The 72,089-nt window shown below is 42.1% G+C and overlaps 3 protein-coding genes across 8 annotated transcripts in view; all 3 read right to left on the bottom strand.

The window, feature by feature from the left end:
* Positions 1-7,683: 7,683 nt before the first annotated feature.
* Positions 7,684-26,512, bottom strand: TMEM267 (transmembrane protein 267). Of its 5 annotated transcripts, XM_024203122.3 has the most exons (4): positions 26,081-26,512; positions 17,563-17,660; positions 15,294-15,681; positions 7,684-10,022 (listed from the first exon to the last, which is right to left on the bottom strand). In XM_024203122.3, exons 3-4 carry the CDS (start codon positions 15,603-15,605, stop codon positions 9,687-9,689), a joined length of 648 nt encoding a protein of 215 aa, XP_024058890.1. In that variant the 5' UTR covers positions 15,606-15,681; positions 17,563-17,660; positions 26,081-26,512; the 3' UTR covers positions 7,684-9,686. The 5 variants fall into 5 exon arrangements, with proteins under 5 accessions (XP_024058890.1, XP_024058887.1, XP_024058892.1 ...); XM_024203119.3 differs by lacking the exon at positions 17,563-17,660; XM_024203124.3 differs by lacking the exons at positions 17,563-17,660; positions 26,081-26,512 and adding an exon at positions 24,642-25,168.
* A 3,969-nt stretch (positions 26,513-30,481) lies between these two features.
* On the bottom strand, positions 30,482-54,970 carry CUNH5orf34 (chromosome unknown C5orf34 homolog). Of its 2 annotated transcripts, none has more exons than XM_024203117.3 (13): positions 54,701-54,970; positions 54,243-54,466; positions 53,662-53,751; positions 51,727-52,391; positions 50,713-50,814; positions 44,974-45,097; positions 43,068-43,159; positions 42,680-42,749; positions 38,206-38,376; positions 36,425-36,519; positions 33,302-33,382; positions 31,929-31,969; positions 30,482-31,204 (listed from the first exon to the last, which is right to left on the bottom strand). In XM_024203117.3, the coding sequence occupies exons 1-13, from the start codon at positions 54,864-54,866 to the stop codon at positions 31,014-31,016; spliced, it is 2,112 nt and encodes a 703-aa protein (XP_024058885.2). In that variant the 5' UTR covers positions 54,867-54,970; the 3' UTR covers positions 30,482-31,013. The 2 variants fall into 2 exon arrangements, with proteins under 2 accessions (XP_024058885.2, XP_024058884.2); XM_024203116.3 differs by having other exon boundaries at positions 36,425-36,552.
* A 16,554-nt stretch (positions 54,971-71,524) lies between these two features.
* The window catches only part of PAIP1 (poly(A) binding protein interacting protein 1), a 34,555-nt gene continuing 33,990 nt past the window's right edge, over positions 71,525-72,089 (bottom strand). Inside the window, exon 11 of the mRNA XM_024203115.3 lies at positions 71,525-72,089. This exon is cut by the window's right edge and continues 833 nt beyond it. The gene's annotated coding sequence lies outside the window, so the exon portion shown is untranslated.

Raw genomic sequence — 72,089 nt, forward strand, 5'->3', positions numbered from 1 at the left:
GTCACCCACCTTGTGTCTCTAATATTCTGGGACTGACAAGGCTACAACAACACTGCATTCAAATACACTAAGTTACTTTTAGAGTGAAACACTTTCAAATAGTTAATGCAGTCAGAAAGGCCTTTGTCACCATCTAGCTGGACTACATCACTGCAATCTACCTGCACATAAAGCAGTCAGCCCTCAAGAAACGACAACTAGTACCGAATTGAAGGTGACATCCTGTCTTCTTAGCAGCCTGGCATACCACAAGCACAAACCTGTCCTCTTCTCTCTACATTGTCTACCCATAGAATACAATGTCAAATTCAAGGGATTGATCCTTATCTTCAAAGCTTGCAACGGCCTGAGTCCAAGTTACCTAAAAAGTTGCCTAAAGCTCCAAATAAGAAGCATGATTGACAACTCATGCAGGAATGAAATCAGGAAGGCCAAATCACACTTGGAGTTGCAGCTAGCAAGAGATGTTAAGAGTAACAAGAAGGGTTTCTTCAGGTATGTTAGCAACAAGAAGAAAGTCAAGGAAAGTGTGGGCCCCTTACTGAATGAGGGAGGCAACCTAGTGACCGAGGATGTGGAAAAAGCTAATGTACTCAATGCTTTTTTTGCCTCTGACTTCACGAACAAGGTCAGCTCCCAGACTGCTGCACTGGGCAGCACAATATGGGGAGAAGGTGACCAGCCCTATGTGGAGAAAGAAGTGGTTCGGGAATATTTAGAAAAACTGGAGGTGCACAAGTCCATGGGGCCGGATGCACTGCATCCGAGGGTGCTAAAGGAGTTGGCGGATGAGATTGCAGAGCCATTAGCCATTATTTTTGAAAACTCATGGCGATCGGGGGATGTCCCGGATGACTGGAAAAAGGCTAATGTAGTGCCCATCTTTAAAAAAGGGAAGGAGGAGGATCCGGGGAACTACAGGCCAGTCAGCCTCACCTCAGTCCCTGGAAAAATCATGGAACAGGTCCTCAAGGAATCAATTATGAAACACTTAGAGGAGAGGAAAGTGATCAGGAACAGTCAGCATGGATTCACCAAGGGGAAGTCGTGCCTGACTAACCTAATTGCCTTCTATGATGAGATAACTGGCTCTGTGGATGAGGGGAAAGCAGTGAATGTGTTATTCCTTGACTTTAGCAAAGCTTTTGATACAGTCTCCCACAGTATTCTTGCCGCCAAGTTAAAGAAGTATGGGCTGGATGAATGGACTGTAAGGTGGATAGAAAGCTGGCTAGATAGTCGGGCTCAACGGGTAGTAATCAATGGCTCCATGTCTAGTTGGCAGCCGGTTTCAAGCGGAGTGCCCCAAGGGCCGGTTTTGTTTAATATCTTTATTAATGATCTGGAGGATGGTGTGGACTGCACTCTCAGCAAGTTTGCAGATGACACTAAACTAGGAGGCGTGGTAGATACACTAGAGGGTAGGGATCGGATACAGAGGGACCTAGACAAATTAGAGGATTGGGCCAAAAAAAACCTGATGAGGTTCAACAAGGATAAGTGCAGAGTCCTGCACTTAGGACGGAAGAATCCCATGCACTGCTACAGACTAGGGACCGAATGGCTAGGTAGCAGTTCTGCAGAAAAGGACCTAGGGGTCACAGTGGACGAGAAGCTGGATATGAGTCAACAGTGTGCTCTTGTTGCCAAGAAGGCTAACGGCATTTTGGGCTGTATAAGTAGGGGCATTGCCAGCAGATCGAGGAACGTGATTGTTCCCCTTTATTCGACATTGGTGAGGCCTCATCTGGAATACTGTGTCCAGTTTTGGGCCCCACACTACAAGAGGGATGTGGAAAAATTGGAAAAAGAGTCCAGCGGAGGGCAACAAAAATGATTAGGGGTCTGGAGCACATGACTTATGAGGAGAGGCTGAGGGAACTGGGATTGTTTAATCTCCAGAAGAGAAGAATGAGGGGGGATTTGATAGCAGCCTTCAACTACCTGAAGGGGGGGTTCCAAAGAGGATGGAGCTCAGCTGTTCTCAGTGGTGGCAGATGACAGAACAAGGAGCAATGGTCTCAAGTTGCAGTGGGGGAGGTCCAGGTTGGATATTAGGAAACACTATTTCACTAGGAGGGTGGTGAAGCACTGGAATGCGTTACCTAGGGAGGTGGTGGAGTCTCCTTCCTTGGAGGTTTTTAAGGCCCGGCTTGACAAAGCCCCGGCTGGGATGATTTAGTTGGGAATTGGTCCTGCTTTGAGCAGGGGGTTGGACTAGATGACCTCTTGAGGTCCCTTCCAACCCTGATATTCTATGATTCTATGAACTCTTTTCCTCAGCAAAACGGATTTGTCTACCACAAAGGAAAAGCCTGTTTGTGCAGGAGATAGATCTTTCTTAGGAACTGGTCCCAGACTGTGAAACAAACTCTTGCTGGGTCTAAGAACAACCACAATCCCCATCACTTTCCATGTCCAAGTGAAAGGAGAGCTTTTCTGACTTTACCTTTGCTAATACAAAGAGATAGTGATGTGTACATATAACATATTTAATTTTTTTTAAATTCCTGGGGACAGGGAGACTAGAAAGAGCCACATGTGACAGATGATATTTATGTCGCTTAATGCACTTTTGCAGCTGTGAAAACAAGTTCATCATTTTTTAAACATTTAAGATGTCCACGGTTAAACTAAAATGACACTGTTAAGTGATTTCTCTCTCTAGCAGTTTAACACAGAAGAAGAGAACGAGGAGTACTTGTGGCACCTTAGAGACTAACAAATTTATCTGAGCATAAGCTTTCGTGGGATAAAACCCACTTCATCGGATGCATGCAGTGGAAAATACAGTAGGAAGATATATATATACACACACAAAGGACATGAAAAAATAGGTGTTGTCATACTAACTATAACGAGAGTAATCAGTTAAGGTGGGCTATTATCAGCAGGAGAAAAAAAAACTTTTGTAGTGATAATCAGGATGGCCCATTTCCAAGAAGTGAGAAGAGGTTACTCACCCAATGCAGTGTGGTTTGTTGAGATGTGTCCCCCTATGGGTGTTCCACTCTTGGTGCATGTGCCTTGATTGGAGATTTTCATTAGCAGTGTCCATTCAGCCCACGCATGAACCACTGGTATCCTTTTGCCCTGCACCGAGGCTGTATGGGAAACCACTCTCTTGGTTCCTTCTGCACTACTGAATCTCGGAGGAAATTCCAAAGAAGAGGGGAAAGAGGGTAGGTACTGGAGCACTTGTAGGAACACACATCTAGAAGAACCACAGTTACTGCACAGGTGAGTAACCTTCGAGTAGTGTCCCTATGAGTGCTCCACTCTTGGTGACTCCTGAGTAGTGTCCCCAGTAGGAGGGGGACTTTGGAATGGAGTCCATCACAGAAGAGAGAACTGCATTATCATATCTGGAGACATTGACCAGGGCAGTGTCTAGAGAAGGTATGTAGTAAAGACCATGTAGTAACTGCAGATTTCTGAAATGGGAACATTTCTAAGGAAAGCCATAGATGTAGATCATGCTCTAGTCGAGTGCACCAAAAAGCTGATGGGGATGAAACATCGACAACCTGGTAGGAAACTATAATACACTCAGAAATCCATTTAGAGAGTCGCTGGGTAGAAATGGCAGAGCCCTTTGACCTGCCTGCAATCAAAACAAACTGTCTATTGGATTTACAAAATAGCTTAGTTCTCTCCAGATAGAGGGATAATGTCCTCCTCACATCTAGAGTGTGGAGAACAGTCTCCCGGTTAGAAGTATGCAGTTTTGGAAAGAAAACTGGCAGGTATATGGTCTGATTCAGGTGAAATTTGGAAGTTACTTTAGGGAGAAACCTGGGATGTGGCCATAAGGACACCCTATCTTTGTGGAATATGGACAAAACCTCTTGGTAAGATTGAGACTTGAGTAGCCTATCCTCGAGTGAAGGGAATATCACAATAGCCTGACGACATAGATAAGCAGCCACTACTGATAGAATCTTCAAGAACATTCTCGGAGCTGAGAACAAGGAGCACACAATACTGAAAATGATCCTGGTCTACTCTAATTGGAGGAATCTCTTGTGAGATGGGTGAATTGCTATATGGAAGTACATGTCCTGGAGGTCGAGAGCCAAATAACAATCCCCTGAATCTAGAGATGGAATTATAGCCACCAGGGTCACCTGCCTGAACCTCTGGGATTTCATAAATTTGTTTAGACATCTAGAATTGGTTGCCACCCTCCATTCTTCTTTGGTATAAGGAAATAGTCTGAATAGAAAACCTTTCCCCTGTACTGAGCAGGTACCAGTTCTATTGCACCTTACAGAAGAGTTTATTTGCTGCCTTAGCAAGGGCTTGTGAGAAGGGTCCCTGAAAAGGGACGGAGAAGGGCAAGGAGGAGGGAGGAAGGAAGGAAAGTAATGTGGATGGTGTAGCCCGATGATATTACTTCCAGCACCCATTTGTCTGAGGTGACACAGTCCCAGGCATGCTGGAAACGGGAGTGTGTTTCCAAATGGGGGAAGATGAGCAAAACAATGAAACTGGCAGGCTAATGAGGGAGGGAATTTGAACCTTCAACTGTCCCATCAAAACTAATGCTTTAATGATGACACCTGTTATGAAGCCATGTCAGATGGATTATACTGTCTCTTCCTCTGGAACCTGCCTTTCTTCCTGGGGTTCTGCGGGTCTCTGGAATCTGGAGAATGGTACAGGGTGGGATCTTAGTATCATTTGTGATCTGCTGAACTTAAATTGGTTTGCAGGAGTACAGATGCCTAACAAGTGTAATGTGACCCTGGAAAATATGTAACGACTCGTCTGTGTTCTCTGAAAACAACTTCCATCCATCAAATGGGAGATCCTTGACTGGGAAGCCAGACGACTGTAGCCAGGAAGCCCTACTCATCACTGCCGAGAAATAGAATGAGCTTTGGTGTCTGCAGTATTGAGTGCTGCCTGCAGCAATGTTCTTCCCAATAACTGTCCCTCAGCAATACTGGCCTCAAATTGTTCCCTTTGATCTAGAGGAAGATGTTCAATAAATGACCCATATTTCATGTAGCTGGTGAAGTTGTACTTGGCCATCAATGCTTAGTAATTTGTAATGAGTAATTGCAGCATAGCCAATGAGTAGGCCTTCCTTCCCAGGAGGTCCAGGTGTTTTTGGTCTCTGTCATATAGGATGAATTTATAATGGCGTTGTTTGCCCCACTCGGTAACCACATCAACAACCGGAGAATTGGGAGGTGAGTGGGAGAAGAGGAATTCAGAGTTCTTGGTGGGGATAGACTATTTCTTGTGGGACCTCTTACAAGTGGGTGTTATGTACCCGGCGTTTGCCAGATAGCATGTTCCAGTAGAGTGAAGAAGTGGGCTGTAGCCCACGAAAGCTTATGCTCTAATAAACTTGTTAGTCTCTAAGGTGCCACAAGTACTCCTGTTCTTTTTGCGGATACAGACTAACACGGCTGCTACTCTGAAACCTGTCATTAATAGAGAGGTTAACTCTAGACGGTGTTGGAATGTAGAATGTCCAACAGCTTGTGTGGGTTCTCCAACCTCCTCAAGGGGTATCTGCAGAGAGTCTGCCACCCACTTAACAAGGTCCTGGATTGGCTATTGAAGGAAGAGGAAGCATCACGGCCTCATCTGGCAAAGAGGATGAGATGGTGGTTTGAGACATGGCTTCTTTGTCCACTCTGGCCTCCTGCTCCTCAAATGTTTCCTCTGTTGCTGGGGGGAAGCTTAGTTCTCCCTATCATTCCAACGGGATAAGATCAGGCCCTAGAAAACAGGTGATAATAGGGTTCCCAGCATGGCCATACAGGGGAGGGTTTGGCATCCAGCGTTGCTCTCACCAGGAATGAGGAGATCCCAGAGCATCTTCCCTGCCCCTTCGGGAGAAGGGGTTAGTGTAAGGGTGTACTGGAGAACCCTGCACTGAAATGGAAGCAGCAGTGGGTAGGTCATCATCAACATCCTCTTTTTCTAATGGGGGAATTCCTACAGAAAAGGGTGGCAATGGAACCGGGGACGCAAAAAGATCCAGAGACCAAGAGGTTCTTGGTAGCAAAAGATGTTCACTACCTACCAGCAATGGAGACTCTGGTTTAACAGTCACTGCCAAGTCTCTCTAATATCTGAAGTCCTGTGGTACTCAATGGTGCTGTTTGTCTTTGTCCAATGGTACCAGAAGCATAAGGTGCTTTGAAGCTGGCATCGAAGAGGTTGGAGGCTTATATGATATTGAGACACTTGGTAAGGGCATTGAGAGACGAGTCAGAGTTGACAGTATAGATCTTCTATGTTCGGTGCTGTCCCCAGCCAAGGGTGCCAGGATCTTCCTAGAGCCCGGTTTAGCCTTAGAGCTGTGTTTTCCAACATCCCCCCCAGAGGGGCCTTTCCCCTCTACAGTATTGAGCCTCAGGGAAGACCTTTTCGAGGCTGTAGATCTGGCTGGAGACAGAGGTCTTTTTGAAGGAGAATCCCTGGGAGAGGAACTAGATCTCCTCTTCTGAGGGGATTTGGGAGGAGGGCTCTGAGCATTTCTTCTTGCTAGGAAAATGTTGCACCAAGATGGATGGGGCACTAGAAACTCCTGGAGACTGATATTCAGAGGGGTCCTGACCTAGTTCCAAAGGAGAGCAGAGGGAACACTTAATCATGAGGAGTTGAAGTTTGATTTCTTAGTTATTCCAAACCCTAATTTCAGGGCTAGATGGAAGTTGCACTTCTGCGGCATGTAGGACTTGCCCAGGCAGTGAATGCCTGTCACCAGCTGTGATGGCTTCTTTACACAAGAGGCAGCATTTAAACTCCAGTGAATCAGGCACACGCCTCACAGGGAGAATTTCCCTGACGGGAACAGAACAAGTCTTCCTAACCAAAAGGAGAGTGTTGTTTTGTTTTAAACACTAAGCTAACTACAACTAACAAACCAGTTAACTAAGCTAAAGAGAAGCTCCATAAATGCCAAAGTAGTCGAGAAATAAACATGCTAGCTCCGTCTCGAGCTGAGGTGGTTGAGAAGGAACCGAGGGGGAGGTTCACCCACACAGCCTGATATAGCCTCAGTGCAGGGCAAAGGATACCAACAGCACATGTGCAGGCCAAGTGGACACTGCTAATGAAAATCTCCAATCAAGGATGTGTTGGGCACGTGTGCACCAGGAGTGGAGCACTCATAGGAACATTACTCAAAGAAGAACCAAACTTTTTTTTATAGTACTAGTCTTAAGGAAAATTGGCAGAAATGTATCTGGTACAAAAATGCTGTGATTACAACCTGAAAATTTAATTATCTTTAAGAATCTTTAGTCCCTTTCCTCCATCAATTTGTGAGAGTTTCATTTCAGTTTTATCATAATAGTCTTTGAATAAAAATAAATTATACAGATAATACTGTACTATGAAACAAGAACAGAACAAACTTTCCTATATGGATTTTCTTCATGCACGGGTTTTAATAGTTAAACATTTGGTAGCCTATATTTTTAAATAAACGTTAAGAGGAGAACAGACTTTTATTCTCCAAATAGGGTAGGGATTTTATTTATTGTTTTAATAAGAAAAAAAATGGATAAATATCTACTTCCTGAAAAAAAGGCACTATACAATTTGAAATGCATGTGGTGTTGCATTCTGGGCAGCATTCCTGGGCGGTGGGTGAACCCCGGGCTTAGGGAGGCTAGCCCCCAGCCCGGCCCACTCCTTCTGCCTGAGGCCCTGCCCACCGTCTCCCAGCCCCACCCCCCAGGCCTGGAGCGCCAGGTGGAGTCCCAGGCTGCAGGACAGCCCCCATTAGTTCCAGCCTGGGGCCCCGGCCACAGGGGAAGAGCCCACCGCAGCACAGCGCCAGGAAGCAGGAGGGGACCTGGAGGTGGAGCCTGGGCAGGGCCACGCAAGGCTGTTTGCGGAAGCTCAACTTCCCCGACTTTGATACCCACTGTCCATTGCAGCATTTGTTGCACATAAAAGGGAAAGATTCACATGCTGTGCAAAGCACTTCTAAAGAAGCTTCCTCTTTTCATGCCATACTGCTCCCTCAAATTTTCTTTCCAAGGAGGGTACTCACTTTAAGACTTTTAGGTTTCATGCTAAGCAGACTAACTGCATCAACATTCTTCTCACAAGCCTAATTACCATATTATACTCAACTGGTGCTGAGTCTTCTGCTTCTGAGAGAAGATTGGCGGGAAGTAACTTTTCAGAATGGGGTGCAGTATGCACAGCTGCATAGCACAGAAGGTCTATGCAGCCCCCCATGAGTCAGCAATAGCAGAGGTAAATTTAGAGAGCTCTAAAATGCAGAAGATACCGAAGTTGTTCTTTACTGATTGTTCCGATTATTTTAAACAAATCCAACTCTACAGTTTCTCTTCCATAAAAACAACATCTCAGGCTAGATCTTCAGGTGGTGTAAGCTGGCATAGCTCTACTGAAGTCACTAACTTACACCAGCCAAGAATCTGGCTCCTTACACCTATAAATAAATTGGAATTTGTTGTTTTAAGAGTTTTTAAGGAAGAGGTTGATGCAAATATTTCACAACTTATAATGCTACCCACTAAAACCTAACACACACAGTTCTATTTGGGGGATTTTCTGAGAGATTTCTACAGAATGAAAAGGGTTACTTTGAATAAGCTCATGGTGCACATTCCTGCCATTTTCATGAATTTGCCACACACACGAAGTTGCATTTTACCAGCATAAAATAACATTTCAGTAGAATGAGGTGCTTTTGTTTTTAAGTAGAGGAACAATATTATATTTAGTAGAAGCTGCTGCAGCTAAAAAAAGCTTCACAGTAACAGGTAATAGATACAGTAGTAAACTCTTAATACAATAGCTATATTTCTGGAGTCATCTAAATTTTCTTAGGATTTAACTGAAAATTCTTTAAAGCTTATACTTTCCTGCAGCAAATAAGCCTTTAACACAATTGTTTAAATATTAGATAAAATTATTAATATTTATTAGTATTAAATAATGCAAACCTTCTGTAATTTCACAGACACAATACTCCTAAACTAATTGTTTTCTCTTTTCTAAACAAAAATCCCAGATAAGAGGTTTTTGGAAATTGAGTATCAGGCAACTATGCAAGAGCAGTGCTTGGAATACATTTTACTAAATAGCAGTCACTGTTAAGTGTTCCCAAGTCAATCAGTAGCACATCCTGAAAAAACAAACAGCATTATTTTTCCAGCCATTTGAGTACAAGAAGTTAGACTCAAATGGGGTAAACTAACAAGTTACAAAAAACAGCTGTTAGATATTTCTCAGAAGGGATATACAGCACTGAATTCTAATAGCACTTTTGTAGTGCTTTGCATCTTCAAAATGCTGTGCAAATGTTAATTATAGGAAAAAAAGTGGGTGCTCAAAAGGAGAACATATTTCCCAAAGTGGAGGGTGACCAGAGGAATGGCACTACTATAGCAGAGTTAATAGGAGGAGGAGGAAATTTAAATATTTAGGAATGACTGAATTTTATATATTAATTAGCTATTACAGAACTGACATTGAAGACTACAGATGTCATGAAGAGGATGCCTGGAAATTACATCAACATCATTCAGACAACAGATTTCTGTAGCCACAAATAATCAATTCTGGAATTATAAATGGCTCCATGGCTTCAAATTGCCTAATTTAGAAATCATGAGGAATGCACAGGGATCAACTTCACTATAATCTTCAAAACAAGTGACTTCCAAGGACTATCATCCTTAGACATCAATGTGAATTCCATGTTTTATAGACATTAGTTCTCCAGTACCTGTTAAATACATAACAAATGAACACAGATGAGGTAAAGATGCTGTGATTGCCACATAAAACCAGTATGGCAAGGGAGCAGTTTTTCCAAATGGACAGATCCAGAGGCCATGACGAATTCCATCACGGACATGGTGAGAAGTCCAGGATATACACAACATCCAGGGAAGAAAGCACCATGAGTCCTTAAGCCTGAAAAGGTGCATAATAAACTTTAATGTCACAGCCACAACAGGAATCACAGTAGAACAATGAAGAAGTGGTCTTTGTGGAAGAGTCAGAGCAGCCTGTGGAAAGGAAAAATACAGTTGGCAACCAACACCATCATGACAAGGTAAAAATACTTCTCAGATGTTTACAGATGAAATATAAAGTGAACAGAAACCATTTGTTTCCCATAAAAGTGCAAATAAAAACTGTTTTTCCTATTATCTTTATTAATTCCTCCCTCTCAGGATTTGAGCCAACTGTTCTTATCTAGTATGCTGCTGTGGTGAAATTCAATATATAGCATATAAAACAATTAACAGGAAATACACAACTGCTCAATATACTATTTTCAAAAATACCTGAAACACATCTTGTATTAAACTAAATTTACTGTGCTGAAATATATTAATTTGTCAATATTAGATGTACCTTATTTAATCATAGAGGTAATTTCTAACAAAGCAAAATGAACAAAATCCAATTAAAAACACCCACCAGCTCATTTTGACTGTCTTCTTGGCTCAGTATTCCTTGTTTATGGACAAAGAATATTTTCAAATGCTAAAAGTTGTTTACATGTATAGTTAAGGTCAACATGAATTTTTTTTAAGATCAATTGTTGGCTAATAACCTTCACACTGAACTTGCTTAATATTAATTCAATTCAACAACAAAATGATACTGGCTTCTGTTGAGGTATTCGTCAAGATAGAATAATAAAAGTGTGAGATTTTGCTTAAGGTGAGGTCAAATGGACTGTTTGTCACAAGAAGATGAATAAATGTTCATCATATATGTATGTATTGGGGAAGACATTGCAAATGTGCCTAATACCTAGAACTTTCTCCATTATGTGTGCAGCCATACATTTCTTTAGCATAGCAATTTTTTCAACTAATATTCTAAAAGGGAAAAAAAAATAGCAGTTCAAAAGAACTACTGATCTCTCAGGCAATCAGGAAGCAAGGATTTGCATCTTCATTGAATGGCTGCAACCTGAATTCAGGTAGAACTTATTAACAAGGCAGGATGTGTTCACTCTAATGAAATGCCTTGTATATAACCCCTCCGCATTCCTGAAGAGGATTTTGGAGCAACTAAAGAAGAAACTACCCACAGAGAATCTTTCCCAGGTTTTACATACAGCTCACTGTATTCTGGGATAGGACTTTGGGAGTTAACCATTGCTTTGTAATTATCCATGTAGGTTAAAACATGATCAATAAAGCTAACACATATGTACACTTCAATACAGAGTCTCCGTACTTTGATTTAAGGAGCTCTCAAAAAATCTATTAATTTTAATAATTGTTTTTATAGAATGTAATCGCACACAAAAGTCCTAGACGGGCACTCAACAAATTTAAATAGAAATTAAAAACATAATACTATACTAGACCTCAGAGCAAGTTAAAAAAAATAGAAACTTTGTCTTGCCATATGACTGTCAGCCCTTCAATAGCAAGAATGTTCTTTTTCTATATAACAAATGGTAGTGGCAAGGTTCCAAAGAACTGGCCCCTCAGTCCACATGCAGACAGAATACAAAATGTACAGTGCTCACTTTATTATTTTTTAATACAAATATTTGCACTGTAAAAATGCTAAACAAAAGAAATAGTATTTTTCAATTCACCTCATACAAGTACTGTAGTGCAATCTCTTTATCTTGAAAGTGCAGCTTACAAATGTAGGGTTTTTTTAGTTACATCGCTGCACTCAAAAACAAAACAATGTAAAACTTTAGAGCCTGTAAGTCCACTCAGTCCTACTTCTTGTTCAGACAATCACTGAGACAAACAAGTTTGTTTACATTTACGGGAGATAAGCTGCCTGGTTCTTATTTACAATGTCACCTGAAAGTGAGAACAGCCGTTTGCATGGCACTTTTGTAGCTGGCATTGCAAGGTAATTACATGCCAGATATGCTAAACATTCGTATGCCCCTTCATGCTTTGGCCACCATTCCAAAGGACATGCTTCTATGCTGATGGGGGGAGAATTATATGTCTCCTGCTTTGTTTTACATGCATTCTGCTATATATTTCATGTTATAACAGTCTCGGATGATGACCCAGCACTTTCACTGCAGATTTGACAAAACACGAAGAAGGTACCAATGTGAGATTTCTAAAGATAGCTACAGCACTCGACCCAAGGTTTAAGAATCTGAAGTGCTTTCCAAAATCTGAGAGGGATGAGGTGTGGAGCATGCTTTCAAGAGTCTTAAAAGAGCAACACTCCAATGCAGAAACTACAGAACCTGAACCACCAAAAAACAAAATCAACCTTCTGCTGGTGGCATCTGACTAAGATAATGAAAATGAACATGCGTTGGTGCGCACTGCTTTGGATCGTTATTGAGCAGAACCCATCATCAGCATGGATGCATGTCCTCTGGAATGGTGGTTGAAGCATGAAGGGACATATGAATCTTTAGTGCATCCGGCACGTAAATATCTTGCGACGCCAGCTACAACAGTGCCATCGAACGCCTGTTCTCACTTTCAGGTGACATTGTAAACAAGAAGCAGGCAGCACTATCTCCTGCAAATGTAAAACAAACTTGTCTGTCTGAGCAATTGGCTGAATAAGAAATATCACTGAGTGGACATGTAGGCTCTAAAGTTTGACATTGTTTTATTTTAGAATGCAGTTTTTTTGTACATAATTCTACATTTGTAAGTTCAACTTTCATGATAAAGAGATTGCACTACAGTACTCGTATTAGGTGAATTGAAAAATATTTCTTTTGTTTTGTACCAAGCAAATATTTGTAATAAAAAATAAATATAAAGTGATCATTGTATACATAAAATGTAAAAACTGAAATATCTTAGAAACAGTAGCCAATCAGTTGTTTTAATTGTCATATTTGAATTCAGCACATCAAAATACATAATAAATAGCACATTTTATCTCTGAAGCAGACGACTTCTCAAAAATTGTAGACCAGTGTTATCAATACTTAACTCATTACTCTGACTTATCTAGAGAATGAAATGTGCTACTTAAAGCAAAATTTTGTAACAAGAATGAGTAAAAGGTTTTCTTAGATACTTTTAAGTACTTCAAGAGTGCCCACTTCTAATAGAGAAGAAAATACATTATCATGCTACTGCTGAAGTTAATGGTAGTGGACTTCAAGTGTACGATTAGATCCTACAGATTTATGTTGTAGAAAGAAATTAACAATATGACATCTGACCAGTGTCAGAGGATGTTATTCTTTATTCCTTTCTTCATTAGTGGAGGTACTTTTCATTACTCAAATCTTGAGGTGAAAAGTCTCAATATAGTTCCTCTATACTGTAGCTAATGAAAGAATTGTTCTTGTCACAATCCTTTCATAAGCATACTGTTTTTCATTAACTATTGTAATACTGGGCGTTGAATTTTCAGAATATATAATGACTGTGAGAGTTGGAATTTGAAAAAAACAAATACTCTTACTAGACTACAAACTAACAGCAAGGAAATTTAAAAATAAATAAAGTATAATCATTCCAAAAGTAGGTTCAAGCAGAGTACTGTAGTTGTAAACAGGAATGATAGTACAAGCTAGAATATTGTACATGCAAATATTATCCTTTCTGCACTGACATATACTATTGGTGAAAAGAACAGGAGTACTTGTGGCACCTTAGAGACTAACATATGCTCAAATAAATTTGTTAGTCTCTAAGGTGCCACAAGTACTCCTGTTCTTTTTGCGGATACAGACTAACACGGCTGCTACTCTGAAACCGGTCACTATTGATGAAGTTTGCCATCTACTGGAAATAGTTAAGAAAAGACTTATTTTCAGAATATTCCTGTTTGAGGAAAAAAAAGCTCAGGATAGCAAATAGAGTCTTAAAAAAACAAAAACAAAAAAAACCCCTAAGTTTTTAAAACAATTAGTATTTAGTGATTCACATATACAAAGCAGATTTTAAAAAATAAGTGGATGTACAGATGACAAGTGTTCATTAAAATAAGGTCTAAAATAAATTCTGTTTAAACCGTTTGACTAGATTTCAGGTTGTCCATGTCCCAGTTTCAAATAATGAGTTAAGTGTCCTCTGACAATTTTGTGGTTTTACAATATTTTTCTATTTAAAAATCAAAAGTGTTCTGCCTTTTCTGTGATATGAAAGTCCCACACAAACAAACGGGGAAACTGACATCCAAAGAGTACAGTCAAATGCACAAAGTACACAAACTGAAACAATTGAGAATTTCCCTCTCTAATCTTTCATTTATAGCAATTGTAGGTGTATCTTGCAACAATAGGAGGTACAACATTTTCAAGCACAAGTGTGATTTTAAAATCTGTTACAAATAATAGTGCCTTTTACACAAAAAGTTCCTTACAAATTTAATTTAGAAAATTCCATTTTCCCAAGTTGAAACATTTTTATATTGTTCTTTACTTTCTATTAGATTTAACTAATGTGTTACATAGAACACTCAAATTTGGTTCTCTCCAACAAGGCTGGCACAAGAACTTTGTTCTGACAGAAACAGCCCTGCAAAAAGATCACTATCTATTATACATACACATTCCTTAATATTGGTGTTATATTTCCTCCTTATTAATCCAAAGAAAATCAACCTAGTGTCAAATCCTTCTTGAGTACCTCCTAATGGTAGTTGGCTACGAACATCAAATTGTTGAATAAAAGTGAGATTTTTCAGAGGCTGGTCTCCATTTTTCCGCCATATTTGAAAGCACAAATAATTGCAACATACAAGTGACTTTAAATGTTGCCGACAAATAGCTGTGGTCCTAAAATTACGCCTGTAATTATTTACCACCACCACCTCCTCCTTCTGCGGGTGCAAAACAGAGCCCTAGCTAAGCTTAATTTTCAATCTGTCAATGACTAATCTTATTTAAACTAAATAACAGTTGGACGTTCTGTCATCTGGCTGCTTTTACTACTTATTCTAAAAGAAAAAAAGGAACAATCTCATTTCAATAGACACAAAGTGTATGAAGCTACAGACAAAAGTGTAACTTGGCTAACAAAGCGAGTGATATACAAATTTTAGGAGCTATATGCATAGTCTCTCTAGAACTTAAATATCTACATCTAATACTACACATTTTTAAAAGGCAGAAAAAAAATGCCACGTTGGGCTTTTATACTTAAAATTGCAGTGAGATGTAAATGAATTTTTACACATAAACTGTAGCTTTTTATATATGTTTTAAAAACATTTTGTAACCAATTAAATACATCAAGGCACTGAGACATCGGACTGCAAAGTTTAGGCTCCAAGAGCTGATATAGAGTTTAGAAGTAGGTGGAAATGCAAAAATAGTTAAGAAAACAAAGTGAACTTTGATCTACTTTGCTTACCTGTAATGAAAGGGAGCGAGCTAGAAAAAAATGGTCCACATCAATGACAGAAGAGAGGAAACCAGCTAAAATGACTTCACTAAAGTCACTCTTCTTCCTGAGCCCAATCACTATCACCCAGGACCATATTCCCACCACACCATGCACTGCATTATCAGAGAGAGCTCGGAGCCAGTCGTGTTGCTGAATGAAAGAGAACTGCAGAAGTCGGTCTGCTATGAAGCAGAATATTCCCAATCCTAAACTGGAAATAACTGAAGCTGTGCTGAAAGTTTGGAGAAGAGCATGAGCCTTTTCAGTCTCAGATGCCATAGCAAGTAACTTGTCACTGTACACAAGATGCCATCAGGATACACGCAGCCCATTGTCCTTTTAATCTTCAGTCATTCTGTAAATTATCAAAGAGAAAAGTCTTAATGAAGAAGTGTGTCAGCTAGCACTAAATACTTGTCAAACCCAACTATATCTGCAGCTGTAATAAAACATATTCTAATAGAAAATTCATTGCACAAAATCTAAGATTCTCCAGAAATATTAAATATAATTAACTTAATTCATTGACCCAAACAGTATGGCTCCGAATCAAAATTTTTGTGCTGTTTTAATGAGAATAAACACTTTAGTACACTCATGCTTTGATTCTTATCTTTTGACATTTCCAATTTCATAAAACAAAATCTGAGAGGATTTTCCTGCAACATTCAGGATAGATAGCATCATGAAGCCAATATAGTTCAGTCAAAGAGAACTGAGGAGAACTTTACTCCTTTCAGAGGAAATCTAAATATGCTGCTCTAATTAGCACTCAGCAGCAACCTCTACTGCTGTTTCCAGCACATTCCCTCAATCTATCAAGTCACCTTTGCAGTTCTTGAGAATGCTGGGCTAACCCAAGTAATTCTACTTTTCACGTTGAACTATGGGATCAAAAATTTGTAAAAGGGAAATCATATTATTAGTGACAATTGCTTTCTATCATTTAGAAAAAATCTTTATCAAATCATTTACACTTTGAAGTTGTTGCAAAGCTTTTTGCTGCAAGGGTACTGCACCTTGGGAACAACTAAATCTCCTTAATGACTCATGAAAACAACATCTCAAAACCACATACAATAATTAGATCCTGTTATCACAAGGATGGAATATAACATTAAACAAATAGTAATATGAAGAACGCCCCCTACCTTATGTAGCTGGTGAAATTTGTTCTATTCCCTAGCTCTGTAAGTGTTATATGCAAAACTGAAAAACTGCCTCTCAGAACACAATCTCTGTTCTAAACATCTGATAGTTATGCTCCTGCATTATTTCAAAAATCTGTGGGAACAGATTAGTTTCAATGCATTTTAAATAGAAAATATGCTCTCTTTGAACGATGGTTGCTATCTCCTTATAATGCAGTAAAGCTTTGATAAGCACAAAGTCCTTTCTTTTACATTACTTTTTGGTAAATAATTTTTTTTTAATTGAATAAGAATTTATTTTCACACTCATGTTAAGTGGTGCCCTTAAAAATGATTTTTGAAAGACATTGTTATGAAATTTTTCATGATTGTAAAAAAGTTCTTTATTATAAACCGTACAAAATTTTAAATTGAAATAAATGTTCTTAACAAATATTTCTTCCATCCTAAGCACATGCAGGTGTATTGAAGGGTTGTACAAAAGTGCTTCATATGTTGAACTTTTTTCTTTTAAAAATGAATGTCAACTGTCCATTGAAGCATTCATTTGAAAAAGAAAAAAGAATGAATACATGAACTTTGCATAGAGATGACAAAAAGTAGGTCAAATTTAGAGCCTGTTAACCGACTGTACCCCTTCAGAGTAATCATATAACATGAACCATTTTCTGCAGCATTAGTCTTTGTACTTTTCTTAAGATTATTCATAATTTAAAATATCACATTTTGAAGAATTAAATTCCAGTTTTTTTTCCAGTTTAAGAAACAAGTGACCCCAGCATCTCACAAACCTTTTCCTAGCCAACCAAGTAGCAGCACTTATTAAAGAAGTGGTTGGTGCAGCGCGCCGGGGGGGGGGAGCGAGAAGGAGAAGGAGAGCTGGAAAACTGGAGAAATATAGTTAAAAAGAAGATCACTTCTACTTGATTTCCATGTCAGATTGGATGTTGTCTCAGCTCACAAAATACCCTGCACAGGACTCATTAAGAGACATTAAGAGTTCTTTGTACATACATACGCATGCATGCACAGTTGGAGTAAGTTGACATATCTCTATTTACTTCATTGCAGTTGTATCAGCTTACTTCAATAGCAAATTTGGCGTACAGTCCACAGATTATAGCATCTGCACCTTCTTGATGAACTCTAATCATTTTGGGATATTCACACTTCCTACTTTTGTCTACAGAGGTAAGGAAATACATAAACAGTCAAACCCCAGTCAGCAACGACTGTTCGTCCTGTCTTTGCACAAATCAAACCAAGTAATAGTAAGCACCCACATAGCACAGAAGCTTTACAAATGTCTTACAAAATATATATGAGCACAGGACAGAAAATCAAAATATGGAAGAAACCCAACATCCCCATTCACCAAATCTTTACCTGATAATATTTGTTTAGGAAATTATGACCAAATGAGAAATGGCATCAACTAGACCACAGATGACCTATGAAAGACTCTGGAGATCAACAAAACTATCTTTAACTAACAATCAGCTATAAAAAATGTTAAAACGGCACTCAGGAAAACAGATAACTTGCTACAGAGGAAACCCTCCCATTTAAAACACAGGTGCCCATTTGACACTAATTTGACACCTTATTATATTCTATTCATAACATCCAGAACTGTAAGCCAGTGTGTCACCCCTCCACCTCAGCAGGTGAGAGTTTTGCTGGAGATTGGACCGTGGGGTTGCTGACTGTCTACCTCATGAGCAAACTCCAAGACTCTGCCAGTTGAAACCTTACCTTATAGGTGATAATCAACAGAGAGTCCTGTTGATGCATCCGACGAAGTGGGCATTCACCCACGAAAGCTTATGCTCCAATACATCTGTTAGTCTTAAAGGTGCCACAGGACTCTCTGTTGCTTTTTACAGATCCAGACTAACATGGCTACCCCTCTGATAGGTGATAATCAGTGAACACCAGTTCCTGAGAGACATCTCTCTGCAGTGTCCAGTCCCTCTCACTGTGACACACAAAGAAATTATTAAATTCACTCACTCCAAAGAGACAGTGTACACACCAGCCTGTTGGTTAGCTGAAGACTCACACTTCACTTTAATACACAGCAATGAGACCGTTTTGTAATAAATGTAGAATAAATTTATTAATGAAGAACAGAATTTCAGTGATACTAACCAAGAGCGAAAGAGACAGGTCTGGTTACAAACAACTAGAACCTCTTTATGCTTCTTCTTATATTTTCTAGAGTTCATTATCTCTGTCTCAAGAGCCAGGAAGACTTCCTGGGGGTGCAGACTTGGCCCCCGGTGATCTCAGTAAGCTCCTTCCTCCATTTCTTGTTAATTTGATTGCTTTGTTTACCTTATATGTGTAACCCTTCTGACAGGTGGAGCCAGCAGCAACCAGGGCCGGGTTCAATATCTAGGGGTTCCTCTTCAACAATACAACACAGAACCGGCTCGAGCCCCCACCCAGTTACCTGGGAAAATTACACACCACCCCATGGCGCCTCTGAAAGACAATACTTCCCCACTCACAAGCACAGAGTCTGAGTGTAGAACAAAGAAACTTTTAATGAAAGGAAGGAAGTTATCTGACATTAAATTAGGGAAAATGCCACAAGCAGGATTCATAATCATAAAACTGAGCAGGACACCCACCCCAGAGTGAGTGGGGCAGTGCCTTCTGTCTCATGTTCTTGAGTTCTACAACCAAAAGTTCCTTTTCTGTGCCCTTCTCTGCTCCCTCACCGTACCCCACTCACAGTGGTTGTCCTTGGTCAGTAAAGATCCTGGGCTCAGAGGTGCATCTGTGTGAATTCACCTCCCACCCGGGGAAGAAGGCACCTTGCTTGCTCCACCATCTGAACACTTGCTCTGGCTGGCCGCCTTGCCAGCCACAGTTCCTCTCCACCGGCTGTCCCACCAGCCACGGTTCCTCTCCGCTGGCCGCCTCGCCAGCGGCTCATTCAGCTCGCCACCTCGCCAGCAGTTTGTCCACCGGCCGACTGTCAGTCACCTTCTTCTGCCTCCTGATTCTCTGCTGTGACCTCTGCTCATCAGTCTCTTCGTGATTTTCAGCTCTTTGCGGGCTGGGCAGAAACACTGCCCCACCAGAGGTGATTTCAGCTCTCATTTAAGCACTTTGACATAATAAAGGCTCCTAATGAAGCCTACTTAGCTCTATCTTTGAACAGTGGGGAGGAACAGACCGGGGACCATTAGGAAGAGTTCACACCTTCTAGCTGGGACACCTGTCCCCATCCCTCTTACTTTCACAGGGGTCTGGCATTCAAGCCCCTGGCTTACAAATTCCTTTCAGCTGAGGGTGGCCCCTCAATTGGGACAAGCTCAGCACAGTTCTGCTCCTCTTTAGTCATACAATGAAGATAACATTAATAACATTTCACTACCCCTGCATGCATGCCATACTAAAGTGATTTGTAACCCAATACCAGCCAAAGCTGATCACTTGGAGCTACACAACTCCTGTCTGCTAGATACCTATGTAGAGTAGGTGTGTTCATGTAAATACAGTTTGCTCCTGAAGTCTCTCTCCCTCCCGAAGTAGCTGTCAGGGGAGAGTTCATTCAGACCCTGCTTACATATGTAAATGTACTTTCATTGTCCTCTGCCTGTAATCAAGCCAGACAGAATCCATATTCCTTTGTCTAGGGCAGGATGGGTTTATGCACTGCCTTCCAAATGCATTTTAAGAACATATTTCCAGCACACATGCATAACTCTTTGTACTCAACATGTACATACATCACACAATCATTTTTGGAACCAGAATGTTACCTGTTTACACAGGATACCTCACATGATACCTTTTAAGTACATAGTACGATACATATGTTGGGTGTAGTGAGTGTGTCAAGCCTGATATGCATTACAGTATAGTGGGCCACCTGCCTGTGGGCATTTAGGGACTCTTCAGGTTACACACCTTCACCATCATACTAAGGAACTATAAATCAAGGCTCCAACAAAAAAAAAAAATCAGACTTAATTTTATTTTTTTCCTGCAAAAGACACTAATTCTGACACATAAGAATCAAACCTAACCACAAAAACACCTAGCAATTCAGAATGGTAAAGTCTGAAAGAACACATCTAACCCTCTACTTTTAAGGAACTAAATGCCAAAATCATAGACCAGGGAAAAACGCTACCTTAAATTTCACATCTACTAGGAAATTCCATTAAAGACTACCCACTCCATCCCCATAGTAACACAAAAAAGCAAAGAAAACCTCCAGAAACTGAAAACTTGCCGTCCATAACATATTAACTGAGATTCTGAACCATACCACTATGCAAATGCAGCTTAACCTAACCCTCCACTGACAATCAACAGAGATGTAGTCACAAACTAATTATCCTAATACAAAGAACTAAAGATGCTCTCAGCCAAGCAACAACAGAGGCATCTGTGTTGGCAGCATCAATATTAGTAAACAATTCTGTAGAAGCCTCACATCTTTACACTACACATACTTATTAACATACATATAAAAACATAAGACAAGGAAAGAAACTAAACTTTTTTTAAAAAGTATTGAGTCAATACAGAACCTCAGATTTAAACTACTACTGGATTTTAACTACTACAAAATGGAATTAGTGTGAAAGCATTTGATACAATCAAAATAAACATAACAATCCAACTGAGAGATAAAAGACATGCAAAAAGAAGTCTTCACGCATGAATGATGAGTAAGGCAGGGATGCAGCCTCGGACTTACCCTATTCAACATTTACATGAGTGACCTAACTCCTCTATTAAAACTGCCTGCTCTTGCAGGACCACCACCGAACAAGACAAAAATGACTGCTGTCTCCAGATGATGTTGTAGACTTTCTTTGCTACAGAACCCCCACAGGACATATCACTGCTCTAATTATTAGATAATAAATATCAAATGAAATCTGGGCCTCCCTTCCAAACACAGCAAAGGGAATAAAAACCTAGTCAAAATTCTATTACTGAAGATATACAAACAAGTATTATGTGTACAAAGGTATTATCCCAAAAGTGGTTGAGAACATGCAGCTATAGGCTCCCAAAATATAGATCAGAATTAAGATTATGCTAATGTACCAAAAAGGACACACTTCTGGTAACATGTCAATGAAAGCAACATACACTCTATCCATCACAGCATTAGAGTACCAGAAAACTCCATTTCACATAGTGGGAATATCAAGTTGGGGTAGGGAGGTGATATTACCTCTGAATATGGTACTGAAGAGATCACTACTGGAATACTGCCTCCAGTTCTGGTGTCCACACTTTAAAAAAAGGATACTGAAAAACTGGAGAGGTTTCAGAGAAGAGCTACAATAATGATTAGAGGGCTTGCAAAATACATTACTTAATTAGCTCAATCTAGTTATTGTGTGAAAAGAAGATTTAAACCAGATCTACAATTAAAAATTTGGTCGATATAAAAATATCAGTTACGGGTATGATTTTTATGACATTTTTATACTGGCCAAAGCCTTATTCTAGATGCAGTTATACCAGCAAAGAAGTGTTTTTGCCAGTTTAGCTTATTTCATTCAGGAAACTGGTATAAGATATACCTGCACTCTTCTGCTGGTATTAACTGTTTCTGCACTAGCAGGGTTTGCGAGCTATAGTGGCAAAACTCTGCCAGTGCAGCAGAGCTGCCTCGATCCCAGTCTATAAGTACGTCATGTAATGGCAGACAGCTGAAAGGTGACAAGTTCTTAAAGTGCTTATATACCAATGCTAGAAATCTAAATAATAAGATGGGTGAACTAGAGTGCCTCATATTAAATGAGGATATTGATATAATAGGCATCACAGAAACTTGGTGGAATGAGGCTAATCAATGGGACCCAGTAATACCAGGGTACAAAATATATCAGAAGGACGGACCAGGTCATGCTGGTGGGGGAGTCGCACTATATATATGAAAGAAAGCATACAATCAAATGAAGTACAAATCTTAAATGAACCAAACTGTACCACAGAATCTCTATGGATAGTAATTCCATGCTTTAATAATAAGAATATAGCAGTAGGGATATATTACCGACCACCCAACCAGGATGGTGATAGTGACTGTGAAATGCACAGGGAGATTAGAGAGATTATTAAAATAAAAAACTCTATAATAATGTCAAGTATCAGAGGGGTAGCTATGTTAGTCTGGATCTGTAAAAGCAGCAAAGAGTCCTGTGGCACCTTATAGACTAACAGACGTATTGGAGCATGAGCTTTCGTGGGTGAATACCCACTTCGTCGGATGCATGTAGTGGAAATTTCCAGAGGCAGGTATAAATATGCAAGCAAGAGTGAGTCAGGCTAGAGATAACGAGGTTAGTTCAATCAGGAGGGATGAGGCCCTCTTCTAGCAGTTGAGGTGTGAACACCAAGGGAGTAGAAACTGCTTTTGTAGTTGGCTAGCCATTCACAGTCTTTGTTTAATCCTGAGCTGATGGTGTCAAATTTGCAGATGAACTGAAGCTCAGCAGTTTCTCTTTAAAGTCTGGTCCTGAAGTTTTTTTGCTGCAGGATGGCTACCTTTAAATCTGCTATTGTGTGTCCAGAGAGATTGAAGTGTTCTCCTACAGGTTTTTGTATATTGCCATTCCTAATACCTGATTTGTGTCCATTTATCCTTTTACGTAGGGACTGTCCAGTTTGGCCGATGTACATAGCAGAGGGGCATTGTTGGCATATGATGGCGTATATTACATAGGTGGACGTGCAGGTGAATGAACCGGTGATGGTGTGGCTGATCTGGTTAGGTCCTGTGATGGTGTCGCTGGTGTAGATATGTGGGCAGAGTTGGCATCGAGGTTTGTTGCATGGATTGGTTCCTGAGTTAGAGTTACTATAGTGCGGTAAATATAGCTGGACCGCTTGGTAATAGTGTAATAATTAAGCCCAACACTGTAGCATTTAATTTCAAAAAGGGGGACTACACAAAAATGAGGAAGTTAGTTAAACAGAAACTAAAAAGTACAGCGCAAAAAGTGAAATCTCTGCAAGCTGCATGGAAACTTTTTAAAGACACCATAATAGAAGCTCAACTTAAATGTATACCCCAAATTAAAAAACATAATAAGAGAACCAAAAAAGTGTCATGGTGGCTGAACAACAAAGTAAAAGAAGCAGTGAGAGGCAAAAAGGCATCCTTAAAAAGTGGAAGTGAAATCCTAGTGAGGAAAATAGAAAGGAGCATAAACTCTGACAAATGAAGTGTAAAAATATAATTAGGAAGGCCAAAAAAGAATTTGAAAAACAGCTAACCAAAAACTCAAAAAAAGTAATAGCAAAAAAAAAAAAAAAAAGTATTTTAAGTACATCAGAAGCAGGAAGCCTGCTAAACAATCAGGCCACTGCACGATCGAGGTGCTAAAGGAGCACTCAAGGACGATAAGGCCATTGAGGAGAAACTAAATGAATTCTTTACATCGGTCTTCATGGCTGAGAATGTGAGAGAGAGTCCCAAACCTGAGCCATTCTTTTTAGGTGACAAATCTGAGGAACTGTCCCAGATTGAGGTGTCATCAGAGGTGGTTTTGGAACAAATTGATAAACTAAATAGTAATAAGTCACCAGGACCAGATGGTATTCACCCTAGAGTTCTGAAGGAACTCAAATGTGAAATTGCAGAACTACTAACTGTAGTCTGTAACCTATCATTTAAATCAGCTTCTGTACCAAATGACTGGAGGATCACTAATATGACTCCAATTACAGGCCAGTAAGCCTGACTTCAGTACCGGGCAAACTGGTTGAAACTATAGTAAAGAATAAAATTGTCAGACATATAGATGAACACAATTTGTTGGGCAAACTGTATTCTCCCTCCATGGTCCAGCAAGAGTGTCTGCTCTTGGGCTTCTTGCTCCCCAATTATCACTTCTCTTGGGCAGAGACACACACACCTCTTTGCTTCCTAACCAGGTTATTTCCAGGCTTCACAATTTACTGCCTATACTGTGAATTTCCCAGCAAAGTCAGACTGACGAAGCAGGCCTGCTCTGATTTTCTCCTCAGAGGCTACAAATAGCATAATTGCCACAGTTGTAAGTTACCACACAGCCCTCTCTAACCAAGTACATTTATTCCTAAAGTAAAAGCATTACAGAAAAAAATATTAAAGACGACAGAAGATCCTACATGTGATGCATGCTAACAACATTACCAGAGATCGCCTCAACTCCAACAAAAGTTCAGTCTTGTCTGGTCCACTGTTTTAAAAGAGTCCACTGAAGAACTCCTTGGCAAGGAGAAGTGGGAGGAGGTGATGGTGCACATCTTGTGATTTTTAGCCCGGTGGTTAGAGCACTCACTGGGGATGTGGGAGATCCAGGTCCAATTTACCCCTCTCTCTGTAGTCCAGTAGTCTGGACATGCACCTGGGAGGTGAAAACACCCTGGGCCCAGTCCTCCTGTTCCTATCACTCTCTTCCGTTATTTATCCACATTGGAAAAGCTTCCACAATAGTGATGGCCAAGAACCCCACATTGGATTATCCAAAAGCACAGCAGTTAAAACTCTCTCCTCAGGTGGGAGACCCCTGTTCAAATCCTCTCCACCACTCTGTCTCCCACATACCAGGTGAGTGCTCTAACCACCGGGCCAAAACTCAAAACGTGGGCAACACCAACTCCTCGGGCTGTTTTGTGAGGACTGAGACAGGCCCCTAACTCATTCACACAAGAAACAGCTTAGGTGCCTAACTCCAATCTGTGACTGGGTCTTGTTTGTGGACAGCTAGCAAAGATAGGTACCTAAATCCAGGCTGAAGGGAGGCACCTATCTCGGAGGGAGGAGCAAGATATAGGACACACCCCTGTTGTTGGCATCTCCAATTGGCTAGTTTAGGAAACTCCCCATTTAGCATCCTAGCTTTTGTGGATCAAATTGTTAGATGCCTCTCTCCCCCCACTGTATGGGGAGCCTAGGTGCCTAACTCAGCTTTATGGATCGCAGTGTTGTTCCTATGATTTTCTAGGCACCTAAAGTCAGGTAGCAGAGCCATGGCAAGCAGGGGATGGCCGGGCTGGGCGTACGGGGAAGAATTTATCAGCCCGACAGAGGCAGTTCTGAAGAGCGGTCAGTAAATCTACTACGACCTGGCTCCACAGAGCAGCGCTAAAGCCCAGTTGTCCCGGGGGCCGCTAGTCGCTAGTGATGACAAAGCAGCAGCTCGGCACTTGTTCTGCCCCAAATCCCTAGACTAGGCGGTCTCGGTTCTCGGCTGCTCCGAGCAAAGCCTGAGTACGCTGTGAAGGGAGCCCCGCTTTTGGTGCCAAGGGAAGGGGCGTGTGTGAACCCGCCCTAATCCCAGCGAGGGCGGGGGACACTGGAGCCTAAGGCAGCACAGGAAGCTGCAGCAGTGCTGAGTCCCTGAGGGGGGAGAAGCGCCAGCTCCCTCCGGTGCCCCAGCCCGGACTGAGACCGGAGCCTCGGCCCAGCCTAGCCTGGACTGACACCAGGGCCCCAGCCCAGCCCTCCACTCCCCAGTCCTAACACCCAGCTGGGGCGGGGTGGGACGGGGCAAGGCCCCGCCCGAACTGACCCCAGCCCCGCCTCCCCAGCCCGAGCCCGCCCGGCTCACGCCGGGGCCCCGCGCAGACCTTTCTCGTCCCAGCCGCTCCTGCTGCCGCCTCTTTCCCAAGCCGGCGGCTCCGGCGCGCACGCTCCTGCTCCCTGCGGAGCCCGGCTCTGCTCACGGGGAGGCGCTGCCGTCGGCGGTCACAGGCAGGGCCCGTGTCTCACTATAGCGACGCAGCGGGCGGCCCGCCGCTAAAAGGCACAAAGCACTCTGGGATAGCGGCTGGCGGACAGACCTCCAGGAGCCGCCCGGCCCTGGGCGGGGCCCTGCCTGCGGGTCGCCCCCCAGAAGTCCCGCTGAGTGTCTGGCCGCCCCTCGCAGGGGCCCTGTCCGCGCTGTGGCCGCTCTCGCCGCAGCAGGGGAGGGGCGGTGACTGTTGCCGCGGCCCGGGGAAAGCTGTGAGGAGCTGCCAAGGCAGACAGTGCCCCCGTTCCGCTGATGGCAGCGCCAGAGCCCCCCAGGCCCCGCCCGGCCAGCCCCCTTAGCTTTGGGCAAATGGTCATTTGATTATGCAGCGTTCCCTTGTAAAACGTTTCCCAGAAAATAAGCGCTGCCGGCTAGGTCAGAGAATGTAATCACAGCGCCAGCCCCCCCAGGCCAGCCTACAGTACAGCCAGCAGTTAAAAGCCACATAATGCTACACTGTGCTCTAGAGGCAGCCACCTGGCTGAAAAGCAACAGCAGCTTGTGAAAATCAGCATCGTAGAACAATAGGGTTAGACAGGACTGTAAGGACCATACGGTCTAATCCCAGCCACTGCCAAGGTGTAGGATTTGTTGTGTCTAAACCATCCAAGACAGACGGCTAACTCCAGTGTCCTGAAAACCTCTAAGGAAGGAGATTCCCCAACTTCCCGGGGCGGGTTGTTCCATTGTCCAACTGTACTTAAGAAAAATTTAACTGAGATTTAAAATAAATCTGCAATGCTGCAGTTTGAACCTATTGCCTCTTAGCCTGCACTCTGTAACAGGAGTGAGCAACTTTTCTCCACCTTTTTTATGGCAGCCTTTTTAGTATTTAAAGACTGGTATCTTATCCCCACTTCATCTCCTCTTTTTCAAACTAAACATACCCAGTTCCTTCTGCCTTTGGTCATACGGCTTGCATTCTAGCCCTTTGATCTTTGTCACTCACGTCTGGATCTTTTCCGGTTTCTTTACATCATCTACAGCTGAGCACCAGTAGCTTAAAAAAAAAAGCTTCATGCACCAAGTTTAATATTTCAAAGTTAAGGTTTTTTTTCCTTTCTTGAAATTAAATTACTGTATATGCCTGTTCATTTATAAGCCAATCCCCCAGATGGACAGGTAAAAATAGCAAAAACTGTATGACCCTTTCATAAGCCAACCCTATATTTCAGGAGTTGGCAAACTTTGGCTCCTGGCCTGTTCGGGTAAGCCGCTAGCAGGCCTGGACATTTTGTTTACCTGGAGTGTTCACAGGCACAGAGCCCCTCAGCTCCCAGTGGCCATGGTTTGCTGTTCCCAACCAATGGGACCTGTGGGAAGTGGCCCCACTTCCCGCAGCTCCCAGTGGCGGGGAACGGCAAACCGTGGCCACTGGAAGCTGAGGGGCTCTGTGCCTGCAGACACACCAAGTAAACAAAACGTCCCGATCCGCCAGCAGCTTACCCTGACGGACCGGGAATCAAAGTTTTCCGACTCCTGCTATATTTTAAAAGTTGGCATCACAAGAAACACTCAAAAGTTTTGCTAGAATTATTTTAATGTAATCTAACAAAAAACCTATTGTAGTTATAACAACTGAATATGTATTCACCTTCAAAATTAGTCAATATTTAAAATCAGTAAATGGATATTTAAAACAAGTAACTTAGAACAATATGAGACTTTTTAAAGTCTTAAAATCCTTCAAAGACTGAATCAGTCTCTGATTCACTAACAGTTCATTAAACTCGGCTTCAGTCACAGCTGCACCTGTATTGTCATCGTAGATGTCAGCAGTGTCGTCTTCAGACTCAGATTCCTTCCCATCATCAGACTGTTGTGTAATCAATCATCTTCTGACCCGTTGAGTGCATTGCTGATACAAAAAACCTTTCAGAAATGTATCTGTATCATTGTATCATTTCCAAGGGAATGGACACCCACGCGTTCTTGATCCACTGGGCGACCAGATTGATTTTGGGCTTCATAAGATTAGCGCCTTTTGTCAACTTCACCATGCCTGAGCACATCCATTCAGACCACATTTTGCATAGCCTGTCTTTAAAGGGTTTGTTCAGACAGACATCAAGTGGTTGTAGAACTGAAGTTAAGCCTCCAGGTATTACAGCCAAAGTAGTTTTCATATTTTTGGTCACAAATTTTCACCTCATCCGTCTTGTGTTCCCTGAACATGTCCAAAACGAGCATAGCAAGTTTCTTGAAAAGTGCTTCTAGTCTCTTATTCCACACTTTTTCCAGCCATTCAATAGTCCCACTTTCATCCATCCAATAGTCCCACTTTCATCCATCCATCCCTTTTTGTGTGCATGTACTATGACACCAGCAGGAAATTTCATGTTTTTAGGCAAGGTTTTTCTTTTAAAAATAAGAACAGGAGGGAGCTTTGATCCATTTGCCAAACACGATAAAACCACTGTTAAATGGATTTTTTCAATGGCCAGTGGTTTTAATTAAAACTGTTTTTTCACCAACACTGGTTACCGTTCTGTTGCTCGGGAGATTGAATGTCATCGGTGTTTCATCCATATTTCCTATTTGTGACAGTTAAAATGCATTTTCCTTTTGATATTTTATAATAAACCTTTGGAAAGATTTGATTTTTTCTTCCAGATATCTCGGCAGCTTTTGCGCTATCTTTGTTTGCTGACAGAGATCATGACAGTTCATGAAGCAAGTACACCAACCCGCTGATGTAACAAACATTGACAGCTTTACTGACTTGTATTTGTCATCTTTTGACATTTGCAGAGCACACAGACGAATTCCAGTTCTAGTGACAATGTACCCATTTGGTCGACATTCAACAACCCAATTATTGAGATCTTTCTCCAGCTCAGGAAATGAAGCGCACCTCATTGGACGTTTTTTCTTGCTTCTTGGCATGTCTTTTAGTGTTGTTTTATTTTTTCATCATTCTCTTACTTGCTTCTCATTGATACAGAATTCACGAGCAGCGGTGCAATTATTGTTTGCTTCTGCACATTCAACAACTTTAAGTTTGAACGCTGTGTGATAAGCAGACCATTTTCTTTTGATTTCACCGTTGTTCATTTTATTATAGTTATAGATTTTGTAGGACTTTATATAGGAATGTCACCTGCTTTATCACTGTCAAATTATTGTTCTTTTTTTATTTCAAAGCAGCCCTGTAGATTGGCATGTCTGTGGCGATAACAGGCTATTTCAATTTTATTAGAGATTCCATCGATTCTGCACGTTATATTTTCATATTGGCTCGAGACTTATGAGGTTCATTGGTAGAAATGCATGAAGAGATCAAATTACACAGTAGCAGACTGACACCAGTGCTATAGTACTATCATTCATTGTATTTTTCTGATTGGCTTGTAAAGGTGTAGCATTTTGTGAACTGCATGGGTCAAATGTCATGCAGATCTGCAGCACTGCTCTTTTAGTATTCATTTCAAGCCAATCTAGTCCACTAAACAAAGCCTTTGCAACTTTAAAAGGCTGCAGTACTGACATCAATAAATGGCTCCTGGCCGTCAGGGTAAGCCGCTGGCGGGTCGGGACGTTTTGTTTACCTAGCCGCCAGTTCCCGTAGCTCCCATTGGCTGGGAACGGCAAATCACAGCCACAGGGAGCTGAGGAGCTCCATGCCTGCGGACGCTCCAGGTAAACAAAACAACAATGTATTAGATATTCAATTCAATGATTCCATAGAGTTTAAAATCATCAAATTTTAGTGTAGACCCATTTATAAACCAACCCCCGCTCTTTGATGCTTCACTTTTTTACCAAAAATATTTGGCTTATGAACGAGTATATACAGTACTAAAGTTGGTTGCAGGCTGAGTCATAGGGCATGACGGGAGGTCCCAAATGCCTTTTCAGGAGGATTACACACACCTCCACCATTATGCTCCAAAGTATCAATGCTAAAAAAAACAAAAACCTTGTTCATGCTGAAAATTGTTAAAGAACATTTTATGAACTATTGGAGTGTTGTGGGTTTTGGAAATAATTTTGGTAGTGCAAGCTTCTTTTCATTAGTGATTTAACACAAGACTAGATAAAGCAGCAGAGAATATTCTGGAGGGAATAATCCTGTATTTGGCTGATAAGGTTAGGAAAAGACAAGATAATCTAGAAGACTTTTTCTTTATCTATAGTATGTATAAGTATGATAACCTAAAAAGAAAATAAGTTTTGTTTAGGTAGGGCACTATAAGGCAATATTCATTAAATGAAAAACAAATGAGGGTTAGTGAAACTTTATTTTCAAAATGTTCTTAAAATACTATTTTACAGTAAAAGTATAGAGCAGAAATAGTTGAGGGGCCATCTTGAATATTCCTTTGATCTCTTAAAAATAAAAGATTTTCAAATTTAAAAATTGCTTAACCAGATTATGATAGCCTAGTCAGTTATTTACCAGTAACTCAATTGCTTAAAGCATTTCTGTATATACACATCAAACATGTTGGAATTTACAAACATGCATTGTCATTTTAATTTCTATTAAAGGCGGCACTTTTACTCAAGCACTACCTGTAAATAGAACCAGACTACATAAATATACCTAATTTCTGTTCTATCCTTTGTATGTCTGTATGGGTTATTAGAACTCTTTTGTTACAGTAGGAGAGTGTCAATTATTCAGAACAAAAATTACAGGCTTCCAACTCTTCGGACCTGATCTTTCATTCCTTGCACATCCAAAAATCCCACTTGATACACAAGACTGCAGGATAGAGCCCATAAACATTTAAATAATGCTGGTCTTTCACGTGTTTGTTCAAGCATCACTTCTCAGAGGAGGCTAGGAGAGATTCAATATCTTGGATGACTTTTGAAGTTTTTTCCAAAGCCTCTGATATGCTCCTTTCACCAATATCCTCAGGTAAACTGTTTTCTGGTCGTCTATCAGTAATATGAGATGGATTATTTTTCATAGCCGAAGTCTTGTTTGGAACATTGCTGTTCTGCAGTAAGACTAGCAGTTGCTTTGTTAAGGAAATTTCTGTTTTGTCTCCCCTCTAATAATGAAAGAAATTCTTTTAAAATATTTTAACCATTGTTCTCAATTAGGTGGTTTGCCACTGCATACTGCAACCAATAAATAAAGCTATGAAATCAAGTAAGTGAAAGTTCTTTAATATTTCCACATCTTATTTCCATCAAATCTCTATATTAAATGAATATTTTCCTGTATATATCAAAGTGTATTTAAAAGAAAAGCCATCAAGGAAGATGTCAGATTGTGCAGTCTAAAGGAATTAACAATGCATGTTAAAAAACTGAAGTAAATTTAGGGGTAATTACATGGTGTTTTGAGTATATGAAGTAACAGTTTTTTTGCAGCTGGCTTAACAATGGAGCAAAATTGAGGCACTTGATAACTTTGTATCTATCCCAAAAGGCATATACATCACTCCTCTTTACAAGAAAAGGTTAATAAAAAGATACAATATAGAAGTTTGAACAATAGAACTATTCCCTTCTGAGGATTTCTGTATGTTCTGCCAATTTTTTGGAGTTCCCAGTGGTGTGACATGGGGAGCATGCCTAGGATAAATAACTGGGCAGAAACTTAAAAAATAAATAAATAAATAAATAAAAATAACCATTGAAAGGAGAGACCTACACAATAAAAGGAATAAAGGACACGGTCATTAAACACTCAAAATATGCTAAAGAAATATTTGTTGAAAGGATACAGTTAAATCTTTGTATTTTCTCAAGTTCAGCAACAACAGACCTGTTAAAAGAAGATTTAAAACTTTTATATAGCAGGATAGATAATGAAAAATTTCTCATGTGTATTTTTGCCCTTACGATTTTATTTCCTTATGCAGTTTTATAGATGGCCTGTACAAGTAAAAGAATTATTTGCTTTTTCCTCCCCCTTCATATTTTTGAGGTCAACGGAACTGCTCATGTGGATAAAGTTAAATATGTGCAATTGTTTGCAGGATGAGAGCTCTACTTTGAGAATATTCCCCCCTGCCAATTTTTATTCAATCTATATAGAGCTTTTTAATGCCAAATTATATAGGTGTGCCAGTATTCTTAAATATCAGCACAGTGCTAGGGAATAGCTTACATATTAATTAAAAAGGACACAGCTAAAAGTCTAGTTAATTTAAAATGTCAGTTGGAAGTACTTTCAAAGTACTACACCTGCGCCTAAAGCCCTCTGCCAGTTACTGTGGGGTTGTGATCACATTTCCCTATTTAAAAAAAAAAAAAAAGTTTCTTCTATTGTTGTGTAAAAGACACACATACAAAGGGAGAACTGTACATAAACTGCTTATATAAAATCCTGTGACGTGCTCAAAGCAAACAAGAAAAAAATTTTTCCTTAACGATCTCTGAGATAGTAATTTTAGATGTTACTTGTAACAGTTCAGAAAAATAATTCAGACAGAAGTATGATTAAATAGTCCCTTTAACTACTGTTACAGATTCTGTAGAAGCACAAGATGCATTCCTGTGGGGTCAGAATAGCGGCTATTAGAACAAAAACTTTAGCAACAGGAAGAATACAAAGCCAGCACTTATGCTTCAAAGTAAATATTTATAATCTGTGTTCTTAGTGCTTATTACCTATGCTACACAGAATCTAAAATATGAAACGACATTGTTCTTCTGATTATAAGATTTTTATAGTAGACTGTCACAAGGAAGCATATATTTTGGGACTAGAATTTTCTGGATTTCCTATGCTAGTAAGGAAGTATTTTGTTTTTTTAATAATGATGATTCTCTTATGTTCTCATAGCCCAGTTTCTCTGTTTGATCTTGCAACAAAGTCAAAACACTGTTTAATATTTGTCTTCTGCTTTGGCAAGAGCTTCAGCATTATGGTTTCAATACAGAAACAGAAAATAGATATGAGGAAACAAGCCTCTGTTTAAACACAAGCTGCTTGTATAGTTTAATATATTGTAAGAAAAAATATGTGGAGTCACAAAATATAAATGAGTTTAAATTTTTCATCTTTAAAAAAGTGTAGTATGTCATATTTAGAGTTTAAAACTTTGGTGGTTTCCTTCTATATTATGAATAGCAAGTTATATGTGAGGAGTACCAGTTTCTTTCAGTTGCAGGAAGAGTTTCTCCCTCATCATCATTCAAACTTCTGCACCATGCTACTACTGTTTTGATGTACCTGTATTAAGAATACAATTCATAAAAAAGAAAATCATTCAGATCAGACAAATACCCCTTAATTAAATGTGAACAGAAAGTTGACAGCATTAAACAATAAATCTGGAGTAGGGAATGGAACAGAATAGAGCTAACCTCCAGGATATTCTTATGTGAATTTGATAAAAGAGGAAAACAAGAAACCCTCCAGAATCAATAAGCGATTACCCAGTGAAGAAATTTGTCCTTTTATGAATCCCACATATAAATGAAAAAACCTTACTGTACAACTGAGTATATTAACTATGTTTAAAAAAACCACAAGGAACATTACTTTGCATTTAATTTGTTGCTTGTAAAGCACTTTTTAGAGTTTCAGGTGAGAGAAGAGGAGATTAGATACTGGAGATGGAAAGGGATAGCTTAGTGGTTTAAAGCATCAGATTTGATATGCCCAAACTCACTGGAACCAAAAACCAGTTTTGAATGCTATATGGTCAACTCAGCCCTTAAACTTAATTCATGGAACTCCTATATTATGAAGTTCCATTCACTTTGATATGCATGTGTTTTGAATGCAACTTTAAAACTGAGGTATTGTCTGCTCTGCATGGATATTAAAGAGTCCACAGGAATTTTTGTAAGAATACAGATTGTCACAGGCATAGGCACCAACTCCGTGGGTGCTCTGGGGCTGGCGCACCCACGGGGAAAAATTAGTGGATGCTCTGCACCCACCGGCAGCCAAGCTCCCCTAACCACTCACTCCGCCCCACCTCTCACCTCCTCCCCATCCCAGCGTGCCATGTCCCCGATCCTCCGCCTACCTCCCAATGCTTCCCACCACCAAACTGCTGTTTGGCGGCTCTTAGGACTTTCCAGGAGGGAGGGGGGAGAAGCGGGGATGCAGCGTGCTCAAGGGAGGTGGTGGAGAAGAGGCAGGGCAGGGGCGGGAACTTGGGGGAAGGGGTGGAATGGGGTCGGGGTGAGGGCAGTGCAAGGGCGGGGCCGGGTTGAGCACCCACTAGGAACAGTGGAAGTCGGCGCCTATGGCCATAGGTTGTCCTTGATCACAGTTTCCCCACTCCTATATTGCAAAGTGCACCAGCTGTCCACTTGGTTGCATCGCAGTGATCAAGTAATCTCTGTTAGTTATATATAATATATGGTGTGCACGGTTTGTCAAGTTACTTGGATAATCTTTATGATGAGAAGAGCTACATAAATATAAGATATTACATAACAGCATCTGAACACCCTAAGCAGCTGTCTAAGGGCATGTCTTCACTACCCGCCGGATTGGCGGGTAGCGATCCATCTATCGGGGATTGATTTATTGCGTCTAGTGTAGACGCGATAAAATCGATCCCCGATCGCTCTGCCGTCCACTCCGGAACTCCACCACAGCGAGAGGCGGAAGCGGAGTCGGCGGGGGAGCGGCAGTGGTCGACTCGCCGCCATCCTCACAGCCAGGTAAGTCGACCTAAAATACGCAACTTCAGCTACGCTATTCGCGTAGCTGAAGTTTCATATCTTAGGTCGACCCCCCTTCCCCCGTAGTGTAGACCTAGCCTAAGAAACAATGGATAAGGACATGGGTTTTATTTTAGAAAAATAACATGCTGTTAAACTGCATCATTAACACAACTGTCTGCCAATAAGCAAACTAAGGGCTTAAGTCCTGCTTGTCTCGTTTGCATACTCACAACAGCAGTCCCACTAACTTCAATTAGACCAGTGGTTCTCAAACTTTTTTTTTCAGTGGACCACTTGAATATTGCTGAGGGTCTCGGCAGACCACTTAATGATATTTCCAAATATTGTTTGTACCGTTAGCTAACTATTGTAAAAGTGCTTTGGATAAAAGTGCTATATTAAAATAACTTAATTAACATATATTTGTTCTACAAATAACAGCACACAACTCATATTTTAATATCAGTAGTCTTACCTTTCTAATGCGATGGATGTGCCCTCTCTCCCCTGCCGCAGCAGCCCCTGAGCTGGGGCTGGGAAGGGGGTGGGGGATCGTCTCTCCCTCTCTCCCCCACTGCAGCAGCCCCGAGCTGGGGCTGGGAAGGAGGGGTGTCTCTCCCCCACCACAGAGCTGAGGCTGGGAAGGAGGACCCTCTCCCTGTCAGCTGTAGTCCTGGAGCTGTGGAAAGTCGCCTCTTTCTCTGGCCGCTGCATCCCTGCATGTCCCAAATTCCACCCACCCCTCTTCTCACCCCACTGCCCCCTCCCACCTACCCTGTATTCCCCCCAAGGCCACCACCTCACCTTTCACGTGCATCTTCTCCAGGGTCCAGGCACTTAATTAGTGGAGCCACGCCTGTGCGGCTCCACTAATTAGGTGGGTGGCCCTTCGTTCTTTTGTGTGCGGCCACGCAGGCGTGCACCTTAGAGGGAACTATCTGTGGACCACCCGAATGGAGCTTGCGGACCACAGTTTGAGAACCACTGAATTAGACTACTTGTGTCATCATGGTGAGTAGAATTAGCCTTAAGAAATTTATGGAAGTGATGCAAGAAAATTAACATTCAAATAATTCAAGAATTGCTATCTGATCAAATTTGCGTTAATATTGGTACAAAAATCATTCGTAGAGAATTTAAGTTAAGCAACCGTTTTGAACCCTATAAGTAGCTGTGGATATCGGGTATACCTAAGCAAAGAACAAGTGCTCTCCCTAGCCCTTTTGCTTAGGATACATTATTAAAACAAAAAAGGGGGGGGGGAGGGAGGGCAACTAAAAGTAGCGTCACAGTTAGACCCCTTGCCAGTCCCTCTTGAGTGCACCCCTCAGGTGACAGGCTCTGCTTCAACTCCTAATAGCTATTATTCAGAATGATGGAAAAATGATTAAATTAATAAGTGAATATCCCATCAAATTAATTGGCTGAAGCCCTGAGCTGTGCAATCTGGATCTTTGCTAGCCAGTCAGGTACAACCTTTTTCACAGTCTATTTTACGGAAACACATTCAACTATTTACATTTCTTGACACAAAAAATTTTTACTGAATTCCTGAATTTGTTAAATTTGTTCCATGTATCAACTATACCTTCCATAGAGTCCAGGATGGTTTATCTGGATTAGCTGCTGTGCCCCATCAGGAGAAATTACTTTACACCATCCTGTGGTAGCACCTTGATTTATCTTGGAAGAGAAAGACGAAAGAGCATCATTGTTCTGCAGTGGAATCAAAGAGATAGACCTACTTTAAATAACAGCAACAACTTATGCTAGTTCAAAAAGAAATATCTGCAAATGCTTCACTTAAACATTTGTATCTGGTATAGATGTAAGGTGTGGTCTGGCAGCATGATCATAGAAACAACTGGGAGTTCCTGGTGCCAAACATTGCCCAAACACTGATTTCAATATGCTGTTTGAGAATAATGGAAAATTCAACCCCTTCACTTCCTGTCTGACCTCATGTGAAGAAATGTCCAGTCTTTCAGAATATTTAATTCCTTCTACTTTCATCTGGAGAATGAGGTTATAGATCTGTCTTCATTCTCAAGTTCTGTTATTGTTAAGAGTAGCAACTTCATACAAATGAAACATCATTTCTTAACAAATCTTACTCTGCATGTACTGAGTCACATCTGCTGATGCTTCCCCTCCCCAGTACTTTTTACTTCAGTCAACATTCTAACGCAACAGAGCTACAGAAGAGTGAGTTGGATTCTTCCCCCAAGCTAAAGCATTATCTGTGGAATTGTTAAACTTTCAATGGCAAGTCTTTTATTACCAGCAATAATGCATGAACTAGAAATCACATAGCAACTCTCACTCCCACCATCAACTCTGAGTTTGCAACTTGGCACTCAGGAAAAAAGAAGAAAAAAGTCTTTTTTACTTGAAAACTGAATCGATTTACAAAATAAATATGGAATCCCATTTCCACAGGTCACTTATCACAGAGGAAGCATATATTGCATTATTAGAATATCTGCTGATAAAGGATGGCTTTAATGACAAAAATTAATCTAAAAAGCTTTGACTCTCCTTTTTGTAAGAATTAAGATAAGTGAGCTTGGGAAATGTGTTTAATATTTGTTAATTTCTTAGAGGAGCAAGAATGATGCTCTCAGCTAGAACTAACCAGCTACAGCTCATATGCCTTTAGATACGATCAGCACTGGCCTAGCAAGCTTGCTTAAGTATGGCTTGCTAGAGGAAATTAATGTGGTTTCCTTGTCCAGTGTAAACAGGACTTCAAGTCAGTCTTGGTGATTTACTCATTTTTGTCAAGTTGGTAATACTACATAATTTGTAAATGTAAGTGAAGTTATACCCCACCTTTTACTTTAACACTTTTTCTGAGAGGAGATAATTGTCTGAGACAACAACCCCCATTTCAAATTACAAAAAAAAAATTGAGCACTCTTTTTTACTACCAATACACTTAGTATATTTTTCAAGGATAAACAGTTCCAACAAAATTCACATAATAGCAAACAAATTTATAAGTACCAGTGCCTCTCTCCTTAGTTATGGTTATGAGACAAGGGCTGTCATTACAGGATAAAGGAGAAAAAGTTTCTGAGAGCCCCCTTGTTAAAATATTGGCAATATATCAACAGTGGCAAACAAGGAAAGATCAGATTTTCAACTAGATGAAATATCAATTTACCAGCTTGTGACAGTGAACCACAGTGTATAACCAATGTGACTTACAAACCCAGGGCAGATGGAGGCTCCCCAACTGCACAATTTGCTTTTTATGCATATCAGAACTAAGTATAAAACTTTCCCTAGACTTCACATTTATTAACTAACACCACCTTCAGATAGAAAGATTTTAAAAGCAGATATTTCCCTGCTCCTGAGAATTACCTGTGTTCTTCCATAGCAAGAGCTGAAATCCCAAACCATATTCAAGGTCATCCCATCACAAAACAGAGCATGGACTTTATTATCTGAATATGCAACAAGTCTTCCCACATTAGGAATAATTGTTTCATGCAACGGAACCGGCAGCATTTCTCTTCCATCTGTCCCTGGTATCTAATGTGAACCAAGTGTTCAAGAAAAAATAAAATTTACTATATTTAAAGTTATGTCATTACTAATATTTAACTTGTACGCAGATTCACAGTGCAGCTTTTTTATTGAGACACCAGCAACCTGCTTCCTTGCCTGATTGCTCTCTGACTTGCTGACATCCCCTTACATTCAATGGGTTCAGGCCCCACCAGCTAGTCCTAGGTCTTTGTTCTTAGTTTATACCCACCTGTAGGATACATGTGTAAGCAGAGTCAGGATGAGCTCTACCCTGACATCTGGTGGTGAATTATGGCGAGTGTGGAAAAGAACTCCAGGGGCTGATCTTGTTTGCATAGGCACACCCACTCGCCTGGCAGGAAACACAGCAACTGAAAGTGGTTACTTTGGCTGGTGTGGGATCCCCAGTTTCTCTATTATTGGGGCAGGAAGAATAAAGTTTTGTTACCCTGATTCTGTGAATCAAGGCCAGTGGAACTGTTGTATGACAGAAGGACTGAGTGAGTCCTTCACCATTACCTAAGTAGCACTTGCTTGACAAGGGGCATGGGTTACAAAACCCAGTGAATTGAGAGAGGATGGGGACAGGTATTTGTACCTGATGGTATGGGCCCCCTCTGAGGGTCCGAAACACCAATTGCACCACCTCCTCTCTCCACTGTGGAATGTCAGAGCTAACTTTGATTCCCTTAGGAGTCTAGTTACAGGCTGCTGAGCTGAATTCACTTTGGGCCAATGGTGCACCAGCACTGGGGCTCCCCTACTATACTATGAGCTGAAATCGCTAAGAGCTGAAATCACAAAAGAGCTGATGTTATTAAGAGCTGAGATCACTGAGGCTATGTTAACTAGTGGGGGAGCCTGAAGCTATATTGCTCAGCAGCTGGCGGAGCAATTTGTGGGGCAACTGGAGGAGCAGCGAGCGGCGTGGAGCCTTGCGGGGCCGGTTAGAGTGGCCCAAGGAACGGCGAGTGGAGCTGTTTGCGGGGACGGCTGGAATGGCTCACAGGTCGGTGAGCGGAGTGGAGCGGAGCAGCTTGTAGAGCGGAGCAGTTCGTGGGATGGCAGGAAAGTGGACTGGCTCGTGGTAAAGGCTGCGGCGGAACCCCCACGGAGAAACAGACGGCTGGCCAGCCTCGGATCACGTAAGGTGCCCCTTAACACCCTGCGTGCCCCCCCCCCTTTACTCTGGGGCTGCACTGACCAGGGGCAGAGACTTTGGGGGTTGTTGGACTTTTGGGACTTTGGGTGGTTGCTGGACCCCAGAGACTTTGGGGATGTTGGACTTTGGGGACTCTGGGTGATTTTTGGGTTGCTGGATTCAAGAATCAAAGGGAAAGGACACAGCCCAATTTGCTGGGGTGGGTTTTGCTCATGGTTTGTGTTATGAATCCTGTTTGTGGTGTTTTTCCAATTTTATGCTGATGTCGTTTACCTCATGTTATTAAACATTTTCTGCTACACTCAGACTCCGTGCTTGCGAGAGGGGAAGTATTGCCTCTTAGAGGTACCCAGGGGGGTGGTATGTAATTGTCCCACGTCACTGGGTGGGGGCTCGAGCCAGTTTTGCATTGTGTTATTGAAACGGAACCCCTAGATACAGAACCCGGCCCTTGTTGCTGCCAACTTAGATGGGCAGAAGGGTTACACATGTAACATTAAAGAATTAAAGTTATCTTAAATTCGGTTAAGGGTGTGACTTAACCAACAAAGGATGGAGAAGCAGAGCACCACTTCACAAATTAGCAATCCGGAAGGTAAAAGAAAGATTATGAACCTGACTTCAGCACTAGATATAGATATCTCTGTGTGTCTCTTATAAAGAAGCCCCCAATCATCAAGTAAAAGGCCGTGAGAATAATAATTAGTACTGTAGTGTGGGAAGGATGTATGACAGGGGTGGGCAAAATATGGCCCACGGGCCGCATCTGGCCTTCCAGCTGTTTTAATCTGGCCCTCAAACTCCCGCTGGGGAGTGGGGTCTGGGGCTTGTCCCACTCCGGTGCTCCAGCCAGGGAGCAGGGCCGGGAGCCACTCCACACGGCTCCTGGAAGCAGTGGCATGTCCCCCCTCCGACTCTTACGCATAGGGGCAGACAGGGGGCTCACTCCGCACGCTGCCCTGCCCCAAGCACTACCCCCGCAGTTCCCATTGGACAGGAACTGTGGCCAATGGGAGCTGCAGGGGCAGCGCCTGCAGACGGGGCAGCACACAGCAGAGCTGTCTGGCCATGCCTCTGCGTAGGAGCCGGAGGGGGGACATGAAGCTGCTTCCAGGAGCTGCTTGAGGTAAGCACCACCTGGAGTCTGCACCCTGAGCCACACCCCCGTGGCCCAACCCCCTGCCCCAGCCCTGAACCCCCCGCACCCTGCAAACTCCTCTGTCCTAGCCTAGAATACCCTCCTGTGTAGGACTGATGAATGAAATTGTTTTTAATTGATTACTTTATTAATGTAACTTCATAAGTAAAGTTTTATGAATGAAACAATATTCATTCATAAAACCGGTTACCCCAATAACTGGCTAATTAACAGTTAAGATGCTTGTTAAGAGCCATAGCTGTTCAGTCAGCTGCCTTTGTAAGTTTCACTATCAATCCAATTCCTGCTTAAATCACTAAGACTTGCACTGTTTCAGTATTGTAACTTCTGTTCACCATTTATTACACTTGCCTACAGTGTAACTTCTGTTCACTGTTTGCCATCCATTATACTTGTCTATATTGTAACTTCTGTTCACTGTTTGCCATATTGTAATTCAAACCCCATTTTAAAATGCTTACTCCATTTTGTAAGGGCTTGCTGCAACCTTCATTTTTGCAAACCCTGCTGTAATCTTATTAGTTTAGTTTAGATGTGTGAATGAGGTATGTATGGATGATGGAATCAACCTCCAGCCCCAGCCTGTCCTGATTAAATAGAGTTCAAACACCAACGGCTGAAGATGCAGACAAGAGCCCTAACAAAGTAAGAAGAATCCACCCTAAAAAGAAAAGGTACAATAGAAGGAAGATCAAAGCCCGGTCCCAGGCTGAAAGTCATGTCTGCAATTGACGGGTGATCAATCACCAAACCCAGAGGCAGCGTGACACAGCAAGACCTATAGACTCTGGATTCAAACTAAAGCCTACAAAAAGGATGGGTGAGATGGAAAACTTTGGAGGAGGGTAACGTTCTGCTATCAACATCAAGGAGCATCGGTGCGTGCCCGACAGAGACCCGGCTTCTCCTCGTGCTCAGCTTTCCTGAGCTGCCACGAGCTATGATCCCAAGCTGCGAACTCAAACTACAATCAGGACTGGTAACTATCCAGCAGCTGCAGAACATTTTGGTGGGTGTGTGTGTGTGTGTGTGTGTGTGTGTGTGTGAGTGTATGTGTATAAGCATTAAGGTATTTGCTAATAGTTACAGATTAATAATAAATGTGGCATCTTTGTCTTGACCCCTAAAACGATCCTGTGTAAGTTTGTGGGACAACACCTGCACCCCAAACACCTCATCCCCAGCCCCAGCCCTGAGCTTGCACCCCCAGCCTCACCCCCTCCCACACCCCAATCCAAATGTCGTGAGCATTCATAGCCTGCCATACAATTTCTATACAGATGTGGCCTTCGGGCCAAAAAGTTTGCCCACCCCGATGTATGGTTTCAAAAGTAACTAATAAAATAAAGAGCTGTAGTAACAAGACAAAGAAAAACTGTCTTAAAAGAAACAAGTCCAAATCCATAAATTTAGCCATTTAGTTCTGCTTGGGGGTGGGAGGGAGAAGGTACGAAAGGGAAGGCCTTGGGAAGAAAGGAGGCTGTAGATCTTATCTGGATTAAGACTGGAAAGAAGGGTGAATTGCCTCAGATTGGTTTTTAGCTGAAGTCAGTAATTGACAATGACATTACCTGTTTGTTAAAAAGGGTATAAAAAGTAAACTCTTACTTCATTGCTAATACCTGCCTGACCACATTGAAGCTGACCTATATGGGTCTAAGCACCCATAGGTTTAGCTCATTTGTAAGTAAGTATCTCGATCAAATGCTTTTAGATGTTTTATACTGTGACATAGTAAGTTGCTTATTAGTTAGGCTTTTTAGGCATGTTTAGAGCAACGGTATCAATACCATTTAGCCTCTGGATTTAATAAAGGAATTTATGGCTAAATTAGTGTTTGGTGGTTTCCCATATCAATATTATGAATTTCAAATATTACTAATTCCAACACCACCTCTCTCTTTCCCAGAAGCTGTTGTCTATAGACCCTAAACACATGCTAACAGTTCAAGTGTTAACATAATTACAAGTCTTCAGTTACATACCATTCTCCAGCAGCAGATATTGTAATTATGGGTTAATGAAAGTTTAGTCTTGTAACAGTATTGGAGAATTCTGAGAAGGAAAAAAATACATCTCATATGCAGAAAACATTTTTATTATATTATTATGCTGCACTGCACAAATACTTGCTGTAGCTTCATTTACACAGTTATTGTTAAGGGTCTATTTTGTAACCTATTTCATTATGCTTATATATTTTTCTGGTACTGTTGATATAAATTACTTTGATTTATTTCTTATACTCACAGCTACAGTTGAAGTCTAACTAGAACAACATGGTAATCATTATTTGTCATCTTTGTTACTGAATGCCCTTCCAAAGGCTAGAGCAATTAATATAACAAAAATAAAACAAAAGGAATAATTCACCTGGTTGCCTGGGTAATAATGGAACAGATGGAGTATGGACTTTCTGGTGTATCAGGAGGCAGACTGTTTGCTGAATACATTTTTTCTTCTCTCTAGAACATAACAGAAAATAGAGGAGTTATTTATAGATATTGTGGTATTTAAGCACTAGCAAGATATCAAGTTTTGGGCATTCCTTCGCCCAGTGAACTGTTATAGCAGCATGTTTGCGCTGAAGGACGAATAAGAATATCCTTTCAAAGCTAAAGGGCAGTCATATTCTACACTCAGACGTAAGTATAAAACTTGCACAGACTAAACAGGAACGGAGTACTTTTATGAGAGGGCAGATTTTGGCCTACTATCTGTAAATGTGATGCTAATCCAAGTAATAAACCAGTTTTGAGGCCTGTTGTGTGGAACCTTACCCTGCTTTAAATTCTTAAACTATCCAAAGTGGTTGAAAGATGGCAGGAGAGTCATTTTACCATGTCAACATGTTAAATAAAATGTTGAGAGAAAACAGGAAACAGTCAAAGAAAATATAAACAAAGTGAATGAATATACCTTGATCTGGTGAGGTTACAAAACTATCATGACAATGCACCAAAATCTTAAAACAAAGCGATATCCCCTCTATGGATCATTAGAAACGTATTTTGATGGAATAAAAAGATTTTGAAGGTTGCCGCCCATATTTTGAATGGTTCTTTTGAGGCACACTAGACAACTTATTCAGCATGGGAGGAGGCATCACCACCACCACCTCAAACAAACATCATATCATGGTCATCCCCTTGGACCAAGGCCTTTCACTAAGGTCCAACTGTGATGCTAAGTTCCTATTATCTGATTTTGAAAGATATTCTGACCAGACCAAGTAAGGAGAAAGCCCTAGAAATAGTTATGTTTGGTTCTGTGTTCTTAGCAACTCTTAAGATGTGAACATAAGGTTGTTATCCACACAAACCTGTGAATCAATTTCCATTCCGCCCCCATTGAAGTCCCTCATTTTAAGAGCCTGGTTTAGACAGCCAGAACAAGTTACACTTTTCAACACTCTGCTGTGACCATCTTAGAAACTGATTCACTGTGGAGGTTTTACTGAGTCTGCAGTTGCCAACTCAGTCATTTGCTGTGCCACCTGTGGTCAATTAGCAACTGAACTCCATCCTAGACACACAAGCTGTATTTTCCTATATTTTCTGTTCTTTTCCACTCACTCCTTTATTATTTATAGTATGGCAGCATCAGCTAAAAATCAGGATATCCCCAAACCCATTGTGCTAATACTTGAGACAGGCTCTGCCCCAAAGAACATGAAATAAATAGATAAGAAAGAAAGGGTGAGAGGGAAAACAGAGAAAGAGGTGAAGTGACTTGTCCAAAGTTAACTAGGTCAATCGCAGAGCAAGGAGTAGAACCCAGGTCTGCTGGGTCCCATCCACTGCACCACACTGCCTCTTTTATTTGTCTTGTTTTATTAAAGGAGATCAGAATGTAGTAAGACAGCTTAAGAACTGAGAGCTACCACTTAAAACTGACATCTGGACCTTTGATGCCATTTAAAAAAAAACAAAAAAAACCAAACTTTCAAGAATGAAGTTTTTAAAAGGGAAAAATCCTAACAGAGAGAGAAAAATGGGGAATATGGGATCACAATACCTACTTTCTTGAGTTTGAGATAAATATTCTAACCAGATTTTTCTCTAATTCACAAGTGATAAAAATACATTATTGAAAAATCTTCAGAGAAGCTATCACGCAAAATACTAAAGTGTGACTTAAACTAGAACAATGTCTTAGTACAAACTGTCCTGTTATAGCAGTGTCTTCAAGTGAAATATGCTGATAACCTCAAATGGAAAATTAGAGTAGTATTCAAGTAGTAAAACAGTTTGGGTTTTTTAAGTAGTGCAATTCCCACCTGTCTTGTTTCTTTGTGAACTGAATAATGTGTAAAATAGTTTCCCAAAAATGCTCCTTCTGACTTGAAAACTGATCCATCTCCAGGATAAATTTCTATAAAGTTTTCAATATCATGGATAAGCCTAAGAGATCAGAAGACAGAACACAAAAGGAGTTAACAACTATCAGTATTGCCAGTTAAAGGGGGAAAAAATGGTAATTTACTAGATGTGAATACACATCCTTTCACCAAAGGCTCCATGTGAAAAGTTATTTCCTTGTTTCCCCAAACAGTATTCTTATTGCTTATTTTTTATTTTCCCCTTTAAAAAGGAAGTTTAGAACTATCCAATTATTTTAAAAACAGAGAGCCCTAAATATAAGTAGCTATCCCATAAAAACATAATTCACCCACAGGTATTGGAAATGAAATATAGCAATGATGGAGGAGTGAGATGCATGTCCACATTAGGGGGAAGTTCTGATTAAACCCCGCAAGAGGCAGGAAATTCAGGGTGTGGCTACACTGCACAGTTGTCGCCAAAACTTTTGTCTTTCGTGGGTACTTAAGTCCCCCTGCGAAAGACAAAAGTTTTGCAGATGCAAGCGGCAGTGTGAACGCGGCTTTGTTGGCAAGAGCGCTCTCCTGCCAACAAAGCTTATGCCGCTTGCAGGGCTGGAAGTAGTTTGTCGGCAAAAGTGCCGACAAAATACCGCAAAAGAGCGTTCACACGCACTGACTTTTAGCGACAAGACTGTGTCAACACAGATTTGTCGCTAAAAGCCGCGTAGTGAACATAAGAACGGCCATACTGGGTCAGACCAAGGGTCCACCCAGCACAGTATCCTGTCTGCTGACAGTGGCCAATGCCAGGTGCCCCAAAGGGAGTGAACCTAACAGGTAATGATCAAGTGATCTCTCTCCTGCCATCCATCTCCACCCTCTGACAAACAGAGGCTCGAGACACCATTCCTTACCCATCCTGGCTAATGGCCTTTAATGGACTCAACCTCCATGAATTTATCCAGTTCTCTTTTAAACCCTGTTATAGTCCTAGCCTTCACAACCTCCTCAGGCAAGCAGTTCCACAGGTTGACTGTGCACTGTGTGAAGAAGAACTTCCTTTTATTTGTTTTAAACCTGCTGCCCATTAATTTCATTTGGTGGCCCCTAGTTCTTATATCATAGGAACAAGTAAATAACTTTTCCTTATTTACTTTCTCCACACCATTCATGATTTTATATACCTCTATCATATCCCCCCCTTAGTCTCCTCTTTTCCAAGCTGAAAAGTCCTAGCCTCTTTAATCTCCCCTCATATGGGATCCATTCCATCCCCTAATCATTTTAGTTGCCCATCTCTGAACCTTCTCTAATGCCAGTGTATCTTTTTTGAGATGAGGAGACCATATCTGTATGCAGTATTCAAGATGTGGGCATACCATGGATTTATATAAGGGCAATAAGATATTCTCTGTCTTATTCTCTATCCCAGTGTTTCCCAAACTTGGGACGCCGCTTGTGTAGGGAAAACCCCTGGCGGGCCGGGCCGGTTTACCTGCCGCGTCCGCAGGTCCAGCCGATCGCGGCTCCCACTGGCTGCGGTTCGCTGCTCCAGGCCAATGGGAGCTGCTGGAAGCGGCGCGGGCCGAGGGACATACTGGCCGCCGCTACCCACCACTCTCATTGGCCTCATCTATCCTTTTTTAAATGATTCCTAACATCCTTCCTGTTTGCTTTTTTGACTGCCACTGCACACTGCATGGACGTCTTCAGAGAACTATCCACGATGACTCCAAGATCTCTTTCCTGATTAGTTGTTGCTAAATTAGCCCCCATCATATTGTATGTATAGTTGGGGTTATTTTTTCCAATGTGCATTACTTTACATTTATCCACATTTAGACAAGCCCTCAGATTTAATGCTAACTTAGCAACCTTACCACCTCTTCCTTGCATATAGTTATTTTGATACATGATACAGGATTTTTCGTTACATGATCACATATTATGTGATTTATGACTAGACCAGGGCCCAATCCTGCAACTTAATCTGGGTGGGCAGTGCACTCTGTCCACAAAAAGCCCCACTGAAGTCCAAATGGCTTTACATGGGTACGGGGAAACACATTTAGAATGAATTGCAGAACTGGGGCCTTAATAGTCAGTCTGCTCATGTGGGTTAAACATTTGGAAAGTTCAAAAATATTTCACACTCACTGTTACTTGGCAAATAGATATTGTAGAGAAAGAATGAAGCTTTAAAGTATTTTCCCACTATACTACTCTGAAGGACATAATACCAAATTCTCTCATTTCAGTGCCTTGATGACAACTGAAACATTTTCAAACAAGTTTCAGAGTGGTAGCCGTGTTAGTCTGTATCAGCAAAAAGAACGAGGAGTACTTGTGGCACCTTAGAGACTAACAAATGTATTTGAGCATAAGCTTTCGTGGGCTAATCTCTAAGGTACCACAAGTACTCGTCGTTCTATTTTCAAACAAAACAGTTAAACAGCAAATGTGAAAGCATTTAAATAATCAGAGGGCTTGTCTACACTACCAAGTTTGTTGACAAAACTTATGTCGACACCCAAAAGTCGACAAAACAAAAATTGCCAAAGGGTGTTCACACTTGCTCCTTCTGTCAACAGATCATGTCCACATTGGGGACACCATCATCGACAGGGTGAGCAATGCACCGTGGGTATGTATCCCACAGTGCAGTGTTGTGGAAAGGAAGAGCTGATCGCTATGCATCTTGGGATTCTCCCCCAGTTCTCCCACAGCCCCCTCAGCTGCCGAGAGCAGCATCATGAGCAGCTCTGTGAGCTCTCCATACTGAAGAATGGCAAAGCAGCACAGCAGTCTGTCCCCCTCCCGCTGCAGCAGCAGTCTGCCTGCCGCTGTGTTCCTAGTGCAGGGCAGAACAGGAGCATTCCAGTGATTTGCTCTTTGTTTGTTCCCAAAGGGAGCAGCACACAGATACTTCCTGGAGCTTTGAAAGGGAGGGGCACATGCCTGCAGGGCAGCAAAGATCAAAACACTGAGCAGAGCAATCAGGGCAGGCATCATGGGCAGGGCCGGCTCCAGGGTTTTTGCCGGGGGAGGGGGAGGAGCCGTGATCGGCCGCACTTCGGCGGCAGCTCCACCGTGCCACTTTCTTCTTTGGCAGCACTTCGGCGGCAGGTCCTTCCCTCCGAGAGGGACCAAGGGACCCGCCGCCAAATTGCCGCCGAAGAGCCCCTTCCCCTTGGCCGCCCCAAGCACCTGCTTGCTGTGCTGGTGCCTGCAGCCGGCCCCAATTGTGGGATACTGGCGGAAGACAGTTCTGTCGACAAAATCAGCAGTGTCTACAGTGGTTCTTTGTCAACAATGAAGAGAGGGGAAAAGAAAAGTCTCTCGTGAGGTGGAAGTTGTTTGTCGCCAAAACTGGGTGTTTTTTGTGACAAAAGTCCCATTGTAGTGTGTACGCTCTTGCTGTTTTGTCGCCAAAAGGCAGGTTGTGGTGACAAAACTTGCCAGTGTAGACAAGCCCTTACTTTAAAATTAGGGCTGTCAAGCAATTAAAAAAAATTAATCGCGATTAATCACACTGATAAATAATAATAGGATACCATTTATTTAAATATGTTTGGATGTTTTCTACATTTTCAAATATATTGATTTCAATTACAACACAGAATACAAAGTGTACAGTGCTCACTTTATATTTATTTTTGATTACAAGTATTTACACTGTAAAAAAAACAAAAGAAATAGTATTTTTCAATTTACCTAATACAAGTACTATAGTGCAATCTCTTTATCATGAAAGTGGAACTTACAAATGTAGAATTATGTACAAAAAAACTGCATTCTAAAATAAACCAATGTAAAATTTTAGAGTCTGCAAGTCCACTCAGTCCTACTTGTTCAGCCAATCGCTCAGACAAACAAGTTCATTTACATTTGCAGGAGATAATGCTGCCCACTTTTTGTTTACAATGTCACCTGAAAGTGAGAACAGGCATTCTCATGGCACTGTTGTAGCCAGCGTTGCAAGATATTTACATGCCAGAGGTGCTAAAGATTCATATGTCCCTTCATGCTTCAACCACCATCGCAAGGTTCTGCTTGATAACAATCCAAACCAGTGCGGATGTTCATTTTCATTATCCGAGTCAGATGTCACCAGCAGAAGGTTGATTCTCTTTTTTGATGGTTTGGGTTCTGTAGTTTCCGCATTGGAGTGTTGTTCTTTTAAGACTTCTGAAAGCATGCTCCACACCTCGTCCCTCTCAGATTTTGGAAGGCACTTCAGATTCTTAAACCTTGAGTCCAGTGCTGTAGCTATCTTTAGAAATCTCACACTGATGCCTTCTTTGCATTTTGTCCAATCTGCAGTGAAAGTGCTCTTAAAATGAACAACATGTGCTGCTATAACATGAAATATATGGCAGAATGTGGATAAAACAGAGCTGGGAACATACAATTCTCCCCCAAGGAGTTCAGTCACAAATTTAATTAATGCATTATTTTTTTAATGAGCATCATCAGCATGGATGCATGTCCTCTGGGATGGCGGCCAAAGCATGAAGGGGACAAATGAATGTTTAGCATATCTGGTACATAAATACCTTGTGACGCTGGCTACAACAGTGCCATGAGAATGCCTGTTCTCACTTTCTGGTGACATTGTAAATAAGAAGAGCACAGCATTATCTCCTGTAAATGTAAACAAACTTGTTTGTGTTAGCAATTGGCTGAACAAGAAGTAGGACTGAGGACTTGTAGGCTCTGAAGTTTTACATTGTTTTGTTTTTGAGTGGTTATGTAACAAAAAAACCCAACCTACATTTGTAAGTTGCACTTTCGCAACAAAGATTGCACTACAATACTTGTATGAGGTGAATTGAAAAATATTTCTTTTATCATTTTACAGTGCAAATATTTATAATCAAATATACACTTTGATTTCAATTACAACACAGAATACAATGTATATGAAAATGTAGAAAAACATCCAAAATATTTAATAAATTTCAATTGGTATTCTATTGTTTAACAATCATGATTAATTTTTTAAATCGCCTTTTTTTGAGTTAATCGCATGAGTTGACTGCGATTAATCGACAGCCCTATTTTAAATGATTTGCATATATATCTACACAATTAGTCCATAGTAGAATTTGGCTGATTGCTAAATCTGGATTCATTTAGAAACTTGGACCAACATATTAAAACTTGGTTGCCTGAAATTAGCCCTAAACAAGCAGCATAAATTTTCAGAGGAGCCAAACTCCTTAACTCTGGCAGCTGTCCATAGGAGCTACAGGAGCTCAATACTCCCCCCTCCAAAAAACAAACAAACAAAAAAAACCAAACAGTCCTCTTATTTAGGAGTTTTAAATGTGGCTTCAGAGTCCTAACTTTATTTGTACAATATATACCCAGCCCAGAATTTTCAAAGACAAGAAATTCTGAAGCACCTTTTTAAAGTTCATATAATTAAAGAATGATTGACTAAAACATTTTTCAATTCAGTGACAAATGTTTACTCCCAAGCTAATACCACAATGGCCAAGTCACAGTCTATGAAGTTTTATTTCAGAGTAATGAACCCTGATAAACACAGCAAAAACATGTTCAGAATATTAAATGTAGCTCCTCCGGAAGTAAAATAGAGATTTGAATCTGGAAATTTCATTTTTTAAAAGCCTAATTCCCATAGAAGTGCACAAGCTTCCAAAAGTGAACAAATTATTTGTTTCTTACCTATAAATAATACCCTGGCACCAAACAATTTTTATTAGTAGAGGGCATGAATTATGTTCACTTTCTTGCTTCCTCTGTAGAAAGAAGTCACAGAAACGCCACCTGGGCAAAAGTCAAAGACAGAAAAGCTGCAGTAAGTTTGCAGTTTATCAGTATTATTATTATTAATATTTTGCACTGTTCAAAGAAGCCAGGAAAATCTTCGCATAACTTGCTTAATTTTTGATAAAATATTATAAAAATGCAATACTCAACTCACTTAAAAAAGCAGCGCATATTCAGGAACTGCAAATGGATGAACTGAGAACCACCCAACTAGCCAAGAAGTTATTCTTCAGTCAATGAAAGGTCTCAGAGTAAACTGGTGTGAGAGACAGTGTTCAAACTTTGTGACCCTTAAAAAATTTGTTTCAAGGAAACTCAGTCTGCTCAATTATTACCATTTAACCTGACTTTCTAAGTTATAGCTGTACTTTCCCTCTCATACTTTATATGGAACAAGTTACTTATAATCAAATATGAATCATGTTTTTGTGAACAGACAACAAGAATGGATGTGTACAAACGAACATAAACACACACACACCTTATCCACTTCCTTTTTCTGAAAATACAGTTTTTTAAAAAAAGTAGCCCATGCCACTGGCAAATTTCCCAAGCATTATTTTCCCAAAACCCAAAGTAGTTGTAATGTATTTTTTCAATATCTCCATTACTGTTACTTGCATATTTGTCTAATTAGAGGTTCTCTCTCCACAATATACCAAATATTAAAGCTTAGCATTTTTCTTCAGATTACTATTACAATTTCTTACACCAGTCTATGTATTGTTGGTCTTAGGAATACCACATTTCATGAAGTTCGTAAGAAAAGTGTGTTTGTTACACATTTTATTTTAAATAGACATTTATGATGGTTAATAGTCAATCAGGCTATTGAAGAGCTGACATTCAGATCTTCGGAACTGTAAAATATATTGCACAAAACTAAAAAGCAAACAAATTTCCTGTTACCTGTGTAGGTGTGGTGCACTACAGCTGAGTGGCAAAGCTCTAGGCAAATGAGAAATTGCCTTTGTTTTTTCACTTTCCTTTAAAACACCAGATCCTGCAGTTCCATTTCTAGTGCATTTATTCTCCACATATGTTTTACATACGTTATCAGTGTGCAATTGATAGAACATTAATGCCAAGGACAAAGGGTATTTCCATTCTTCTGGATATGAGGAAACAGACCAGCGCTGCATAACCCACACGTATTCAGATGAACAGCATGTAAGAGACAATGGGGCCTCATCTTGTCCTTTTATTTGGTTTAAATAGCCCTTTGATTTGTCCAGTTCCCTGCATTTGTTTATAGTCCAGCAATGTTCCTCTTTCTTATTCTCCATTCTCATTTGTTTAGGAAACATTTCTGAGATAAAACTTCTGCTTGATTTTCCATGCTGACCTTTGTTTTGATTATTGCTGTTTTTTTCAGAGAAAGATGAAGACGCAGCACACTTTTGGCTTACTTTGCATAAAAACTCCACTGTAAACTCTTGCTGCAGTTCTGACATGCAGAGATAAGCATGACCATCTAAGGATGAGATTTTTACACTGCCATTATCCATACATTCTGCTGCATCGGTAGCATTGGGGCTAGGCCAATTGATTTCTGAGATATCAGAGAGAAGAATCTAAAAAGAGGGAAATGAACAGAAGGTAGTAGAATCTATTTTAAGTGAATTTAGTTCTTCTGAAAGGTGACAGTGGTGAAAAGTGAAGGTTCCTATTTATCTATAAAATAAGACATCTCACTTCACTTCTCAAGTGTGCCTCTACCTGTTCTAGCGGAACCATACTCAGTGCTAAAGGAGTAATTTAGTTACTATGCTCAGGCTCATTTAATCCTTGTCCTCTCTGTTGAGATTGCCAACAAGTAGGCTTGGCAGAATTTGATTTTTTTTTTTTTTTAATTTCAATGGCTAGAGTTAGTTAATTTTTAGCAATTTTTTTATCCATTTAAATTTTCACAATTGTGCAAAATTATGGGAAGGGAGGTCAGACAATAGTTATTTAACAACAATAGATGCTGAGACTCAAAAAATTAAAGCTTTTTAACCGTTAAAAACACATTTTTCAACATCACGTCAAATATACAAAGTAATTATCCTTTAATCAAAGTTCTCAAGTGGCATTTTTTTTAAACTTTGCCTGTTTGTAAATTTCAATTATGATTGATAGAAATAAGTTTATTTCAGTTTGTGTACAGTGAAATCAACATTTAAAAAAAATCTAATCCTTCCAATTTTACCAACAGGTATGCGGCTTTGGTGATTTAGTGATGTGGATCTCTTTTGGAAAGTGTGTAGAATATATTCCCGAAGGAAATTTTAAAATATAATAATGAATTTAGACCTTTTATGGTATCACATTTCAGAAGTACCTGAAACCGTACCTATTAAACCTATTTGCAAAAAAGGTGTCAAAATTTGATGTTAGATCAGTTACACCTCAACTACCTAGCTACATACAAGTACAACTTACATTCTTCAACTTGCTTCAATTTACATTCTTGTATAACTTTTCCCACTGTGCCCATCATTTTAATATTGGGTGCTTTTACCAAACCAAATACATTAAATAAAATAGTTTCCATCCTTATTTCCAGGATGGATTACTTGTTCTATTCATTCCCTCCGAAGCACCTGGCATTGTCCACTGTCGGAAGACAGGATATTGGGCTAGATGGACCATTGGTCTGACCCAATATGGCCGTTCTTATGTTCTTATGTAACTTGAAAATCAAAATTTTCTAAACCTAATTTACCAAACAAACTGCATTTTACAGAACTTAAAAAACCCCCACATACTACGACAGTAAAACAAAATAAATAAAAAAAATAAATCACTGAATCAGACTCACTGAAGTTTGTTTTGCAAAATTATTAGGTACGCAAAACTTACATTTTTCCTTTCAGAAGGTATGATACTTGAAGGTAAATACAAGGAACTACAAAACTGGTTCCGGAAATCTATTGCTCGTAGGAGTTGCTCCTGAGGAAAGGGTATGAGACATATTATCATAGAACTGGCTACGCAGTGGGAACATTTCAGTGTTGCTTTATCTCCTCTTTTTGAGAGGAAAATAGTGATTTATAATTCAGCATCATTTGTATACTGATAACCAACAATGCCATCACAATTTCTCTACAATGCAGAGGCACTGTATGAACTACCAATCAACATTAAGGTGTCTACATAGCCATTCGGAATACTAAGGGCCAGATATATTGTCCATCCACAATGGGCTTCTATACATTTGAGAAGAACATGTTAGCTGACTGACAATGTTTACTTTGATTGCTAACACTGGCAGTTCATTCAGTATTTCAACTACCTTTTTTTAGAACATTTTTATGTTGTTTGCTGCTATAATGGAAGGAATAAAAATATGCCATGGTACTACCTTCTTATCCCACCTGCTCTTCTCCTTTATTTTTGCTCTATTTGGAGATAGAATAGAAAAAGAAATTTAACTCACGTACTCGGTAGGTACTAATAACAAACTGAGTCCTTTGGCGAATCCTTTCAGCTGGCTGCAGAGGATGGGCAGAGACAGGAAGTGCCTTTTCAAAGAGGAATTCAGAGCCACAGGGAGAAAGAAGCAGTTTGGATCCATCTATATAGTGCACCTCTACAGAGTCATCCTCATAAAGAATCATGAGACTTTCAGGCTTCATTGCAGTAAAAGGAAAATGTCGAAGAGAGCCTACATTAAGGGACAACAGACTTAGGCTATAAGGGTAGTCTTCCTAATGCACATGTACAAATAATGAAACAGGAGCGGGTCTATAAAAAAGGATTACAGTAAATTCATAGATGCACAGTTAACAAATCTATCATGTCACGGGGTGGTGCAGCAAGTTTTTACTTTACATAGCATGCATAGACAAAACCAACAGCATAAGCTCCATTTTATATGTATAAATACACAAATACTCACCCCTTATTAAAGTATCGTTTACAGATTCAGTATGTTCCAAGGCAAATACCAACAGTTCTGGAAGAAAGTAAATATCGAAACTGCAATTAATTCTGCTGACTGTCAAGGCTGAAACGCTCAGTGTAGGCCTTAGTTCAGGTGCCTTTTGTTTCACCACACTTAGCATTTGCTTATTAACAATACTTGGTACACAACATCATCAGGACAACAGAGGAGCACTGACGATGCTCCTGAGCTACGTTGTGCCTTTTCCGCAGACAGGCACTATACCGGGGGGGGGGGGGGGGAACAAAAACACACTTTTCTACAGGGGCCCCAGGCCAGCCACAACCCTGCCCCCCGTCCCAGGCGCACGCCGCTCCGCATCAGGGCGCCGAGCAGCGCGGAGGGCCGGGCGCCGCCTCAGAGCGTGCAGCCGGAGCAGAGCGGGAAGCGCCGCGCCTCGGGGTTCCAGTGAGCCTGGTTCAGCGGCTCCCGCTCGAACGGCGGCGGCTCCGGCGGGCTGGAGTCGGGGCCCAATGAGACGAGGAGTGGGTGGGGTTTCGTGTAGCGGGGCGGGGCTATCGGAAGTGGGCGGGGCTTCCAGACCCCGCTGACATGGCGAGGTTCTCGCGCGCGACCGCTACGCGTGGAGGCTGTCCCGGCCCTGCCTGCGTGGTGCCGCCGGCTCGCGCGGAAACGCTGCACGGCCCGCTCTGCGGCTGGGCGCGCGCGCAGGGAGAAGGCCGGCGAGCAAGCCGCGGCGGACCGGCCTCCCGTTGTGACTTGTTCAGCCGCTGGGGCGTTACCGTCCCTTCGCCTGGGGGTCATTTCAGTTTGCACTTTCTAGTGTTTGCCACTTGCTCGCTCCCCTGGTCTTCCTCTGAGGTGTCGCTGCAGGCGTGGCCATCACTGCTTGAAATAGGGGTGCAGAGGGTAATGCTGCACCCCCTGGCTTGAAGTGATTTCAATTATATACAGGGTAGGGTGACCCCACAGCAAGTGTGAAAAATTGGGATAGGGTGGGGGGTAATAGGAGCCTATATACTAGGGTTACCATATTTCAATAGTGCAAAAAGAGGACACTCCACGGGACCCCACCCCTGCCCCAACTCCGCCCCTTCCCTGCCCCTACCCCAACTCCGCCCCTTCCCCACCCCACCTCCACCCCCTCCCCTGAGCACCCCACATTCCCCCTCCTCCCTCCTGCCCCCCAGCTGCTGCTGCGCTGGGGAAGTTGCTTCGGCCCCCGCTGCGGTGGAGAGCAGTGGGAGCCGGAAAAGTTGGAGCCCAGGGAGGAGGCGGTCCCCTTACCATGCCTCCCTATTTTCCCGGACATGTTCGCCTTTTTGGAAATTCCTCCCAGACAGGGATTTGCGGACCAAAAAGCCGGACGTATGGTAACCCTACCTCTGACACTCACCTCTCCCTCCACTGGAGGGACTCCCCTGTCCATACCTGTCCCGGGGCCTTCCTTTAAAGGGGCATCCCCATATCAGCGGGGTCTACTTGGAAAAGATAATATTTACTCCCTTGTGTGGCTGAGCTGGGCTGTGACAATCCAACCCATCATGAGTACTATGAGAAATGGGGCACAACACTAATCAAGGCAGTGTCATTTCAGGGACTGTATGGGCCTCGAAGTTCAAACAAACAAGCTATATAGAGTCCTTTTCTTTACTGGGAAACCAAATGGAAGTTTTTCTAGAAGGGTATTTTTAGAAATCTCAGTATAATGACAAATTTCAAGCTCAGTTAAATAACTTTTTTGTGAAATGATGCAGAGCACAATTAGTACAGAGACATGAATAGTGAGAGATCCAAGCTGGTTTGCCTGATATTGTGTAAAAATGTGTGTAACTTTGATATAGAAGGCCTTGCCAAACTAATTATCGAAGCATATGCAACCATCATCGTAGACAGTGACTTATTTATACTGCTCTATATACTATACCAGTGTTTCTCAATCTGGGAGTTGTGATTTATTTGATAATTTATATGGTAAAAATGAGAAAATAAGCAATTTTTCAGTAATACTGTGCTGTGATACTTGTATTTTTATGTCTGATTTTGTAAGCAAGTAGTTTTTAAGTGAGGGGCACTCAAGACAAATCAGCCTCCTGAAGGAGATACAGTAGTCTGGAAACATTGACAACCACTGCTCTAATTGACCTGGATCAAGAATGTCTTTGGTTTACTTTCTATTTCTATAGTAAGGCTATTGGGATCTCAGCATTAAAATACAGTCTCAGAAGGATTTTTTGAATCATGTTTTTAAGAAATTTCATAAATGGACCACTGCACTTCCCCCAAATTAATGAGTCTGATGTTTCATTTTTTAAGACCAAAGGTCCCTGCATCTTCCAAGTATTAGAGTGAGTTGTTTTCCAGAAACCCAAAGGTGGAAGTTCATTAGCAATCTATTTGTGTGTAATACCTTCTATAGTAACAAATAAAAAGGAAGTCACAACTGATCTAGTCAAGTTTGCTTCCTGCCCTCTAGTCAGGGATGTATCTCCCTGCTGTCAACAGTTCTCTCCGGAAACAGCAAAAGAAAGATCCCAGATCAATCTATGAAACTGAAAAGGGTATTCCCAGAAACACTGAGAAAATGAATGCCAAGGGCTTTTGTTACACTTTACCACGGAGATCAGGAGTGAATGCACCAAACCGAAAACTCACTGCTGCGGAAATAAACACTCAGGGCTAGACTCTGTTTGGAGACAGCAGAATCTGCTACCATTTGCTGCTCTGAGGTGTACAGTGCCTCGCGGAGCTGGGGAAAGGAGGCAAGACCATGGCTGGCAATGCAGGAGAGAGTAAGGTGCATCGCTGGCCTCCTCTCTGCGCTGCTATGGGGCCGAGCACCCCCCTCGCCGGGCCCCCCAGGTGGGGGGAGAGGTGACACCCCCACGTGCCCCGGGCCGGGCTGAGCCACGGTGGGGTCCCTGTCCCTTTAAGAGCGGGGCTGGGCTGAGCCAGGGGAGGGGGGGGGGCTCTGCTCCCCGCTGCAGGCTGATGCCGGAGCCAGGCTCGTCTCCTGCACCAGCTCCGGGAGGGGCTTTGCTGCAGCTCCCCCAGTTCCCCCGGGGTGGGGCGCCGCCGCGGGGGGGGGGGGTGGGGGGGGGGGGGGGTTTGCTTGAAGCAGGGCAGGACCCGGTGGGACCGAGGGCTGAAGTTCTCCTCCCCGGCTCCAGCTGCTCTGCTCCTCCCCTCTCAGACTTCGGCTCTGTTTAAGAGCCGAGCTGCCCGAGCCAGCGCTACCGGCTTCGGGCAGCCCCCCTTAAAGTCTGAGAGGGGAGGAGCGGAGCAGCTCAGCTGGAGCCCGGGAAGGGAAGTGCGGGGCCGGCAGCTCGGGGTCCGGAGGCAAGGGGGGCTGCCCGAAGCCGGTAGCGCTGGCTTGGGCAGCTCGGCTCTGAAAGTCTGAGAGGGGAGGAGTGGAGCAGAGCAGCCGCGGGAGAGGAAGTGCCCGGCCGGCATTTCCCTGGACATGTTTGGCTTTTCGGCAATTCCCCCCGGACAGGGGTTTGATTGCCGAAAAGCCGGACATGTCCGGGAAAAACCGGACGTATGGTAACCCTAGTAATGCTGCACCCCCTGGCTTGAAGTGATTTCAATTATATACAGGGTAGGGTGACCCCACAGCAAGTGTGAAAAATTGGGATGGGGTGGGGGGTAAGAGGAGCCTATATACAAAAAATCAGGACTGTCCCTATAAAATCAGGACCTCTCGTTACTCTAATACAAGGTTACCATTTGATTCAATGGCTCTCAATATCCCCACTGTCACAATTGTTCTAGCACACTGGGGCTGGCTCTGGAAAGCAGGGTTGGGCAGGTTCTTAGGGCTGAGCTGAGCACGGCGAGAGCAGAGAGCTGCCATGCTTGGTGCATGGGGCTGAGGCCTGGCACTGCAGCCTCCTGCAGGAACTGTCTGTAGCTGAATGTGTGAGGGAGCACAACAGGAGCAGGGAATGGAATGTGGTTGCAGTGGAAATGCATCCGTTCTAGATTCCTACACCTCTGCTCATACTACCTCTCTTATACTATCACACCCCTGGGTCAACAGTGGACACCGCAGGAGGAACTTTACTCATGTAAGAAAAGACTGATCTTGAAGACATCAGCATGTGACATATCTGTATATAATGATACTGGACCTAGTCCATCCATTGATAGAAATTATACCATTCCTAAAACTAGCTTTCAGGGTCTGGCTGTTTTACATATAGGGGATGGATATGGCAGGTCTGGTGATGGGTTATTGTGAAATAATCAAAATAGTTGTAAAGAGTGCAGAATAATAGAAGCTGTTACTGCAGAAATGTCAAAAGAGAAAGAACGGAAAGGGTAGGCTTTCAACCACTGCCTCACCTATGCAAAGTACATAAGAACAGCTGTACCGGGTCAGACCAAAGGTCTATCTAGCCCAGTATCCGGTCTACAGACAGTGGCCAATGCCAGGTGCCCCAGAGCCAGTGGACCTAACAGGCAATGATCAAGTGATCTCTCTCCTGCCATTCATCTCCATCCTCTGACAAACAGAGGCTAGGGCCACCATTCCTTACCCATCCTGGCTAATAGCCATTAATGGACTTAACCACCATGAATTTATCCAGTTCTCTTTTAAACGCTGTTATAGTCAAGTATATTCTCCACTATTGTGCTAACTCTCCATTTCTGAAATGAAAGAAATTACTGGGGATATATGAACTGAACTAGAGTTTACAAATCAGCTTTTCAGTAATGGATGTGACATCACTGGCTTATTCCAATATTCGGTGTATTTCTTACAGCCCCAGCTCCTGGAGGCATGTGATTATATACTTTCATTTTTTATAAAATAGTAATCTTCTATCCCTTATGTTTGCATAGGAAAGCCTGAACACATGATCTGAGTGTAAAAAGGTGTTAAAAACAGAAAATAATTAAAAAAACATATATATATTTTTAAAAATCATGATTTTTAAAGCATATTTATATTTGGGGCAGTCTGATTTTTGAGCACTCATGGTTGGCAATATAGTTACGGATCAACATGTTCTCTAGGTCTCTGCTAGGGATGGGATGATACTAAACATCACGATCGCTGCAGTAGGAGTTGCAGAACCATCCTTTAGTCATAGATTCTAAGCCCATAAGGGACCATTGTGATCATCTAATCTGACCTGTGTAGCACAGGCCCTAGAACTTTCCCAAAATATTTTCTAGAGCATATTTAAAAAAAAAAAATCCAATCTTGATTTTAAAATTGTCCGTGATATAGAATCCACCACCACCCTTGATAAATCGCTCCAATGGTTAACTACTCTCACCATTAATTTTTTTTACCTTATTTCCAATTGGATTTGTCTAGTTTCAACTTCCAGGATCAGGATATCTTTTTCTGCTAGACTTAAGAGCCCACTATTAAATATTGGTTCCCCATGCAGGTACTTACAGATTGTAATCAAGTCTCTACTTAACCTTCGCTGTTAAAATAAGTAGACTGAGCTTGAATCGGTCACTATAAGGCTTGTTATCTAACCCTTTAATCATTCTTGTGGCTCTTCTCTTAACCCTCTCCAGTTTATCAATATCTTTCTTGAATTTATCTCTATTTCAATAGTTTTAAGGTGGCAGCTGAGTGATACAGGGGTTGCTAAGGCTGGGAGGGGGAAACCTTAGTTTCTGGATCCGTTACAGACCAGCAAATAGGGTGAGTTATTTTTTAAGCACCTGTCTAATGTATAGAAAGCAAAATTGTGCCATTATGGGCGAAACTTCAATTTGGGAGACATATACAAGAGGTTTCATGTAGCCAGTAGTAAAATCTTCTTAGTTTCTAATATAGATATATATATAGGGACTAATGATCATGACCTGATTACACGGAATATGGTCAAACAGAAGAAAGTCCCAACCAGTAACGTATGTACCCTGATGCTTCAAAAAGCTAATTTTCCCTAGCTTTAAATTAAATAAATTCTAAATTAATGGAGATATCCTATCTCCTAGAACTGGAAGGGACCTTGAAAGGTCATTGAGTCCAGCCCCCTGCCTTCACTTGCAGGACCAAGTACTGATTTTGCCCCAAGAACCCTAAGTGGCCCCCTCAAGGATTGAACTCACAACCCTGGGTTTAGCAGGCCAATGCTCAAACCACTAAGCTATCCCTCCCCCCTTTGAGAAATTATGAGTCAAATTGACTGGAATAAAAATGTAGACAGAAAAACTGTGAATGAAAATTGGGAGTTCTTAAAGAAGAGTTTATGAGATGGCCAAAAACCTACAGTTCCATAATCAAGGACAACTCTGGCTAAAAGCCCATGCTGGTTCAGAATGCAGCAATTAGAAACAAAAAAGCAATACTGTATATTACAAATGGAAAACAGGAGAATAGAATTAGAATGCAATCAATATAAAAATTGGAAGTTATGACATAAAAATGACAGGGGAAGCTAAAGACATCAAGGGGAAAAATGTCTGGCAGAGCTAAGCACAGTAAAGTAGTGTAAGTACATTAGGAACAAACAAACAACAAAAACAACCCCAACCTGTTGATTAATCGCAGTTAACTCGTGATTAACTCAAAAAAATTAATCACACTGTTAAATAGAATACCAATTGAAATTTATTAAATATTTTGGATGTTTTTCTACATTTTCAAATATATTGATTTATATTACAACACAGAATGCAAAATGTACAGAGCTCATGTGATATTTTTTATTACAAATATTTGCACTTTAAAAATGATAAACAGAAGAAATAGTATTTTTTCAATTCACTTCATACAAGTACTGTGGTACAATCTCTTTATCATGAAAGTGTAACTTACAACTATAGATATTTTTGTTACATAACTGCACTCAAACAAAACAACGTAAAACTTTAGAGCCTACAAGTCCACTCAGTCCTACTTCTTGTTCAGCCATTTGCTAAGACAAAGGTTTGTTTACATTTACGGGAGATACTATTGCCTGCTTCTTATTTACAATATCAGTTGAAAGTGAGAACAGGCAATTGCATGGCACTTTTGTAGCTGGCATTGCAAGGTATTTATGTGCCAGATACACCTCTACCCCGATATAACATGAATTCGGATATAACACGGTAAAGCAGCGTTCCGGGGGGGCAGGACTGCGCACTCCGGCAGATCAAAGCAAATTTGATATAATGCGGTTTCACCTATAATGCGATAAGATTTTTTTGGCTCCTGAGGACAGCATTATGTTGGGGTAGAGGTGTATGCTAAACATTCGCATGCCCCTTCATGTTTCGGCCACCATTTCAGAGGACATGCTTCCATGCTGATGATGCTCGTTAAAAAATAATGCGTTCATTAAATTTGTGACTGAACTCCTTGGGGGAGAATTGTATGTTCTCAGCTCTGTTTTACCCACATTCTGCCATATTTCATGTTATAGCAGTCTCGGATGATGACCCAGCACATGTTCGTTTTAAGAACACTTTCACCGCAGATTTGACAAAACGCAAAATGAGTACCAATGTGAGATTTCTAAAAATAGCTACAGCATTGACCTAAGGTTTAAGAATCTGAAGTGCCATCCAAAATCTAAGGGATGAGATGTGGAGCATGCTTTCAGAAGTCTTAAAAGAGCAACACTTAGATGGGGAATCTACAGAACCCGAACCACCAAAAAAGAAAATCAACCTTCTGCTGGTGGCATCTGACTCAGATGATGAAAATGAACATGTGCTGGTCCGCTCTGCTTTGAATAGTTATTGAGCAGAAACCGTCATCAGCATGGACCCATGTCCTCTGGAATGGTGGTTGAAGCATCGAGGGACATATGAATCTTTAGTGGATCTGGCATGTAAATATCTTGTGATGCCGGCTACAACAGTGCCATGCAAACACCTGTTCTCACTTTCATGTGACATTGTAAACAAGAACCAGGCAGCATTATCTCCTGCAAATTGTAACCAAACTTGTTTGTCTGACCAATTGGCTGAAATAGGACTGAGTGGACTTGTAGGTTTTTACATTGTTTTATTTTTGAATGCAGTTATTGTTTGTACATAATTTGTAAGTTCAACTTTCATGATAAAGAGATTGCATTAGGTGAATTGAAAAATACTATTTTGTTTTTTACAGTGCAAATATTTGTAATTAAAAATAAAGTGAGCACTATACACTTTGTATTCTGTGTTGTAATTGAAATCAATACATTTGAAAATGTAGAAAACATCCAAAAATATAAATAAATAGTATACTATTGTTGTTTAACAGCGCAATTAATCGCTATTAATTTTTTTAATCGCTTGACAGCCCTAGTTTTTATGTTCTGTATTTTAAAGGATGTAGGATGATGAACTTGTAGCATATGAAGATGAAGTACTTTCTAGTTCATTAGTAGCTGACAAGGATGTTATCTACCAGGGATAAATATTTTTAAAGCAGAAGGCCCAGATAACTTGTACCCAAGAGTCCTAAAAGAGATGGCTGAGAAGAGCTCTGGACCACTTAATGTTATTTTTAATAAATCTCAGAATACCAGGGAAATTCCAGAAGACTGTAAGCATGCTAATATTGTGCCAATATTCTACAAAGGGAAAGTGGGATGACTTGAGTACCTATAAACTGGCTAGCCTGACATCAATCTTGGGCAAAATAATGGAAAAGCTGAAGAGAGATTCAACTGCTAGAGAAGTAAAGGTCAGGAATATAACTAATGCCTTTCAACCTGGAAAGCAGGTCTTGTCAAACAAACCCAGTTTCATTAGTTAATGAGATTAAGTTTGGTTGACAAAGGTAACTGCAGAGATGTAATGTACACCTCTACCCTGATATAACGCAACCGGATATAACATGGGTCGCATACAATGCGGTAAAGCTCTGACACGCTGCTCTGAGCAGCATGTTAAGGGGGCCGGGCCAGGGCCGAGGGGTTGGATAAGGGGCAGAGGATCTCGGGGGCAGTCAGGGGCTCCCCCTCCAGGATCTAGGAGACAGGAGCCGTGGGGGGCAATTTTGGGGGCCCCGCAGTCCCAGAGTGGTCCGGGGATTTAGCGGGGGGCCAGGAGCAGCCCGCTCCGCTTCCCTCGCCCCGGCCCCAGCCGTGTCTCTTGGGGGAGGGGGCTTGGGGGAAGGGATCCTCCCCGCACTCACCAGCAGCGGCAGAAGCGGAGCAGCCCTGCTCCACTCCGCCAGCTCCCAGCCGCGGCGGGAAGCGGAGCGCCGCAGGTGAGTGCGGAACCTTTCCCCAACCCCCTCCCCCCCCGCGACACGGTTGGGGCTGGGGCAAGGAAAGCGGAGTGGGCTGGGGCCACCTTGCTCCGCTTCCCGCCGCTGGTGAGTGTGGAGGGCGTCCTTTCCCCAACCTCCCCGCACTCACCAGCAGCGGGAAGCGGAGCAGCCTGGCCCCAGCCTGCTCTACTCCGCTAGCTCCCAGCTGTGGTGGGAAGCGGAGCGCCGCAGGTGAGTATGGGGGGCATCCTTTCCCCAACCTCCCCGCACTCACTGGCGGCGGGAAGCGGAGCGCCATGGCTGGGAGGTGGCGGAGTGGAGCAGGCTGGGGCCACATTGCTCCGCTTCCCACCGCTGCCGGTGAGTGCCTGTCAGGGGGAGGGAGGTGTGGATAGGGGTCGGAGCACTCAGGGGACAGGGGGGTTGGGTCCTGCGGGTGATTAGGGACAGGGGTCTCTGGAGGGAACAAGGAACGGGGGGGCCAAAGCAAGTTCGATATAACGCAGTCTCACCTATAACGCGGTGAGATTTTTCATCTCCCAAGGACCGCGTTATATCGGGGTAGAGGTGTACTTAGACATTTGCAAAGCATTTGACTTAGTATCACACAACATTCTGATTAAAAAAAAATAGCTCTATACAATATCAATAAAGCACATGTTAAAAAGATTAAGAATTGGGTAACAGCTCAAAAATTAGCAGTGAATGGGGAATCATCATCAAATGGGGGGCGTTTCTAGTGGATTTCTGCAGGGATTGGTATGAGGCCTGATGCTATTCACCATTTTCATAAATGACCTGGAAGTAACTATAAAATCACTGCTGATAAAATTTGTAGATGACACAAAAATTAGCCGAATGGTAAATTATGAAGACATGACAGTTCTACAGAGTGATGTGGATTGATTGGTACCCTGAATCTATTCAAACAAAATGCATTGTAATACAGCCAAATGGAAAGTTCTACATCTAGGAACAAGGAACGCAGGCCATACTTACAGAATGAGCATCTTTATCCTGGAAAGCAGTGACTCTGAAAAAAGAAAAAACAGTTACCTTTTCCGTAACTGGTGTTCTTCGAGATGTGTTGCTCATGTCTATTCCACAGTAGGTGTATGTGCTCGCCACGTGCACCGGTGTCGGAAGTTTTCCCCCTAGCAGTACCCGTAGGGGAGCGCCCCTAGCAACCCCTGGAGTGGCGCCTCCATGGCACCGTATAAGGGGCGCTGCATGCTCCCTCCACCCTCAGTTCCTTCTTGCCAGACAACTCCGACAGAGGGGAAGGAGGGCGGGATGTGGAATAGACATGAGCAACACATTTTGAAGAATACCAGTTACGGAAAAGGTAAATGTCTTTTCTTTTTCGAGTGACTGCTCATGTGTATTCCACAATAGGTGATTCCAAGCGATATCTGTTGGAGGTGGGTAGTTCACAAACTCTCGGGACGGAGCACAGCCCTGACGAACCCGGTGTCTTCCCTGGTCTGGGAGACGATCGCATAATGCGAGGTGAATGTGTGAACTGAAGACCATGTGGCAGCCCTGCAAATGTCCTGAATGGGGACATGGGCTAAAAAGGCAGCCGAGACTTGCGCCCTAATTGAGTGTGTCCTCACAATTGACGGCGGAGGGATTCCCGCCAGGTCATAAAAGGTACGGATGCACGAGGTGATCCAATTGGAGAGCCGCTGAGTGGAGATCGGCTGACCCCTCACATGTTCGGCCGAGGCGATAAACAGCTGCGAAGACTTCCTGAATAGCTTAGTTTGCTCCAGGTAAAAAGCCAGAGCCAGTCTCACATCCAGCGTGTGGAGGCAGCGCTCCTCACTGGACACATTGGGCTTGGGGCAGAGGACCGGCAGGAAAATGTCCTGACCCACATGGTAGGCGGAGACCACCTTCAGGAGGAACGAAAGATGTGGGTGGAGCTGGACCTTATCCTTATGGAACTCCATGTATGGGGGCTCAGAGGTCAGGGCTCTGAGTTCCAAGACCCACCTAGCTGATGTGATCGCTACAAGGAAGGCTACCTTCCACGAGAGGTGCGACCAGGAGCATGTAACTAGCGGCTCAAATGGGAGACCCGTCAGCCGGGCCAGCACCAAGTTCATGTCCCACTGCGTGGCTGGGGGCCTAATGTACAGGAAGAGATGATCCAATCCCTTAAGGAATCAGCCAGTCATGGCATGGGAGAACACTGTGTGCCCCTGCATTGGCGGGTGGAAGGCTGATATGGCCGCCAAGTGAACCTGACCAGGATAGGAGGAAGGCATCGGAGATGCCCCATCCAAGCCCCCCCCCCCGAGCAGAACCAGGGACAGCGACGGTTCTGTTGAGTCGCGAACAGGTCCAGCCAGGGAGTTCTCCACTCTTGGTGCACCACCTCTGGGTGAAGAGACCACTCGTGCTGAGAGGAGAAGTCCCTGCTCAAGTGATCCGCCCTCGAATTCTGGGCGCCTGGTAGGTGGTAGGCCTGTAGACAAATGTTGTGGGCTATACAGAAGTCCCATAGCTTGAGGGATTCCAGGCAGAAGATCGGGCCTCACCTTGCCTGTTGATGTAAAACATTGAGGTAGTGTTGTCCATGAAAACCCTGACCACCCTGCCTTCCAGATGCGAGAGGAAGGCGATGCACGCCAGCTGGACCACCCTGATCTCCTTGATGTTTATGTTCGTAACCCTTAGAAGGGAGAAAGTACCAGCTCTCGTTCCTCTTGGCTGTAGGGGCCAGAGATGCAGGGGTCTGCCATAGGGTCTTTGTTGTCTCAGAAATCGTCCTTATTAAGGGCAAGGAGATACGAGAGGGACCGGAGGGTGTGAGGATGTCGACAACAGGGTCGGATTCCTCCACGACCTCCTCCGCCTGTATGCCCAGGTTCTGGGCAGCCCGACGTAGGAGCTGCTGCAGGACCCTCTTATCATCCAGGCCTGGGGCCTTCGACGTCCCTGCCACTGCTTCATCTGGGGAGGATGAGGAGGAGAGGCCTGCTCACGCCTTTCAGCGCCCCATGGGTCTTGCAGCACGTGTTATTCTGAAGCTTGTGGTGCCAGGGCCACTGGGGGTGGAGATATTGGTGCCAAGGCAGGCGGTGCCGAAGTTGTTGGTTCCGGTGGTGTTGATATCGTCGACACCGGTAGTACCAATGCTGCAGCCACCAGCAGTGCTGCTGATGGGCGGGTTGGTGCCGGAGCTGTAGGAGGTAACAGCGGTGTCGGCGCTTCTGTTGGCCGTGCCGCTGCTGGTGGAGCCGGCGGTGCCTGCGGGGGATGAAGGACGCTGAGGACACCGATGCAGACCTGGACCTTGGGCCCTGGACCTGTCCCTCGCTCTGGTGATACACCCAAGGTGTCCAAAAGGTCCACTGCGTGGAAGGAGGCCACAGTGCCGGGTAGGGCTGGTGGTCGCGGCGGGATCTGGACCTCCTGCTCCTATCTGAATGATAGGATTCCGCCTCTGACTCTGAGGTCTCCGAGTAGGAGGACCACGGAGGAGTAGTACTCTGGGCTGCCAGAGAGCAGTGCCGAGAGGTCGGGGACCGGTGCGACTCCCCTGCATGGGTGGGCCGTGCCAGGGAGAGATGCGCCAGAGATGGTGATCCGCGCCATCATTGCTGATTTGATTGGAACTTGGGCCGCGCAGTAACTGGTGACTTGTCTCTCCTCTGCGGGGAGGACAGCGCTGCGAGGCGTATAAGGTCCCTGGCTGCCTTGAATGCCTCCATCGTCAAGGGGAGCTGGAGGTGATCACCTTGGCGCTCCGGGGATCGTTGAGAGTTCAGACTCGACTGAACCCCAGACAAGGCAGGAATCAACAAGACCCTAGAAGGCTGGAGAAATGAGGTGGCCTGGCTTGAGATGTGCTTCGATGCCACAGGTCTCTTCAAAGGGGGAGAGTGACTCCTATCCGTCCTTTTCTTCTTTTGTGGCACTGGAGAACGGTGCCGCACCAAAGGGGGTTTCTTATGTGCAGAGGTGTGGCGGTGCTGGGAGTCAAGTCCTTCCAGTTGGCATACACTCAGCCCGCACACACCTGATTGGAATGGACATGAACAAGCACTCGAAGAACAGACTAGACACTCTAATGCTCCCTTCTGGCCTTAAATTCTATGAATCTATTTTTTCTATGGAATTACAAGTTCCGTTTACCACTCTGCGATATCAGAGGTACAAAAATTCAAACAAAATTATATTATTTTCTGTTTTTAAAAAAAAGGGGGTATAGCTTGAGGAGACTGAGAAAGGATAGTGCTACGGGAGTGGTTCAGGAGGTAATCAAAATCCAATGGCGTTTCCCCACACACTTTTGCAATCTGGGACTTGTCTACACAAAAATATGCATCTGACTAAATAATAGATCTGATTGGAAGTTTTCTGATGAACATAATTTAGAAAACACCAATTTGTTGTAGCAAAATATTTCTCTGAATCTATTACAGAGTAACAAAACTTCTGCCAAAACACTATCAGCATTTCAGGATCCACAGCTCCAGCTAGGAAGCCTGCTAGCCCTTGAAGCCCTGACTAGAGTCAGGACTGAAAGGTCCCTGCATTGCAGCAGCAGTCCTGGAAACCATGCTGGAGCCGGGACTCTCTGGGCTGTTAGACTTCAGGGCAGGGAGCCTACCAGCCCTCTGAGGGAACCTATTCAGTGATAAGCAGCTATGAAATTGACAAGAGTGTCCATTTCATATTTTGTTTTAGGATCACCATATTTTGGTATTTCTAAGACAAAATTTTCAGTTATCTCCAGTTCACCATGAAATTTTTGCAAATTTTCTTTCATTCTACATTGGAAAGTAAGATTCATAAATACTGAAATCCCCTGCAAACTGAAATACCTGAATTTAAGCCAGTTCTATAAATTAGTTTTATTTCACACCAGGTGCTATTTTGCAGCAGTCTATGTGTGGACACAAATTTGGATTATTAATCTTTGTAGGATTTTTGTTCTCTCTAAAATACCAGGAATATTTGTTTTAAAGGAAGGATGATTCTATGCTTATGGCATTGGACTAGGACTCAGAAACTGAGAGTTCTTATCCTGAGTGTGCTGTAAACTGTGTCACTTTATTATTATCCCCACTTTACAGATAAATAGTTCTTACAGTAAATTCAATCAGTAGAGCACTATCTGTTGTTGAGTTGGTGGCTATGGAGCAATTGTGACATTGTGGTCAACTTGGTGAAGAATTTTACAATATGTTTGAGATGAGGTGGGAGAAAGGAACAAATCCAACAATATGTTAAGTGTAAGTACTGCAGTAGCAAGGATTATTGCAGCCAAAGCTGCAGTATGGTCTTGGGTGGGAAGGAAAGCTTTCTACCCCTTATATAGTGGCAAGAGCCAAAAAGATAAACTTAGTGTGTGGGACTGCATTTGGCCCAGAGAGAAGAAATGCTGGAAAGTTGAACCATCATAAGTAGGATAAGGAGTGGCGGTGGAGGGCTTAGTTATCTTATCAGCAGAAGAGTACAGGCAGTGTCCCAGTGAACAGGACAGGGCACCATTAGATTAAAATACCCTTTACAGATCTAAGTCAAGTCTTCCAATTTGACTGCAAGTCTCTTGATTTTTGGCACCACCTGTTGGACTCCTGAGCAGCTGCTTCATTCTTTCAATTAGGAAATCTGCGGACCTCAAGGAGAGGCACATTAGGCAGTCCCTCTATAATTGGCTTCTTCCAAGTAGGGTCTCTATGGATAGAGCACTGGAGGATTAGTCATATAAATACCAACATGGGAAGGCTCTACCAATAGGTGTCTAGATCACAGCCACCAAGCTGCTGCAGCTATACACACATGAAAGAAATGTGACATAGAAGAGCCAAACCAGGAGAATAAGCATTTGATTGTGGAAGCTAGAGAAAGAGAGAGAAAAAGTCATGCACATATACAGACCCTGAGGAGTGGGGAGGAGAGCCAGAAAACAGAGCCCATGTCAGGTGCTCAAGACTCTTGACCAGCAGCTCTTGAGAAACGGTGACTGTGGCTGGGGTGGCTTTCTCAAGCCAACACTTCAGTGGCAGCAACAGATTCTTCTCCTACTGTACAGTCACATGCTGCAAGAGCAGCCAGGGACCAAGAAAACATTGCTATTGCTGGATAAAACAGCAGCATAGTGAAGAATGTGGTATAAAACTTACATAGAAACAGGCAGCTCAAGATAAAGGTCCTTCCTTCACCACTCATTGTGGTCCTAAAGAAACAGTCTTCCAAGCAACTCTATTGCATAGCTTCCTCCAACCCCTGAAGAAAATAGGTAGGTTTTGAATTCTCCACCAAAATTAATTGATGGGGCTCTGCTACCCCTTGTTCTCACTCCCCAGCTGGCCTATTAAAAAAAAAAAAAAAAAAAAAAAAGAAAGGAAAAAAAAAAGTAGCAGACAGGAATTTTGACTGACTTGTTAGTGAGTTAGGCTAGCAACTGGAACACTGCTCAGCTGCCTGCTGGTTTCTACCAGTGAAGTCTTCAGCTTGGAAGCCTCCCGCTTACATCCAGAAGCAGGGACGGGGCAAGAGAAAACAGCAAAATCAGTTTAAAACCTACTTTAAACCCCCCCACCCCATGTGAGAGACTATTATTGTGACAGATATAACAAATAAGATTAAACACTTGAATTAAGTTTGGGGTTCCCTATATTAAAAATGCAATTGTGTATGTGTTATTGTGGAATTGTATTAAACGTCTCTCAGAGACTGACTAATGCAATCTCTGGAAAGGATCAGGAATCAAAGGACTTTTTAGGACAGTATGTGTTGAAGTGGATTTTCTAGGAAATACTGGGGTCAGGGGAATGCAATGATCTAGCTCCGAGTCCATCCTTTTGAAACTGCGACTTGAGAAAAACCCATTGTCTATTGATTATCTTTTCCTGGAAAACTTCAGATCAAAGACCCCTGAACTGTATAAAGAATGAACTAACCTTTTTTTTTTTGACAGAGAAGCCTGCTTAGGCAGCCCATCTTTAGTTGGGAATAACACAGTGAAGGCAGGAAACTGTTCAGCCTGGAAATACCCTGGTCAGAAGGGAGAGAGACACAGGTCTCCATCCAAGAGAGGCAACAGCCAGGGAAACAAGAAGCCTGAGAGTGGCTACTCTTGCTGGACCATTAAGGGGAAAATACAGGTGCAATGTGCCCCAAACTGAGACCATCATAAAGGCCTGATTTAAAAAAATAATTGGGGAAGAGGTGTTAAAACAAGTTGGGTTTGGATGAAATGTTCTTTTCAAGAAAACTGCTTTGATGGATCTAGTTATATTATTTCTATGGTGATGTACTTGTACCTGAAAATGTGCAGAATAGATGTGTAAGGGAAATTTAATTTACTCTTACCTGCAAATTCCAGATTGTGTATGGACATTTTTAAATGTGAATATTGTACTTATATATATGTATTGTCCTTTTATGAATTTGCTTTTCAAATCTGTATTACAGAAAAAAATTCTCAATGCAGTTGTGTAATCAAAAAATGTTAATCTGCTGCCTTCTTGCAAGTATAATTTGATAAATGCTTGAATATGAGATATTAAGTTGATTCAGTATTAGGCACTGAGTACATAGATACTGTTAAAATAAGCTGGGGAAACAAAAAATTCTAATCACATTTTTTTTTTAAACCAGGAAAAGAAAAGTATAATGAAAATATTCCAAAGGAAACAAAGCTAGTTAAATTTTATTTTTCAAAACTTACTCTAAACTAATATGCTAAACAAATAAACAGCAAGAAAATGTAGTCAATGCTAATGGTATAGCTGACACACAAATTATTGTACTAAATGTATTACAGTGCAATATTAACAGAACTATTTACATGCATATTTACAAACATGTGTTTTCTTTACATAAGCTATTTTACTTACTTCTTGGGAAGTTGGAAACATATGCATTTTGAGTTTGGTAATGGGTTCTACTTCATCTATCCAATACCAAATAGCATGAACCACTACAACTGAATTATAGGCAATAATAAAAATTGTCTTTGGGTATTTCAGAAAAACTACAAAACAAATTATTAGATTGGAGACAAGCAGCAGTTGACTTCAAAATTTGTTAATATATCTGAAATGTAAAAACTGATACAAACCAAACTATGGAATCAACACACTAAATTGTATAAATTAATTAGAGGACTAAGGAGTGTCCTGGGGCGCTCTCAGAAGGGTAGACATGTTAATCATGTTAATCACATTCAAGAATACATAGATTCAAAGCTGC

This window comes from Terrapene carolina, unplaced genomic scaffold, assembly GCF_002925995.2.
Source record: "Terrapene carolina triunguis isolate 2854851 unplaced genomic scaffold, T_m_triunguis-2.0 Scaffold69, whole genome shotgun sequence".
Classification (NCBI taxonomy): Eukaryota; Metazoa; Chordata; order Testudines; family Emydidae; genus Terrapene; species Terrapene triunguis.

What these genes read in the sequence shown, in the direction of transcription:
- TMEM267 (XM_024203119.3), bottom strand. Translation starts at nt 15,605, where the DNA reads ATGGCATCTGAGACTGAAAAGGCTCATGCTCTTCTCCAAACTTTCAGC. An exon ending in CTCGCTCCCTTTCATTACAG is followed by an intron (nt 10,023 to 15,293) that starts GTAAGCAAAGTA and finishes TCCTTTCCACAG; the next exon opens with GCTGCTCTGACTCTTCCACA.
- CUNH5orf34 (XM_024203116.3), bottom strand. Translation starts at nt 54,866, where the DNA reads ATGCTAAGTGTGGTGAAACAAAAGGCACCTGAACTAAGGCCTACACTG. An exon ending in ATTATTACCCAGGCAACCAG is followed by an intron (nt 42,750 to 43,067) that starts GTGAATTATTCC and finishes TTTCCTTCTCAG; the next exon opens with AATTCTCCAATACTGTTACA. An exon ending in CTTGCTATGGAAGAACACAG is followed by an intron (nt 36,553 to 38,205) that starts GTAATTCTCAGG and finishes ATTCCACTGCAG; the next exon opens with AACAATGATGCTCTTTCGTC.